This window comes from Erinaceus europaeus, unplaced genomic scaffold, assembly GCF_950295315.1.
Source record: "Erinaceus europaeus unplaced genomic scaffold, mEriEur2.1 scaffold_578, whole genome shotgun sequence".
Taxonomy (NCBI): Eukaryota; Metazoa; Chordata; class Mammalia; order Eulipotyphla; family Erinaceidae; genus Erinaceus; species Erinaceus europaeus.
The window spans coordinates 194-70,601 of record NW_026647974.1 but is presented as its reverse complement, the minus strand read 5'-3'; the positions used below and the strand labels follow the sequence as shown (position 1 = coordinate 70,601).

The following is a 70,408-nucleotide window of genomic DNA, read 5'->3' as shown; positions in this document are numbered from 1 at the left end:
GCATAGCCATTATGCTATCTCCCAAGCCCTATGCATGGTATTACTAAACAGTGCCAGGAACTCAAAGTCAGGTCCTATGCATAGCAAAATGTGCTGTCTACCTGATGAGCTATCTCCTAGCCCCCACCAAATAATAAAGTAATTCACATCACTTTTATATAATGACCCCCATAAAGTAGAAGGGAGGAGAGGAACATTTCCAAAGTCACTAATATCATAGCCAAAATGATGCCAAAAATAAAATTAACAATGAGAAAATACTACAAATGTTTGTCCTCATATACACAGGTGTAAAGATCCTTAAATACTAATGAATAGAACTCAACAAAATGTATAATGTGATTGTAGGACCAGGAAGATAGCTCAGGTTGTTGGAGCATCAACTTGCCTGCCTAGGGCCACAAGGGCCGCAAGTTCAATGTCTAGCACCAGCTTATGCCACAGCTGAGCAGTGAGGTCCTAGCCCTCTTCCATCTTTCTTATTCTCTCACAATAAATAAATCTTTTTTAAAGGATTATAAAGCCCAGTGAGTTCTAAACAAAGTTAACTCAGATGGACAGCAAAACATTGTTATTAAAATGGCAAGGACCAAAGCTAGATAATTCTTAAAGCAGCAAGAGGAAAGCAGATTCACATGTAAGGGAGCCCCCAGAAGACCATCATCAGACTTCTCAACTGACACTCTGCAGGCAACTGGCAGGGTATACTCGGTGTATAATGGAAAAGACCTCCAACCAAGAATGAAAAAGACCTCCAACCAAGAATGTTCTGCCCAGCTAGGTTACCACTCAGGCTTGATGGAGAGAGGAAAAGCTTCTCAGACAAACAACAGTTAAAGGATTCATCAGCACCAAACCAGCCCTGCAAGAAACACAAGTGGGACTTCTTTAAATGAAGAAAAGACTTCACTCAGTAGAATCATGATACCTGAAGAACCTGATAAAATATCAGCAATTTATCAATCATTGTTCAATACAAAAGACAGTTCACTTGCCCATGGAAATGAAAATATTCCGTAAGATCATTTTTACTGAGTGGCAATGATTTTGTGACTACCAGACTAATACCACTGAACATTTTCATGTGTCTATTTTCTTCAAGTTTGCTTCCTTATTGATGCAAGGCCACTAAAATACTAAGGATATTAACACTTTTATATCATTTACACATCACACCTATTTTCTCACTTGGCTTTAATTTTGTTATAAACATTTTCACCTAGAAAGGACTGCAGCTTTCAGGTAGTTAAATCCATCAAGTTTCCTTATAGAATCAACCTGCCATGTTACTCTTAAAATGCAGATTCTTCCATGGGCAAGGCTTATAACATAATGGTTATGCTATCTAAAGTTTCTAGGTTCCAGGTTCAATCCCCAGCACCACCATAAACCATAGCTGAGCAGTGTTCTGGTAAAAACAAAACAAAAACACACTCTTTCCTAGAATGAGATACTCTTCGTTTACTTTGTTCCCACAGCATAACTTAAATGCATTGATCCTGGAGCTAATCTGCCTGAGTTCAAATCTGTAAAGTGACAATAGGAACATCTACCTCAAGGAGATTATTGTGAGAATCAAGCGAGTTATTCTTTGTAATAGAGGCAGAACAGCACTGAGCACAATGTGAAGTGACAGCTACAATGTGAAAAGAACCAATCTACCCACCTGCAAGACTCAGCTGATATCATCAGACACTGTGGAACTGGGGGAGGGACAGACACACAGATTAATGGAGTAGAAAAGAGAACACCAAAATAGACCCACACAAGTATGCCTAACTGATTGTCAACAGCGGGGAGGTGACACCGTGGGGGAACACAAGACTTACAGGCCTGAGGTCCAGAGTTTGATCCCCAGCACTGCATATACCGAAGTTATGCTCTGGTTTTCTCTCCCTCCCCATTAGCAAACAAATTAATATTATTACTGTTATTTATTGGATGGAGACAGAGAGAAATTGAGAGGGAAGTGGGAGATGGGGAGATGGGGAGGGAGAGAGAAATACCTACAGCCCTGCTTCTTCACTTGTGAAGTTTCCCCCCTGTGGGTGTGGACCAGGGGCTTGAACTTCGGTCCTTGTACATGGTAATGTGTGCACCCAACTGAGTGAGCTACCACCTGGCCCCCAGTAAATCATTTTTAAAAGAATGATTTTTGACAGAGGTGTGAGAAAACTCAGTGGAAGAAATACAAACTTCTAACAGACTGAGCTGGAGTAACTGACCATCCACAGACAGAAAAATAGAATGATTTAAAAAAAATTTTATTTAAATCATTTATCATTGGATAGAAACAGAGAGATATTGAGAGGGGAGAGGGAAAGAGAGGGGGAGACAGAAAGCCACCTGAAGTTCTACTTCACCGCTGTGAAGCTTTTCCCCTACAGGTGGGAGCCAGGGGCTTGAACCCAGATCCCTACTGTAGTGTGTGTGCTTAACCAGGTGCACCACCACCTGGCCCCAAAAGAGAATGATCTTCATCTAAACTTTACATTTGATATGAAAATCAACTCAAAATGGATCACAGACATACATTAAAATGATAAGACCTGGCAAAAGATCCGAAAAAGACTTAAGGTTGTCAAAGAACTCTCACACTTAGAACCAGAAACATGCCCCACAAGAGGAATGGCTGATAAACTGGACTTCATAAGAAGAATTCCAGTATGGGGGGAAAGGTGGAATGGTACACCCAGTAGAGTGCACACATCACCATGCTCAAGGGCCTAGGTTCAAGTCCCTAGTTCCCACTTGCTGGGGGGAAGCTTCACAATCTGTGAAGCACTGCTGCAGGTGTCTCTCTTTCTCCCTCTTCTTCTCTATCATCCTATCCTATCCTATCCTATCCTATCCTATCCTTTCCTTTCCTTTCCTTTCCTTTCCTTTCCTTTCCTTTCCTTTCCATCTCTCTATAACTCTACTAAAAGAATGAGGAAGGAAGAAGAGGAGGAGGAGGAGATGGAGAAGGAGGCAAAGGAGAAGGAGGAGACAGAGAAAGAGGAGATGGAAATGAAGGAGGAAGAGGAGATGGAGATGGAGGAGGCGAAGACAGAGATGGAGGAGGATGAGGAGGAAATGGAGGAAGTGATGGAGATGGAGGAGGAGAAGAAGAAGAGATGATGTCCTGTTGTGGGCCAGAGAGGCAGCTCACCAGATAGTGCATATGACCCTGAAATGAATTTGGTCCAAATCTGAATCCTGAAACCATATGGGAGGTGCCACAGTACAGGGGGAGCTCCAGTACTATGATCATTCTATCTGAATGAAAAAATCAGCTCTGCCTACTCCACTAGGGAAAGCTAAACAAACAGGCTGGGGGTTTGAATCAACCTGTCAATGCCCATGTCCAGCAGAGAAGCAATTGCAGAAGCCAGAACTCCCACCTTCTGCTCCCCATAAAGATCTTTGGTCTCGGTAGCACAGTGGGTTAAGCACAGGTGGCGCAAAGCATAAGGACCGGCCTAAGGATCCTGGCTTGAACCTCTGGCTCCCCACCTGCATGGCAGTCACTTCACAAGTGGTGAAGCAGGTCTGCAGGTGTCTATCTTTCTCTCCCCATCTCTGTCTTCCCCTCCTCTCTCCACTTCTTTCTGTCCTATCCACCAACGATGACTTCAACAGCAACAACAATAATAACTACAACAATAAAACAACAAGGGCAACAAAAAGGAATAATAAATATTAAAAAAAACATAAAAAAAAACTTTGGTCCAAGGGGTCAGGTGGTGGTGCACCTGGTTAAGTGCACACATCACAGTGCACAAGGACCCAGGTTCAAGCTCCCGGTCCCCACCTGCAGAGAGGAAGCTTCAAGAGTGGTGTCTCTCTCCCTTTCTTTTTTTTTTTTTAAATATTTATTTTATTTATTTATTCCCTTTTGTTGCCCTTGTTGTTTTATTGTTGTTGTCGCTGTTGGATAGGACAGAGAGAAATGGAGAGAGGAGGGGAAGACAGAGAGGAGGAGAGAAAGATAGACACCTGCAGACATGCTTCACCGCCTGTGAAGCGACTCCCCTGCAGGTGGGGAGCCGGGGTTCGAACCGGGATCCTTATGCCGGTCCTTGTGCTTTGCGCCACCTGCGCTTAACCCGCTGCGCTACAGCCCGACTCCCTCTCTCTCCCTTTCTATCTTCCCCTCCCCCTCTCAATTTCTCTCTGTCTCTATTCAATAAATAAATACTTCAAAAATGATCATTGGTTTATACTCCCAGAGGGGGAGAAACGTTAGGGGAAGGTGACTAGAGTGCTCTGAACTCCAATTCCATCAGGACCCAAAGTGTTTGTCACCAGGAATCTTGTTTTTATACCAATAATGAAAGAGAAGCAAATTGGGAAAACATCAGAGGAGGCTAGGCACAGTTTTGCTTATCTGAGAGGAAAAAGGAAAAAAGGAAAGACATTTGAAGTAGTAACAGGTATAGAGGTGTACTAGAAAGGAAATGAAGGCAGGTCCATTAAAAAATAGAAAGATACACACAAATACAACACACACACACTCACGGGGGGGGGGAGAGAGAGAGAGAAAGAGAGAGAGGCTGATATGTAGATACAGATAGTTATAGAATAAGCCCATGTTGGTGACCCTGGGCAACTACTGCAATTTCCAATGAAGGGGATGGGTCACAGAACTCTACGTGTGGGAACCATACGGAATTAACCCCTACTATCTAACAATTTTGTAAATCAACATTAAATTACTAATAAAGAATTCAGCTCAGGAGGGGTGAGACTACACATACGTGAGGGTCTAGCTAGACAAAAAAAAGTGGGGGGGGGCTCGAATTATGAGAAAATTTAAACATGTCTCTAGATTGGGAGAAAATACTGTTCAAGCCACATATCTGACAACTGACCAGTATGAAGCAAGCTAGCCAGAACCTGAGCAGCTAAGAGAAAGAAATGCCCCACCGAAATGGCTCTTGCATGGCAGATAAGCACAGGAAAAGATGTCCAGCATCATGGCTTTTCTGGGAATGCACATCCAAACCACCAGGGCAGGCCGCCACACACCAAGTAGGACAGAGAAGTGGCAGCAGCAAATGGTCGAGGATGCAGAGAAGAGCAGGAGCTGTCCCACAGTTCTGGTGGAGATGCACTCAGTGACATTTGGGAGCTCCTCAAAAGACTAAGCGCACACCTGCTTGCCCTGGAGCATCAGTGCCAAAGGTGCGGGGGAAGGTGCCCTCACACAAGTCTGCCTGAAGAAGCCTGGAGCAGCTCTGCATGGGATGTTTCAACAGCTGAAGCCCAGTGGCTGTGGGTGATAGGTGGGCAGTGCAAGGAGCATGGGTGCCCTCAGAGGGCTTTGGGGTACATGACTCAACAGCTCAGAGACAACAGAACAAGTGACCCGCAGCTGTGAGGTCTTGGGTTCCATCCCCAGCACTACATGTGCCAGAGTGATGGATGCACTGATTTTCTCCCCCTATACCCCCCCGCATACTAGTAACTAATGAATACTGATCCTGGAGGTGGCACAGTGGATAAGGGGCTGGACACTAAAGCATGAGGTTCCTGAGTTTGATCCCCGGCATAATACATGCCACAGTGATGCTCTGGTTCTTCCTCTTTCTCTTCTCTCTTATCAATCAATCAATCAATCAATCAATCAATCAGGGCTGAGTGGTGGCGCACCAGGTTGAGTGCACATTATAATGCACAAGGACCCAGGTCTGAACCACCAGTCCCCATCTGCGGGGGGAAGCTCTGCAATTGGTGAAGCAGTGCTGCAATGTCTCTCTGTCTCTCTTCCTCTCTATTGCCCCCTTCCCTCTCAATTTCTGTGTCTATCCAATAAATAAAGATAATAATAAATAGTAAATAAATAAGGAGGGTGGGTGGCCAGTGGTATACCCAGTAGAGTGCACACATCATCACTATACACAAGGACCCGGTTTCAAGTCTCTGATCCTTACCTGAGGGGAGAAGCTTCATGAGTGGTGAAGCAGTGCTGCAGGTGTCTCTGTTTCTTTTTCCTTTTTTTGCTTCCTGGATTATCACTGGGCTCTGTTGGCACTATGAATCCACTGCTCCTGGCAGCCTTTTCCCCCCCATTTTTATTGGATAGGACAGAGAGGACTTGAAAGAGGAGGGGGAGATTGAGAAAGAGAGACTCCTACAGACCTGCTTCACTGTCTATGAAGAAACCCCCCCACAGGTGGAGAGGCTGGGGCTTGAACCTGGATCATTCTGTGGGTCCTTGTGCTTAGCATAGTACTATGTGTGCTTAACCAGGTACACCACCGCCTGACACCCTCTCTTTCTCTGTCTCTCCCTCCCCTCTCAATTTCTCTGCTATCAAATTAAAAAAAGAAAAAAATAAAAAGTGGGAAAAAGAAAAAATGGCCACTGGGAGCAGTGGATTTGTTGTGCAGGCACAGAGCCCCAGTGATAGCCCTGGTGGAAAGAAAGAAAGGAAGAGAGAAGAGAGAAAGGAAGGGAGGGAGAGGGGAATTATCTGACTCAATCTCAGAAAGTTATGCTAAATTAAATAAGCCACTCTCCCAAAGCTCTGGGTCCACTGGCATAATGTTCTTAAAATGGCAAAATCACGAGGAGAATGAATGAGTGCCTGTGGGTTTGGGGAGAAGAGACTGGGGGTGGGCATGGCTAGGCCTGACAGAATGTTCTAAGTCAGCATCAATATCCTAGCTGTGTAATAGCTTTGCAGGATGCTATCTCTCACCACTCTTTCTGTGTATTATTACTATTAGCATTATTATCATCATCATCATCATTATTATTTTAACATTAGTTTCTTCAGTAAGAGAGAGAGAAGAGTCAGTCCACAGCACTTCTCTGTGATATGTGGTGCGGGGGGTTGAACCTGGGGCCTCAGACTTGCAAAGCACACATTCTACCTGCTGAGTCACCTCCCTGGCTGCACCCTGTACTCTAGTTTCATATATATATATGAGAGATAAATGAGGGAGGGAGGGAGGGAAGGAAAGAGGGAGAAGAGTACTGCTCAGCTCTGGCAGAAGGTGGTGGAGGGGATTGAACCTTTGGCTTCCAGGGCTTGGAGGTGCAGATGGTAGTCTGCAAAACTGCACTAGCTCCCCACAGTTTACCATGACATTAAGTGGGTATAGCCAGTGGTGCCAGGCTGCACCCAGCACAGCCAAAGCTCAGCTGACATTTTAAATTGGTCTTTTCTCCTCTCAGGGCACACCAGCCCCCTCCCCTCCTCAGCCCTGGTGATGAGAGCCCAGGTGCCCTATATTGCCCAAGCAGCCAGGCTGTGCCGGGAAGGCCAGAAGGCAGTGCACCGCAGAAAGGGCCAGCTGTAGGCAGGGATTCAGCCTTCCTTCTGTGTCCCTATATCAGTGGGTATGGCAGGAGCTGGGGTCTCACTCAGGCTGTGCCCATTGGAGGAATGGGGCTGCATGGTACCAGTGGCAGAGGAACCCAGAGTCTCAGCAGCCTATACCCCTAAACCTCTCTGTTGATGTCTTGCCCTGAGTTTCTTTGGGATGGAGTCTGGGGGGTGGGGAGGAGCTATGTAGTGAGGTCACAGGTGCTTGGCCTGACAGGTCTGGAGTCTGGGGGAAAGGAGGTGTCACCAGAGGCCAGGGCATCACAAGCAGAAGTAGGGAGAGCCCCCCACAAGAGGCACAATGCCTGCTCCTATCCTCACCTCCCTGGACCTCCTGCCCCAGTTGACACAGAGCCTGTGCTGGCAGGACACCGGGGGACACCCAGGAGGGTCCAGCCAGGAGGAGCAGGGACCCAGGTTTGATGGCTGGGAGAGAGTGCTGGGCTAGTGTGAGGGGTGGGAGAAGTGGGGAGATACCTGAACATGGGAGTCTCAGGGGTAGGGCGCTAAGGTACTCCGCTTTGGGTAGAACAGAGGAGGGTGCAGGGCTTGGGGATGCAAAAGTGATTCCCTCCACCCCTTGGGGCACAGAAGCTGGGCAGGGAAGCCCCGGAGGAGAAAGGTGCTCTGAGATTAAGGCTGCAAGAGCAATCCTCCCATCCACCCGCCTGGTGCAAGGGCGGGGCAGAGAACCCCTAACAGCACCCACTCTCCCCAAACCAACCCCCTAGGCCCAGACATCACCTCCACCCTGCTAGCAGCTCTGGGATCCCAGTTCTTCTTCTAGCATTTGCCCTTCTTCCTTAGCCAGTCAACAGCAAAGCTGTCAGGAGCTGCTTGTTGCTGGCTTTGAAAGTGACTGGGATCCATGTGGATTCAGTCGGCTAGGAAGGATCGTCAGTTTCCCCAATGAATGGGTACTCACGGGATGCACCACGAGAAGGTCGATCCCAGTGTAAAGGGGGGTCTCTGGAGGAGGGACTGGGAAGAGGCCCTGACCATCTAGGGTGAGCCCACCACCCACCTTGAGGGGCCTAGACATGGACACCTGCAGGGGGCAGAGGGGACAGAGCCCCCAAGCCAGAGCCCGCAGTCCCCTACCCCCCAAGTGCTGGGACCTAACTCCCCAAACACTGACCAAACTGGGGTGGGGGGCTTGGGCTGGGGTGCCCCTAAATCAGGCAACAGCTACTGGCCTGGCACTGGGACTGTGTAGAAAGAGTGCAGGGTGGGAGCACTATGTAGGTACCTGCACTTCAGAAGACATCCCTCCCACCCACTAGCTAGAACTCGTCTGTTTGCAGGGCCCCACCCAAGCCCTCCAGTGCCAATCCTTGGGCTGGGGTGTTCCTAAGTCCAATTCCAAGGCCCTACTGTGACCTGTCCCAGCCTCCTCCTGCTCCTCACATCCTGAAATCAGGGCATAGCCCCCAACAAATACTCCCAGCACCCCCCACCCAGGGTCTTAATTGACCTGTGGAATTGTATGGCATCGGCCTTCACCAGCCCCAGCTGTCAGCAGAAACAGGACCCAAGGCCAGGGCCACCAACATACTCTCAAGCCTCTGGCATGCCCCACCCAAGGGCCCAGTAGCTCCAGAACCAACATGTAAGTGAAGATCTGTTCACCCTCCGGAACTGTGGAGTGGAGACCTCGCTACCTCGAGGATGAGCAGCCCTGGATGCCCCCACTGTGCCACCCCCACATTCCCTGGTGAACCACAGGCCCAGTGCTTCCTGCTCTAAGTTCCTCACAGCTCTGCAGGGAGACCTACACCCTCGAGGCTGCTGTTAGGGAGACACTTGAGGGGTGCCCCAAGCTGTGCAGATCCTCCAATATCCACACTCTGACCTGCTGCTCCTTCCCTTCTGCACACAGCAACATTAAGAAAGGACCCCCCCAAGAGACCAAGCCTGAGAAATGGGGCCCACAGGCCTGCCCTACATCACCCTGCCTGTAGCCAGCTATGGAGTGTTCTCCTTGAACCATGCCCCTCCCAGCTCAGGGGGGTCTGCAGGCACTCCAGGATAGGTTCTGGGTGCCCAGCCCCAAGACAGTCTAAAAAATATCCACACTAAGAGGAGGAGCAGGGGGAGGCAGGAGAAGGGGACAGGTAGAAAGGGCTGAAAGCCAGTACCCAAGAGGAGCTGGGGTCCACCAGCCTGTTTCTTCTTTTTTTTCTTTTCTTTTTTGCCTCCAGTTGCTGGGGCTCAGTGCCAGCACTACAAATCTACTGCTTCTGGCAGCCATTTTTCCCCCTTTTTTTTTTTTATTATTATTAGATATGACAGAGAAGTTGAAAAAGAATGGGGAGACAGAGGGAGAGGAAGACAGACACCTTCTGACCTGCTGCACCACTCATGTAAAGTGTCCCCTGCAGGTGGGAGCTTGAACCTAGGTCTTTGAGCGTATTCTTTTGAGTAGTACTCTGTACACTTAATCGGGTTCGCCACCACAGAGCTCCTCCACCTTGTCCCTACGCCACCGGCTTAGGTGAGACATGCTCACCAGCGAGGCCATCTTCAGCTGGAAAGGGGAGAGACAACACCCCAACCTGAGCACAGTACCCCCCATTTACAAGCTCCACCCTGACCAGGAGAAAGACCCCTTCCCCACTGCTGTTGCTCCATTGATGAGGTAGAGACCCCACAGAACCACACTCATGGGCTAGAGAACTGAACGTGACACTTGCCAGGGCCACCTGTGTCATCCCAGAATCATTGTCACCTCTGACAGAATCCCAGGACCCTTCTCTCTGTGCTGGGTCCCCCAGTGCCAGGAACACAAGCTGAAACATCCCCAGTAGGTCATAGTCTCCAGCAGGCCAGCACCCCAGGAGGCCTGGCTGGGACAGCCTGGCTCTAATTATACTTCCTGGAAAGGAAGCCACATGGCTCCAGCAAAATGAGATGCTATGGTGGGAACTGTCCCTGGGAGCCACCTGCTGGGCGGGCCAGAGGCTCTGTTGTCCCCAAAGCAAGGAGAGCACTGGGCTGGGGTTCAGGGCTCCTGGGCTTCAGGGGTCTGGGGGTTCTCTCAGTGCCCCACTGCCAGCTGTACATGGTGGAGGGGGGGTGGCCTATCCCCTGCTGGGTCCTTAGCAATAACAGCACCTGACAAACACCTTCCAGTAAGGGGGTCAGCACCAGAGGATGTGACACGAGGACCAAGGAGGAGTTGGGTCCACTCACCCACTCACTTATTCTTTCATTGAGTCAGCCAGTCATTCATTTACTTTCAGTCACCCATTTACTCATTCCTTCACCTACTCTCACTCATTCATTTCCTCCTTCACTGACTTACTCTCACTCATTTCCTCTCTCATTCATTTACTTGCTTGCATTTTCTCCCTCCCCAACTCCATGTTGCTCTCCCTCAGTTCCTTTCTCCCCCAAATTAAATTCCCAGCATGGGGGGAGGGGAGGACAAGAGATCATTCACCCAGTACAGCTCACACCTCAACACATGGAAGGACCCAAGTTCAAGCTCCCTGCACCACATGGGGGCACCTGCAGGGGAAGCTTCTGGAGTAGTGGAGCAATGATATGGAGTTTCTCTTCTATCTCTTTCTACCTCACTCCCCTACTAATATTGAAAGAGTTCCCCAGGAATTATGTAGGTACAAAAGCACAGGTGTGTGTGTGGGGGGCTACAAACACCAAGTTCTTGGGACCTGATGTCCAGCCTCTCCACCCTCTGCTGCCCTGCGTGGTACAGGCCCATCCTAGCCCTGAACCCCAAGCACATGCTGCTCCTGATCTGGGTCCCAAGCCTCATTCCCCTTGGGCCCCTGCCAAGCCCCCCAGCATTGGTTTGTATTGCCCCCTCCTCTGAACCTCGCTTAATAAAGCCCTAACCTGAAAAACTCCCTAAGAGATGCCTGCCCCCCAACAACTCCATCCCCCTGGGAAGGTCCCCCAGCTCTCATCATGAACCCCCCCTTTTTGACTCTATCTGTCCTAGGCACCACCACATATCTGGGATGCTTTGGCTTCTCCCCGATCAGTCCCAGGCAGCATCAGCCACACTGAGTAGTGCTCAGCTGTGGCCTCTCCCCAGATGCCCTGCTGCACTTCGCTTTCTGTCTTGATAGTAACGTTCTCAAAACAGGCCCAAGGGAGAATGCCGTAGATGAGTACTGAGCCATCTCCTGCATGGGAGCAACTTAAGAAGTAAAGTAAAGGATGGCACAGGAGGATGCTCTAACCAGCTGAGGCCCACTACAACAGAGCCAAGGACTCTAAGAGGAGAGGGAGGAGGTGAGGGAGAGACAGCACAGTAATCTGAGCACCAGACTCTCATGCTGGAGGCCTGAGGCCCCAGGTTCATTCCCCAGCAGCACCACACACCAGAGCTGAGCAGTGCTCTGCATGCCCCGTGCCCCCCACCACCTCTCTAACATAAAATAAGTAAAATCTGGTTTAAAGGAGGTTAGGGGACCCAGTGTCCTGTGGCAGGAGGAGGGGTGCTAAAGTGGTCTTGGGGAACTGAGACACTGTACCCGTGCCAGCAGCAGTCCAGTAGGTAAGTTAGTTTCTTTTCAGTAAAGTGGTTTTTAAAAAAGGAGGAGAGGGGTCAGGTGGTAGTGCAGCAAGTGCACATGGCACAAAGCACAAGGACCGGCATAAGGATCCTGGTTCGAGCCCCTGGCTCCCCACCTGCGGGGGGTGGTGGGGGGGTCGCCTGACAAGTGGTGAAGCAGGTCTGCAGGTGTCTATCTTTCTCTCCCCCATCTCTGTCTCCCCTCCTCTCTCAATTTCTTTCTGTCCTATCCAACAACAACAACAACATCAATGGCAACAATAAATAACGACAACAAGGGCAACGAAAATGGGAAAAAATGGCCTCCAGGAGCAGTGGATTCATGATGCAGGCACCCCCGCCCCCGAGATAACCCTGGAGGCAAAAAAAAAAAAGAGGAGGAGGAGGAGGAGGAGAACATGTGATGAGAATGCAGCAACAGGGGTCAGGTGGTGGCACACCTGGTTGGGCGCACATGCGAGGACCTGGGTTTGAGCCCTCAGTCCCCACCTGCAGGGGAAAAGCTTTACAAGTGGTGAAGCAGGGTTACAGGTGTCTCTCTGTCTTTCTCCCTCTCTGACACCCCCTTCCCTCTTGATTTCTGGCTGACTCTAACCAATAAATAAGTAAAAATAATTTAAAAATTAAAAAAAGAAAAAAATGCAAAACAACAAGTTCTGAACAAATCAGTGCAAAGCCACACCCCCCACCCAGCCTTGCAGACTTACCCTCCTCCCACCCCCACAGCTGCCACATAGCAGCCCAGCACCCAGAGAACACAGGGACCAAGGAGGCCCTGGGGACATGATCCGAAAGGCAGGGAAGCTGGGCTGCAGTTAGAAGAGGGCAGGGCTGGGGTGGCCCCACACGTTGGGGGTCACTATGTCCTCAGCCTGGGACACAGCCATGACAAGCAACTTCGTGAGCAATCACTGAGCACTGAGCACCAAGCACCAGAAAAGCAGCTCGAGTGGCTGGACCGATACACAGAGGGACAGGAGGGACAGAAGGCAGGACATACTCCTGGCCACCCTACAGCTGCTGCAGAGGGCTGAGGCAGAAAGGCTTCCCTGAGGCAGGGGTGGAGACTCCATCCCAGCTGGGACACCCTCAGATCTCTCCCAAAGCACAACCTCCCCCCTCCCGCCCCATGCAGGAGGTACCCCAGCTGGCCTCTGGGGACCAACTGCACTTCTCCAAGCAACAAGGCCTCCCCAGCCTGAGACCTGCCCTGCTCGCCTCCCCTCCCCAGCCTCCCTCCAGCCCTGGCCTCCCTCCAGCCCTCTGCACACCAATTAAGCAAGCCCTAATTAAAAACAACTAAGTAAAGAGAAGCACTATGCCCCCCCCCCAGGCTCCCCATGAGAGACCTCTGCTCAGCTCAGAAGGGGATGGGGGCCCAGTCCTCTGAAAGTCCCCTGACCAGCAAGCACCCTGGCCACCCCTGACCAGGCACTCCCACCCCCACCCCTACCCCTTTGTGCACACGTGTCGCACACACAGATGCCACCCTGCCTGCAGACAGGAACATCACAGTAGCTCCCCCAACACTGCTCACCTTCCCCTCCCAACCCAGTGCCCCCGGGGATGGGGATGTGACAGGGAGACAGGGATCAGGGAATCAAGAGGCCTCAGCTTGTGGACAGACAGCCAACTGATGCAGAACATGGCAGAAGAAGGCAGATAAGCAAAGACGGAAAGACAGACACAGAGAGTGAGGAAATAGCACAGAGGTCAAAGTGAGGGCTGGAGAGAGAGCTCACTGGGGCAGGTGAAGCCTAGCCATGCATGAGGCCCAGTTTTGAGTCCCTGGCAGCCCCTGGGAACTGCCACAGAACTGGGTGAAGCTCTGGTCTATGTGTCTGTCTGAATAAAAAAGGGAGACTTGAAATTGCAGCCCCTAGCTAAGGAGAGGGGGGAGGAAGGAGGGAGTAAGAAAGAAAGGGGGTAGGAAAGAAATACAGGAAGATACAACAAGCAGAAGAGTGAGACAGAGAGACAGAGAGAGGGCAGGGCCATATGGAGTTCTGCCAAGGGTCAGTCAAACTCCCCACCCTTGCTGCCAGCAGCCCAAGTCAGTGTGAGAATTCCCCCTCTAGCTCCCATATGGCCCAAGCCCATTAACTCAGCAGACACTCTTTCACCCCTCCTGGGGCCCCACCCCAAGTGAGGCTCTGGGGGCACCTTGAAAAATAAAAGTCCTTCTGGTCCCCAGGGGCCCTGGTCTAGAGGGAGAAAGACACGTAAACAGTCAGTTACACACAGCCCTCTCCTATACCCCAAAGTCACCAGCAACACTGGGCCACCGCCTCTACAAACCCCACAGCTGACCCAGCAGCATGCACAACTCAATGCTCAAGGCTCTGGGTTTGAGTTCTGGTACCACCTGTAGGCACCATGACAGCACAGGGAGAGCTCCTGGGGCTGCGCTGTTCTCCTCTCTGTCTGCATCCCCTGTCTCTGACCTCCCTCCCTTTCTCTTTAAATCAAGAAATGAAAACACTATCCCTGCAGAGGCTGCTGGGCGGCAGCACTAGATGTGTGCGAGGGCTCTGCAACACATGAAACATAGAGAAATAAACTCATCAAGTTAAATCCCAGAAAGCTTCAGCCCAGGAGGTAGAATGCTGGATACATAAGGCACTAAATTCAAGTCTACCTCAGGAGTTTCCACCCCTGCCCAAGGGAAAGCACCAGGCACAATCCACCTGGAACGACTCTGGAGCTACACTCAAGCTGGTGGTGCTCTTGGCCGATGCCTCCACCACCTCCTCAGCCACCTCCAGCCCCAGTCACCACAGCATGGTGAGTGTGACCTGCCCCCACCTCGCTCTATCTCCACAAACCCAGCTAATGGGCAGGGCGGGGCCATATCCCTGAAGCTCCTGAGTCCACTTGCTGGGTTGCCTGGGGAAGTGGAAAACCCAGCTGGCAGTGTCCCCAGCCCAGGACGAGTAGTGTCCCCGCCTGAGGAAGACAGGCCACCGCCAGCATGGCAGCAGAAGGGGCAAGAGCAACACCAGGGCCAGAGAGATGCTCAGCCAGCAGGAGCCTGCCTTGCCATGGGAGCAGGTTGTTGTAGCTCAACAACAATGGCAGTCAGAGACCCCCACCACCTGTCCAGCATGCCTTGTGGCCACCTACCCTGTAAGGACCACCACGAAATCCATGACGTTCCAGCCGTTGCGCAGGTAGGAACCCTTGTGGAAGACAAAGCCCAATGCAATGATCTTGATGCCTGCCTCGAAGCAGAAGATGCCGATGAAGTAAGGTTCCGTGTCATCCTGCGAGGAGCATGGCAGTTGGTGGGGGAGGGGGACACTAGCCCCAGAACGTTACTTGCCCCCTGGAGCCCCACCCCCTGGGCCCAAAAGCCTCTGCTCTGCTGTGTTCCCAGCAGGCACGGGGCTGAGCATGGCATCCCTGGCTCAGTAGGATAAGCCCCCAGTTTCCCCTCACAGGAGTCTGCTCTCTGCTCCTTCACACTCAAGAAGTGACAAAGAGAACCCCAGTGGGCTTCTGCACACACCTGCAATACCCTAAGTGCTCAGGCTAGCATGTCCCTACAGAAAGGAAACTGAGGCACGGAGAAGTCAAGGATATGGCTTAGGGAAAGCAGCCTGGTCTGTTCCTGGGCAGGGACCCATGACAGGATCTAGCACCTCTCCACACAGGGATTTGTGGGCCCAGGAGGTGAAGGGTGAGGTGTCCCCAAGGCAGCCGGAGTGGACAGCAGAGACTCAAGTGCAGAGAACACATTGCCATAGGAGTGCAGGCAAAGGACAGGGCTCTCAAGCTGAGTTGCCCCACTCCACAGGCAGAGCAGAAAACACTGAAGACTCTATAGGGTACAGACACCCACAGACTGGGGTGCCTGAGTCCCCATGTCCCTGGGGTCCAGCGGCCAGCGCCTGGCTCTGCTGCTGACTCATGGCGGGTCAGGGAGGGTCTCCTTCCGGAGAGGCAGGGGCGAGCACAGGAGACAACTGGGCCTTGGCGAGCATCCTCTCAGAGAGTGACCGCCAGGCCAGAGGGGGGAAGGATAGCTCAGTCCTGCCAATCCTGGGTCACTCAGGCCATACAGCTAAGGGCTGGGCAGGGTAAAGGCCTCGGCTCAATGCCACTGTTAACAATTAAGGTGGCTGGGATGCAGAGTGCCCAGAGGGGGGGTGTGAAGGCCCCACCCAGGCCACCCAAGGCCACCGAGCTCCTACCCAGCCCCAGCCTTCAGCCCAAGGCCTGTGAGCCCAGTCCCTGCACTTGGCACTAGGTCAGCTGAGGTCTCTTCAGGCCTCCAAGCCAGCTCTCTGCATCCAGGAAATGTGTACCCCCCATGGCCACAGAACATCCTGGCCTGTAGTGCAAGGCTCCTGCTGACCCACTCAAGCCCGGCCCCCAGTGGCGACAGCAGTGACCCAGCCTCCAGGCTCCACCCCAGCTGCCCCCAGCCATCACTCCCAGATTCCTATGTCTCTGTCCCCAGTGCCCCCTCCCTGCTCCCCTAGGTCTGCACAGTTAAGAGTTCACTATAACCCGCAAGGACAACACCCCGCCCTCTCCTCATCAGGTGATGTGGCTAAAATGTCCCGAACCCACCTGTCTGCAGGTGCAGCCTGGCACCCCTGGCCACCATGACCAGACTTCCTCTGGCACCCCATCTAACTGGGGTCATGGCCCCAGGGCAATCTGAACCCCTCTTGCTGCAACCCCCACATCCAGCCAGGATGGGGTGAGGAGTGCCCAGCACTGGGCAGGCCTTGGCCACCCGTGCTCCCATGGAGGTCTGGGGAAGAGCAGATAGGCTGCCAGGGTTTGGGGGAGAGTGGCCCTCTGGGTGCCCAGGGTCACCACGAGAGCCAGTCTCAAGTCCTGAAGCCCATTGTCCAGCTCAGTCCCAGCTGCCCCATGCTCTGTGTTGAGGCTCACCCCATGTTCAGCCTGGGGCCACAGTGTGGAGACACAGGTGACAGCCCCCCCCCCCCCCACTGAACCACCATACAGAACTGGCTGATGTGGCCCGTGCCTCAGTGGGCATGGATGAAATCTGCAGAGCTGGCCCTTCTGGCTGCCCGGGCGGGGCCTGCATCCCAGGGGAGGGAGCTGCCCCGAGGCAGAGCCCACTCTGAGAGACAGAGGCCAAAGACCCTGGTGGCCTGCAGGGAAGGAGCAGCTTCCAGGTCCTGGGGGAGCAGGCAGGGCCCCTTCACCCCCCAGCATTCGGCTGCAGGGTGGCTCCCAGCACCAGGATCAGGTGCCACTGTAGAGGGACTGTTCCCCATCACCCCCTTTCCCATTGGGGGCTCCCCCAGTCAGGTGTGGGGTCCCAGAAGAGGGGAGACGTGCCCAGGCCACTGGAAGAAGGAGGCGCCGCCCCACCCGCTGGCGCACTCACCAGCCGCTCGGACATGGGTGTCTTGTCCCCGTCGGGGAGGTGCTGCTCCAACGCCAGCACGATACAGTTGGCGATGATGGTGGCCAGGATCATATACTCGAATGGAGTGCGTGGGTTAAGGACTGGCCGGGAGGAGGACGGGGGTGCGGGAGGGGGTGCACCAGGCGCAGTGCCGCAGCCTTGCCGGGAGGCCGAGCCCCCCACCCGACCCCGGGCCAAGGCCCTGCAGGGCTTCGCTGGCCCGGGCGCCGGCCGTCAGCACCGCGGACAGCGCCCCGCCAGCAGCCTGCGCCCCTGCCCCGGGCGGCGGAGGACCCCCGCGAGCACGTGCGCGGGCAGCCCCGTCCCCGCACGCACGCGCGGCACCTGCAGCCGGGCGCGCGCACGGCCGTCCACACCGCGCACACCCTGCGCCCCCCACCCCGACCCGCCGCGCCCCACGTGTGCGCCCGCGCCCCCCGGGGGCCCCGGCCCCGCCCCCTCCGCCCGCGCGCCCCCGCCCCCCGCCCACTCGCGCCCCCGCCCCGCCGGCAGGATATGGCCACTCGGTGATGCGCTTGGCGTATTTGCGGACGACGTTGTCCTCACTGAAGACGAAGAGCGAGCGGTTGACGGTGAAGCAGTTCTGCTTGACCGGGATGGGGTTGTACAGCGCCATGGTCCGCGCTCGCTGCGCGATCGACTGCTTGTACAGGACCCGCTGGCCCGGCGGCAGACCCCCGGGACCCGCGACCCCCGCGCCGCCGGCCCCGCCGCCCCGGGCCCGCTCCCCGCCGCCCGCGCCCCCATAGCGGCCGCCCATCTCGTCCCCGAAGCGGACCATGGCCTCCGGGAGCCGCGCGCATCCCCGGCCCGGGGCCCCGGAAGGAGGGCAGGGCGCGGGCGCTCGCCGACAGCCGCCGCGAAGCCACCAGGAGCCGCTGGCCTCGCCCGCCTGCCGCCGCCGCACCCGTGCCCGGCCGCGCCACGCCCTATAAGGGGGAGGTCACGTGGCGGCGCGCAGCCAATCCCCGCGCGCCCCGCCCGCCGCCCCCGCCCGCGCCCACAGCGCCCCCAGCATCCCGGGCCGCCGCGGCCACAGCGGGCTGGGCGGGGCTGCCGGCCTCGACGGCGTGCGGGCTGCCGGGCGCCCTCCCCGGGGACGCCGCGGACCCGAGGGGCCGGGGGGCCGCCAGATGCCCCCCGTTTCTGCCCACACCTCTCTCCCCAGAGGCCTCTCAGCCCCCTCCCGCGGGCTGCAGACCCCGGCCCCTCCCCGGGGACAGGGCGACACCCTGCCTGTCCCTGCCCCGGTGGTCGGTGGTCGCGGTGCCGTCCACCTGGCCCTGGAGTCGCCAGTGGGCGCAGTTCTAGGTCCCCAGGCAGGTGGCACGGTCCCCTTGCCCTCCCTGAAGGCCTGTCGCCTCTCTGCTCCTTCATCCTCAAAGCACTGGGACTTGGGCCTCCCAAGAGTCACCCCTGCTGAGTACCGAGGGGGTGACTCTCACCCCTGTTGAGTACTGAGGAGGTGACACTCACCCCTGCTGAGTACTGAGGAAGCACTGTCCTTGCACCAGGGTGCAGAGAGCCTGTCAGTGACACTAGGTACGAGCTTGCTGTGAAGACAGAGCAAAACCATAAGGGACTCCTCTGGACCATAAGGGACTCCTCTGGACTATAAGGGACTCCTCTTTAAGTGTGATAGGGTCAAGAGACAGTGCTGAACAGAGCCCTTCTCCTATCCCCCTGTTCTGAGAGACCCTCAACTAGGGTAAAAGAAATCACTCACTGGGAAGTGAGTTGCTTCATCATGTGTGTGACCCAGGTTTGAGCCTGGCCCCCACCACACTGGAGGAAGCTTCAGTGCTGTGGTCTCTCACTCTCTCTGCCTTTGGGGGAGGGATTTCAATGGGGACAGCCAGTGGCCCTGCAGTGACTCTGGAGTGCATTCTGAGGAAACCCCTCCCCACCCCAGTCAGTAGCTTGCCATCAGTGAGAAAGAAGTCACACCCACTGTCAGCCAGCCACACCAAGACTTGAGTTTTTGTGACAGGTGACAAGCACAAGGCTAACATGTAGGGCCCAGGAGAGGAAAGAGAGCTCAGTGGGTTCTAGTCCTGGCACTGCATGGGGATGTCATGGCATCCCAGGAAACTCCAAGGCTGTGGTGTCTCTCATTCTCTTTCCTTTGATCTTCCTGAATGAAACAGCAGCCTAAGGGAAGGGAAGAGTGATGGCACACCTGGTTGAGAGCACACACTACAGTTCAAGCCCCTAGTCCCCATCTGCAGAGGAGAAACTCCATGAGCAGTGAAACAGTGCTACAGGTGTCTTTCTTTTTCTCCCCATCTCTCTCTCTCTGTTTATTTATTTATTATTGGATAGAGACAGAGAGAAATTGAGAGGCGGGCAGGTGGTGGTGTAACTGGTCAAGCACACATATTACAGTGTACAAGGACCTGGGCTCAAAGCCCCTGGTCCCCACCTGCAGGGGGAAAGCTTCACGAGTGTTGAAGTGGGGCTGCAGGTCTCTCTCCTTTCTCTCTCTCTCTCTCTCTCTCTCTCTCCCTTTCTATCTTTCCCTGTCTCAATTTCTGTCTATATCCAATAAAAATTAAATTTAAAACAATTTAAAAAGAGAAATTGAGAGGGGAGGATGAGGGAGAGAGATAGAGGGACACCTGCAGCTCTGCTTCACCATTCCTGAAGCTTTCCTCCTGCAAGTGGGGGCTAAGGGCTTGAACCTGTGTTCTTGTGCACTGTAATGTCTGTTCAGCCAGGTGCACCATCGCCTGGCCCTTCTCTCTGTCTCTCTCTCCCCCTTCCCTCTCAATTTCTCTCTCTCTCTCTCTCTATCCAATAAGTAAATAAATAATAAAAACTGTTTTTAATTTAAAATTTTTTCACTTGGACAGTGCGATGTTTTGAAATATGTAAAACCCAGATTCAAGCCTTGCCCCCACATCACTGAAGGAAGCTTCTGTGCTGTGGTCTTTTTCCTTGTCTCTATTACCTTGCTGTCTCCATTCAAAAGAGACTAAGAAAAAGCAGACTGGAAGTGGTGAAATTACACATGTGTAAGGTCCCAGTTCTTCAAAAGTAAATAATCAATTGAGGGCAAGCTCAGCTAGGGCAGATGCACTGAAACCAGGATATTGAATGCATCACCTACAAAGTGACTGCCATTGCAGGAGACATTGCATCTCACCACCACCTTCTGGCATAGGAAGGATAGGGCGGGCATAGGAGATCTTTTCTAATGAAGAAAGGATTTCTCAGAAGCTCCCCAGCAGTTGTCTCTTCAAACCCCATGGGGCAGACCTAGACCATATACCCACTCTGGGCTTCCAGAGGATGTGTGTGTGTGTGGGAAGAATGTAAGTCCCAAAGGGGCCAGAACTGTCATCATCCGAATAAAACATGGAGGCTATTAACCGACAGGATAGTAAGGCTGTGGAGGAGCCTCCCCCCGGGAGGCAGGTGAAGCCAGTTGGAGAGCTGTGATACCAGCTCCCAGGGAGGGCGACAGCAAGTCTAAGACAAGGCACATCTGCTTGTGACAGAATGAAAGTTAAGAATGCTGCATTGAGGGGCCAGGAGGTAGCTTACCTGGTAGACTGTGTGTCCTTCTATGCTTGATGCCCTGGAATCAAGTCCAAGACCACATGGGAGCACCTCAGACAGCACCAGAAGGGAGAATACAAATGGTGGAGCAGGGGGCCAGGTGGTGGTGCACCTGGTTGAGTAAACATGGTATAATATGCAAGGACCTGGGTTCAAGACCCCCACCCCGTTCCCACTTGCAGAGGGGAAAGCTTTGCGAGTGGTGAAGCAGTGCTGCAGGTGGCTCTCTGTCTGTCTCTTCACCCGTCTCAGTTCCTGTCTCTATCAAATAAATAAATAAAGATAATAAAGAAAATTAAAAAAAAAAAGAAAAAGAAAGAAAAAGGTGGAGCAGCAGTCTGTCTCCCTCCCTCCCTCTAGCTCCTCTCCCTAAAACAACAACAAAATAGTCAGGTGGCATCATGGAGTCATTCCCTGTCACTCACACAGGCAGGGACTTGGAGTTGGAATTCAGTTCAGCTGAGCTGGACATTCTGTGTCCTACTTGGTTGGGGGGGGGCAGGTGGAGGGGAGCAGGGCAAGGCTGGGTCCCCAGAGGCCAATCTCTGGGCTGCTCATGGTCACAGCTGAAGGTCTCAGTTGTCCTGTCTGCCCACCTATCTCTCCCCTCCGCAGGTTTCCTTACTAGCCCCCTGGGCCAGGACAGATGATGAAACCCCACCCCAAGGGTAGCTATGTCCCCCACTCACAGACCAGTTCCCATTGTGTTCTTGCTATCATCACCAAGCAAGTGAGTGATGATAGAGCAGGGGACCCTGGATGCTCAGTGATGTCAAGCAGAGAAAGGAGACCTGGGGGGTGGAGAATGAGGGGACTCAGAGTGCACAATGAGCACGGTTCTGGGGGGAGGTTCTGCCAGAGGCCACCAAGAAACTGGGGTGAAGGGACAAAGCACCTGTCAGTCTTGGAGAAGGCTGTGGCAGAGGAGCCAGAGAGACAGTCTTGGTATAGAACACGTCTCAGAGAAAACAGGGGCTCTAGCCCTGACACCTGGGGTGTCTCTCCTTCTCTGTATCTCTCTATGTCTGAATGAGGAAGCCTGCACACTCTGAGCCCTGGCTCTGCAGGGTATGGAAGAAAGAGAGAGAGTGTGGGGTGAGAGGGGGAGGAACAGGAAGAGTGCTAGGGCTAGGGCAAGGGAGTGGGAAAGAGCTAGGGAGAAAGGGAGAGGGAGAGGGAGAGGGAGAGGGAGAGGGAGAGGGAGAGGGAGAGGGAGAGGGAGAGGGAGAGGGAGAGGGAGAGGGAGAGGAAGGGAGAGAGCTGGAGAGTGAGGCAGGAAAGGTGCTCAAAAGCAGGTTTGCTGCAGGCACCAATCTGTGGAGGGAGGGAGGGGGTCGGAGGCTGGCTTCGATAAATGGAATTCCTTTCGGATCTGTGTGAGGACAGGAGCAACTCAAAGGAGAAGCACTGAGGGTGGTGGTGCACCTGGTTAAATGTGCAAGGACCCACAAAAGGAAAAGGAACCCCTCTTCCCCACCCACAGCAGGGACGCTTCACAAGCCATGAAGCAGGTATGCAGGTGTCTCTCTTCCTCTCTATCTCCCCCTCCTTTCTCAATTTCTCTCTGTCCTATCCAATAAAATGGAGGAAAAATGGCAACCAGGAGCTGTGGATTCGTAGTGCTGGCACTGAACCCCAACAATAACCTTGGAGGCAAAAAGGAGGAGGAGGAGGAGAAGGGTGAGGGGGAGAAGGAGAACAGGGGATGGGGGAGTAGGGGAGGAGAAAAAGACTGATCACCAGATATCCTGGAGATATCCTGGCAAGATGGCTTCTCTTTAGAGCCTGAGAACTTGCCAAGAGATACAGATGAGGCCCAAATGCTCCAGGACTCTAGCATAGGAGCTGAGAGTAAAAACACAAATGTTGGAGCTTGCCTTCTGGTGTGTGACCTTGATGTCACATGATGTGAACACATTCAGGCCAGTTGGTGTGCAGCTGGCAATCATCTGCTGTGCAGACCAGTCACTCACTTCTCTTCCCCCATGAGATTTTTTATCAGATGTTGTGAAGCAAAGGAGTCAAACCCCTTTGCCACTGACCAAGAGTGTCATCTAGGCTTTGCCTGACCAACCCAAACAATAGACGTCTTTATAAAATAAGGCAGGAAGAATTGGTTTTACAGTTGAGTGTTGGTTCCATTACTAGCAGACCAAGTATTCCTACACTTAACAGGCCAAATCCACTAACCGTGTCTGTGTCAGTCAAAACAGGGAGTCCACTGTCACATACAGGACAAAAGTTAACAGTGCAGATACCCACTTCACAGGCCCCAGCTGTAATGGCATCAATTCCTACAGCAGCAGCAATTCAGAATGTCCTTATTAATCCATTGTTGATCAAGTCTCAGACATTTTTACTACTACAAAGATGGTGCCAACACAAAAGACTGCCAATGAATCATCACATGCCTTGGAAAGAGAATATGAAGATGATGGGTAATGGAGCCTTGATGTGTGTAACATGTATTTGTGTTGAAAGTAAAGGTCTTAGATTCATTGTATAAACATTAAGCTGGATTTTTTTTTTTTTTTGCCTCCAGGGTTATCGCTGGGGCTTGTGTCTGCATTATGAATCCAGTGCTCTTGGAGGCCATTTTCCCCACCTTGCTGCACTTGTTGTTACCTTTAATGTTACTGATGCCATTGATGTCATTGTGCTGGACAGGACAGAGAGAAACCAAGAGAGGAGGAGAGACAGAGAGGGAGAGAAAAAGACACCTGCAGACCTGCCTCACCACCTGTGAGGCAACCCCCCTGTAGGTGGGGAGCTGTGGGCTCCTTACACAGGTCCTCGAGCTTTGTGCCATGTGTGCCACTCCCCAAGCTAGATTTTAAAAAAAATTTACTTTCCCTTTTGTTGCCCTTGTTTTTTATTGTTGTTTTTATTTTATTTTATTTTATTGTTGTTTTATTTATTGTAGTTATAGTTATTATTATTGTTGATGACGATGTCATCGTTGTTGGATAGGACAGAGAGAAATGGAGAGAGGAGGGGCAGGCAGAGAGAGGGAGAGAAAGATAAACACCTGCAGACCTGCTTCACCGCCTGTGAAGCGATTCCCCTGTAGGTGGGAAGCCAGTGCTCCAATCGGGATCCTTAAGCCGCTCCTTGCTCTTTGCGCCACGTGTGATTAACCCGCGCTACTGCCCGACCCCCAAGCTGGATGTTTTTAAAAACTTGAGTGGGTGGCAGTCAGACGGTAGCTTAGCAGATTAAGCACAGGTGGTACAAAGCACAAGGATCGGCCTAAAGATCTTGGTTCAAGGCCCTGGCTCCCCACCTGCAGGGAAGTTGCTTCACAAGCAGTGAAGCTAGTCTGCAGGTATCTATCTTTCTCTCCCCCTCTGTCTTCCCCTCCTGTCTCCATTTCTCTCTGTCCTATCCAACAACAATGACATCAATAATAACTACAACAATAAAACAACAAGGGCAACAAAAGGGGAAAAAAGTATTAAAAAAAATTTGAATGGGGGGTTGGGCAGGGCACAGCAGGTTAAGCGCATGTGGTGCAAAGAGCAAGGACTAGCTTAAGGATTCCAGTTCCAGCCCCTGGCTCCCCACCTGTAGGGGAGTCACTTCACAGGCAGTGAAGCAGGTCTGTAGGTGTCTGTCTCTCCCCTTCTCTATCTTCCCCTCCTCTCTCTATTTCTCTCTGTCCTATCCAACAACAACGACATCATCAACAACAACAATAATAACTACAACAACAATAAAGAAAAACAACAAGGGCAAAAGGGGGGAAAAATGGCCTCCAGGAGCAGTGGATTCATGGTGCAGGCACTAAGCCCCAGCAATAACCCTGGAGGCAAAATAAAATAAAGTAAAATAAAATAAAGTAAAATAAAATAAAATAAAGTAAAATAAAAAACTTGAGTGGTGGGAGTCGGGCGATAGCACAAGGACCAGAGTAAGGATTCAGGTTTGAGGCCCTGGCTCCCTACCTGTAGGGGAGTCGCTTCACAGGCGGTGAAGCAGGTCTGTAGGTGTCTATCTTTCTCTCCTCATCTCTGTCTTCCCCATCTCTCTCCATTTCTCTCTGTCCTATCTAACCACGGTGACATCAACAACAACAATAATAACTAAAACAATAAAAAACAAGGACAAAAAAAGGGAAAAAAATTTGAGTGGTATTAAGTGAGTAAATATCATTACCATACTGTTAGATTTTCTTTAATAGGATTAATCATTACTGGTTTTTCATCAGTTGAAAAAAAAAGAGATTTATCTATATATTTTAAACACTTTTTTATTTATGTGTGTGTGTGAGAAGAGAGAGAGAGAAAGAGAGATAGAATCAAAGCATCATTCTGGTGGCACAGGCGCTGCCATGCGAGCTGCTTGACACGGTACCAGCTTCTCAGGAAGTTCAGCACGGCTGGACTCTCCAGGCCAAACTGAAACCATCTTGCCTTTTGCCATTTATAGGGCTTGGGATTAAGCTCTGTGTGGTCTTAATAATCTTTACCTATGGCCAGGCTCAGAGCCTGACCAGTGATAAAAATAATGACAAAACCTGCACTGGAGCTACGAGCAGCAGAAAATCTGTTTCTCTCTCCTCTCCTCTCCCGGATCAATTAGGAATACCAAAGGAGACCACCTGGGACCGAAACAAGACAGGACTAGAATGATTTCAGAAACCCACCAAATCACCGGTGAGTGCAAACACGTGTGGCTGGTGGACAGAGAGGACCCTAGGGAGAGATTAAGTGGCTGGTAACAGTTTGGCAGTTTATCAGAGACACCACCTCCAGTATGTTCCACCAATAAGGGGACGGCTGAAGGGAGGAGAGGACTCACCAGAGACTCACCAAGTGCAACTCTGAGTCTCCATTGCTACTGCCCTCAGAATCTGGAGTAGCGACAGGGAGGGACACCAGGGGACAGAGATCTAACCAGGAAACTCAGGAGAAGACCTATACCTTGGGCTCAAACAGGGATCTTTATGCCAGTCCTTGAGCTTTGTGCCACCTGTGCTTAACCTTCTGTGCTACCGCCCAACTCCCAACAGTACACTTCTTAACAACTTCTGGGTCAAAGAGGAAATAAAGGAAGAAATCAAAATGTTTTGAGAGTTCAATGAAAATGAAGACACAAGCTATCAAAATATTTGGGACACAGGTAAGGCAGTACTGAGAGGGAAGTTCATAGCCATACAAGCACACCTTAGGAAACAAGAAAAAGCACAAATAAACAGCCTGATTGCACATCTTAAAGACCTAGAAGAAGAAGAAGAAGAAGAAGAAGAAGAAGAAGAAGAAGAAGAAGAAGAAGAAGAAGGAGAAGAAGAAGAAGAAGAAGAAAAGGACCCTAAAGCAACCAGAAGGACAGAAACATTAAAGTCAGGGCATAAATCAATAACATTGAAAATAAGAAAACCATACAAAAGATCAATGAAAGTAAATGTTGCTTCTTCGAAAGACTGAACAAAATCGACAAACCTTTAGCCAGACTCACAAAACAAAAAAGAGAGAAGACCCAAATAAATTGGATACTAAATGAAAGAGGAGATATCACAACAGACACCTCAGAAATTCAACATATCATGTGAGGCTTCTATGAACAACTATATGCCACCAAGCTAGAGAACCTGGAAGAAATGGACGATTTCCTAGATACCTACCAACTTCCAAAACTAAGTAAAGAGGAAGTAGATAACATGAACAGGCCCATCACAGCTAATGAAATTGAAGCAGTTATCAAAAATCTTCCCAAAAATAAAAGTCCCAGACCAGATGGTTTTACAAATGAATTCTACAAAACCTTCAAAGAAGAACTAATAACTCCACTTTTAAAAGCCTTCCAGAAGATTGAAGACACTGGAATACTCCCTTCCAGTTTCTATGAAGCTAACTTCACTCTGATACCAAAAGCAGACAGGGACACAACCAAAAAAGAAAACTACAGACCAATATCTCTGATGAACGTAGATGCGAAAATATTGAATAAAATTCTAGCTGATGCTTGAAAAAAAATCTAGCCATCCAAATTCTAGGGTACAGCATTAAAAAGATTGTTCACTGAAATGGAATTGGCGTATTGCACCAAAGTAAAAGACTCTGGGGTGGGTGGGTGGGGAGAATACAGGTCCATGAAGGATGATAAATGACATAGTGGGGGTTGTATTGTTAAATGGGAAACTGGGGAATGTTATGCATGTACAAACTATTGCATTTACTGTTGAATGTAAAACATTAATTCCCCAATAAAGAAATAAATTTAAAAAAAAGAGATTGTTCATCATGACCAAGTGGGGTTTATCCCAGGCATGCAAGGTTGGTTTAATACACATAAATCAATCAGTATGATCCACCACATCAACAAAAGCAAGAACAAAAACCACATGATCATATCAATAGATGCAGAGAAAGCCTTTAACAAAATACAACATCCCTTTATGATCAAAACACTACAAAAAAGGGAATAGGTGGAAAATTCCTGAAGACAGTGGAGTCTATATATAGCAAACCTACAGCCAACATCATACTCAATGGTGAGAAACTGGAAGCATTTTCCCTCAGATCAGGTACTAGACAGGGCTGCCCACTATCACCATTACTGTTCAACATAGTGTTGGAAGTTCTTGCCATAGCAATCAGGCAGGAGCAAGGAATTAAAGGGATACAGATTGGAAGAGAAGAAGTTAAACTCTCCCTATTTGCAGATGACATGATATATACATAGAAAAACCTAAGGAATCCAGCAAGAAGCTTTTGGATATCATCAGGCAATACAGTAAAGTTTCAGGCTACAAAATTAACATTCAAAAGTCAGTGGCATTCCTCTATGCAAACACTAAGTTAGAAGAAATTGAGATCCAGAAATCAATTCCTTTTACTATAGCAACAAAAACAATAAAATGTCTAGGAGTAAACCTAACCAAAGAAGTGAAAGACTTGTATACTGAAAATTATGAGTCACTACTCAAGGAAATTGAAAAAGTCACAAAAGAAGTGGAAAGATATTCCACATTCATGGGTTGGAAGAATTAACATCATCAAAATGAATATACTATCCAGAGCCATCTATAAATTTAACGCTATCCCCATCAAGATCCCAAGCACATTTTTTAGGAGAATAGAACAAATGCTACAAATGTTTATCTGGAACCAGAAAGAACAGAACTGGAGGCATCACATTCCCAGATCTCAAATTGTATTATAGGGCCATTGTCATCAAAACTGCTTGGTACTGGAACATGAATAGACACACTGACCAGTGGAATAGAATTGAGAGCCCAGAAGTAAATCCCCACACCTATGGACATCTAATCTTTAACAAAGGGGCTCAGACTACTAAATGGGGAAAGCAGAGTCTTTTCAACAAATGGTGTTGAAAACAATGGGTTGAAACATGCAGAAGAATGAAAGTGAACCACTATATTTCACCAAATACAAAGGTAAATTCCAAGTGGATCAAGGACTTTAGAGGAAAATATTGGCAAAACTCTTTTCCACATAAATTTTAAAGACATCTTCAATGAAACGAATCCAATTACAAAGAAGACTAAGACAAGCATAAACCTATGGGACTACATCAAATTAACAACCTTCTGCATAGCTAAAGAAACTACTACCCAAAGCAAGAGACCCCTCACAGAATGGGAGAAGATCTTTACATGCCATACATCAGACAAGAGGCTAGTAACCAGAATATATAAAGAACTTTCAAATCTCAACAACAACAAATAACCCCATCCAAAAATGGGGGGAGGACATGGGCAGAATATTCACCACAGAAGAGATCCCAAAAGGCTGAGAAACACATGAAAAAAATGCTCCAAGTCTCTGATTGTCAGAGAAATGCAAATAAAGACAACAATGAGATACTAATTCACTTCTTGTGAGAATGTCATGCATCAGAAAAGGTAACAGCAGCAAATGCTGGAGAGGTTGTGGGGTCAAATGAACCCTCCTACTCTGCTGGTGGGAATGTAAATTGGTCCAACCTCTATGGAGAACAGTCTGGAGAACTCTCAGAAGGCTAGAAATGGACCTACCCTATGATCCAGCAATTCCTCTCCTGGGGATATATCCTAAGGAACCCAACATATCCATCCAAAAAGATCTGTGTACACATATGTTCTTGGAAGTACAATTTGTAATAGCCAAAACCTGGAAGCAACCCAGGTGTCCAACAGATGAGTGGCTGAGCAAGTTGTGGTATGTATATACATATATATATATATATATATATATATATATATAATGGAATACTACTCAGCTATAAAAAATGGTGACTTCACTGTTTTCAGCTGATCTTGGATGAACCTTGAAAAATTCATGTTAAGTGAAATAAGTCAGAAACAGAAGGATGAATATGGGATGATCTCACTCTCAGGCAGAAGTTGAAAAACAAGTTCAGAAAAGAAAACACAAGTAGAACCTGAACTGGAATTGGCATATTGCACCAAAGTAAAAGACTCTGGGGTGGTTGGGTGGGGAGAATACAGATTCAAGATGGATGACAGAAGACCTAGTGGGGATTGTATTGTTATATGGAAAACTGGGAAATGTTATAGGAAAGTGCCCCTGGAATGTGAATGTTCCACAAAGCAGGAGGTGTTCCCGACCTGTGCTGTTCTTACTTGGTGATTTTTGTTTTAATAATCAAAGCCTTGGTGTTTTTTGTTTTAATAATCTATACCTTGGTGATTTTTGTTTTAATGATCTAAGCCTTATGAGACTATAAAAATAAAGCTCTGCTTACGTATGACAGAGATGTCTGCTTGAGCTTGATTCAGCATCAACTCACTCATTTCTCATTCTTCATTCTTCGCCAACACCCCCCCCCCCTCCAGGATAGCCTAATAACCTGCTGGGGCTGGCCCCCGGCACTCTGCCACATACAATGGCTGGGATCAAACTCAGGGCCTCATGCTTGATTCTTTTTTTTATTTAAAAAATTTTAAATCTTTATTTATTGGATAGAGACAGCCAGAAATCGAGAAGGGGTGATAGAGAGGGAGAGACAGATAAATACCTGCAGCCTTGCTTCACTACTCACAAAGCTTTCCCCATGCAGGTGGGGACCAGGTGCTCGAACCCAGGTCCTTGCGCATTGCAACATGTGCGCTCAACCAGGTGCACCACCGCCCAGCCCCCTCATGCTTGATTCTAACACTTTATTCACTGTGTCACAATTTTTTTTTAAATTAATGACAGAGAGAACCAGAGTATCCTGTGGTCCCAGGCATCTAACTTAAGCATTAGACATGCAAGCTCAATGCTCTGTCCACCGTGCCATCTAGCAGGCCACTATCTCATCTTTCTGGACATTATCATAGTAAGAAGTGAGAGTTCATTGGGGACTGGGTGGTAGCACATCCGGTTAAGTGCAAGTACTAAGTGCAAGGACTCCTGCAATTTGGATTCAAGCCTCCACTCCCTACCTGAAGGGGGATGTATGGTGAAGTGTGCAGTCTAATAGTAGGTTATAAGGTTGTATATTGCACTGTATAGGTCAACACCACACCACACCCACAACCAGAGTTCTGTATCCCCACCCTCCTATCTCCCAAAGATAACCACTATAGTTGTCACAAAGTCTTAGAAACAGTGTATTTGAGGGGGCTGAGTGGTGGCACAGTGGGTTAAGCACACATGGCGCAAAGCACAAGGACCAGCATTAAGAATCCCGGTTCGAGCCTCCGGCTCCCCACCTGCGGGGGGGTCGCTTCACAGGCAGCAAAGCAAGTCTGCAGGTGTCTATCTTTCTCTCCCCCTCTCTGTCTTCCCCTCCTCTCTCAATTTCTCTCTATCCTATCCAACAACAATAGCATCAATGGCAACAATAAATAATGACAACAAGGGCAACAAAAAATGGGAAAAAATAGCCTCTAGGAGTAGTGGATTCATAGTGCAGGCATCTAGTCCCAGCAATAACCCTGGAGGCAAAATAAATAAATAAATAAATAAAAATAAGAAAGAAACAGTTTACTTGCTTGTTTTCTTTCTCCCCCCCCTTTTTTCTCTGTTCCTTTTTTGCAAGTTTCTGTATTACAGTTCTCTAGATTCCACATCTGAGTGAAACCATCTGGTAGTTGTCTTTCACCTCTTTACTTCACTAAGCCTAATCACCTCCATTTCCATCTATTTTGTCCCAAAGGACACAATATCATCTTTTTTGATTGCAGAGTAGTATTCCATGGAGTCTTTCTCCCATAACTTCTTCAACCAATCATCTGTGGAGAGGCCTTTGGACTGTTGTGAGTACTGTAATACTCATGGGGGATTGTGATGCCTTGCATTTCCCTGCTCTATAGACACTGAGCAACTTCCCACCTGCTTGTTGACATCTGCATGAGATCCTCTGTAGATTTTAAATCAGATTTGGTAGTGTGTGCTTTTTTTTCTCCCTCCCTCTTGAGTGATATGAGCTGTATACATATTTTGGGTTGTAGACCCTTATTAGGCATATGATTTGTGGGCCAGGTAGGTCATATGTCTTGTTATGTATGTGGCCCAGCTTTATTTGTATTTATTTATTTATTTATTTATTTATTTATTTATTTATTTATCACTGGGGCTCAGTGCCTATACAAAAAATCCACCACTCTGGTGGCCTGCTCTTTTTCCCCTTTCTTTCTTTCTTTCTTTCTTTCTTTCTTTCTTTCTTTCTTTCTTCCTCCCTTCCTTCCTTCCTTCCTTCCTTTCTTTCCCATTTTTCTTTATTGGGGGATTAATGGTTTACAGTCAACAATAAAATACAGTAGTTTGTACATGTATGACATTTCCCATTTTTTCACATAACAATTCAGCCCCCTCTAGGTTCTCTGACATCATATTCCAGGACCTAACCCCCACCTCGAGTTCTTTGATGCAATACACCAAACCCATATCTCTTCTTTCTTTCTTTCTTTCTTTCTTTCTTTCTTTCTTTCTTTCTTTCTTTCTCTCTCTCTCTTTCTTTCTTTCTTTTTTTTTCTTTCTCCTTCCTTCCTTCCTTCCCTCTTTTTTCTTTCCCTTTTGTTGCCCTTGTTTTTATAGTTGTTGTAGTTATTATTGTTGTTGTTATTGATGTCATTGTTGTTGGATAGGACAGAGAGAAATCGAGAGAGGAGGGGAAGACAGAGTGGGGAAGAGAAAGATAGATACCGGCAGACCTGCTTCACCGCTTGTGAGGCAACCCCTCTGCAGGTGGGGAGTCAGGGGCTCAAACCAGGATCCTTACCCCAGTCTTTGTGCTTTGCACCATGTGTGCTTAACCCGCTGTGCTACCGCCTGACCCCCTTCTCTCTTTCTTTATTCCTTCCTTTCTATTTTATTTGATAAAACACATAAGGGAGGGAAAGATAGAGAGCGAGAAAGAGACACCTGCAGGTCTGCTTCACTGCTTGTGAAGCTCCCCCACCCACCTCATAAGTGGGAAGTGTGGGTTCAAATCTGAGTCTGTGCAAGGTAACATGATAGGTTAACCCTCTTGGCCCAGCTTTAAGCCCCAGCATCATATGGCAGGAAGCTCCTGTGTGTGGTGTCTCTTCCTCTTTCTGTGTTTCTCTCTGAGTGAAGAAGCAGCCCACAATGTTGAAATCATGCATGTGTGAAGTTCTGTCTTCAAACACACAGGAAAGCTATGTGATTTACAAGCTCTTCCTTCTCCTACTCTAGTGGGAGTTTCCCACTCACATTATTGACTCTCCTTCTCTATGCTTTTCAATTTGATGAAATCCTACTTGCAGATTTTTGTCTCTGTTTCTCTAAGTCAACTTGTTTATACTTTTTTTAACTTTCTTTTTTAATATTTATTTATTTTCCCTTTTGTTTCCCTTGTTGTTTTTTATTGTTATAGTTATTATTGTTGTTGTTAGATAGGACAGAGAGAAATGGATAGAGGAGGGGGAGACAGAGGGGGAGAGAAAGACACCTGTAGACCTGCTTCACCGCCTTTGAAGGGACTCCCCTGCAGGTGGGGACCTGGGGGCTCGAACCAGGATCCTTACGCCAGTCCTTGCACTTTGCACCACGTGCGCTTAACCCACTGCACTACTGCCCGACTCTCTGCTTATACTTTTAATATGACAGCTAGAAGATTTTTTCCAAGACCATTTTTTAGTGATTTAATATTGATTAAAAAAATTATAAGATAGGGAGTCAGGTGGTAGCGCAGTGGGTCAAGCACATGTGATACAAAGCAAGGACCGGCGTAAAGATCCCGTTTGTTTATTTATTTGGTAGGACAGAGAGAAATTGAAAGAGGGCCAGGAGAGAGAGAAGAAAGACACTTGTAGATCTGCTTCACTGCTTGTGAAGTGGACCCCCTACAGGTGGGAAGCGGGCTTGAACCTGGGTCCTAGCGCTTCCTAATATGTGTGCTTAACTGGGTGTACCATGCCCTGCCCATTAATTAATTAATTTTGTCATAGAACTTTGCTGGGGGGCGAGAACCTGGGTGGCGGTGCATGGGTTAAGCGCACATAGTACTAAGCTCAAGGACCTACACAAGGATACTGGTTCGAGCCCCAACTCCCTACCTGCAAGGGATCCACTTCACAAGTGGTGAAGCAGGTGTCTATCTTTCTCCTTCTCTATCTCCCCCTCTCAATTTCTCTGTCCTGTCCAATAAAATTGGAAAAAATTGCCACCAAGAGCAGTGGATTCATAGTATAGTCACCAGGCCCCAGCGATACTTTGCTGAGGTTTTGCACCTGCATGACTTCACCCCTCACCAGACTCCTCTTCTCATTCTTTTCCTTTACTTTCTCATCCTCCTCTCCCTTCTTCCTCTTCTTGCAGTTAGGGAATGAAAGATGGGAAGGGGAGGAGGAGAGACACACAGCACAGCTCCACCACTCATTAGCTACCCTGTGTGTGGTGCCCCATATGGTCACAAGGGCTTGGGCCCAGATCCTCTCAGATGGTAGGGCGTGCACTCTGCTGGGTGAACTATGTCTAGGTCCCCTAGATTTCAGTGTTTAATTCAATTTTATTTTGCTACCAGGGTTATTGCTGGGGCTTTGTGCCGGCACTATGAATTCACCACTCCTGGTGGCCATTTTTTCCTTTCCTTTTTATTAGATAGGACAGAAAGAAGTTGGGAAGGGATGGGGAGACAGAGAGGGAGAGAGACTAAGAGACATCTACATCACTGTTTCACAACTTGTGAAGCTTCCCTCCTGCAGGTGGGGAACAAAGACTGGAACCCTGGTCTTTGTGCACTAAACCAGGTGCAACACCATCTGGCCCCTTAATTTGGTTGTAAATGAGGTGTGGTCCCCCTTCTAAGTCCCCACATTGCCACTGAGTGTCGGGTCTCACTGGAGGAGTAGGGGGAGGGGAAAGTAGGAGGAATTGTCTGGTTTCATATATAAAGTTGGTTTCTTTCTTTTTAATTTTTAAAAATATTTATTTATTCCCTTTTGTTGCCCTTGTTGTTTTATTGCTGTAGTTATTGGTGTCGTCATTGTTGGATAGGACAGAGAGAAATGGAGAGAGGAGGGGGAGACAGAAAGGGGGAGAGAAAGATAGACACCTGCAGACCTGCTTCACCACTTTTGAAGTGACTCCTCTGCAGGTGGGGAGCCGGGGCCTTGAACCAGGATCCTTATGCTGGTCCTTGTGCTTTGTGCCACCTGCACTTAACCCGCTGAGCTACAGCCTGACATAAAATTGGTTTCTAAAAACAATAAAGGTGACACAGTAGGTAGAGCTTTGGCCTTGCAAGCCTGAGCTGCCCAGTTTGAGCCCTGGCACCCTGGCATTGAATATATCAGACTGCTGCACTGACTCCTCTCTCCCTCACACCTACTTATCTATTTTGTGAAATAATTTTTTTTAAAGGTAAGTGGCATATGAGGCCAGGCATAGCTCTGTAAGAGGGGCCATCCTGCGTCTTCTGGCTCAAATGCTGTACAGCCAGCCTTCCCTTCTGAGGACACCCCACTGCCCCCCCATTCACCTCACTGCACCCTCCCTAGGAGCCCCCACACACTTACGTGATCACATGCAGAGCTTAAAGAACATCAACATTGCAGCCACCTGAGTGCCCTGCCTCTGAGGTCCCCCACCATGAGCTAGCTGTGTGCCCCCTCAGTACCCTCCTGGACTTGCTCCCCCAGCCTGATCTGTGCCCAGAATAGGAGGGTGTCCTCAGCCCTCAGCATGCCACACTCCAGTTGACTGTTTTTTTTTTTTTTTTTTTTTTCTGCAAGGGCTTCTGCCCTGCTGAATTCCACTGCTCCTAGCAGATAATGTTTTCCCTGATGGTAGGAGATGGGGTAGACACAACAGCAGTGCTCCACTGTTCATGAAGCTGTATGCATAGTTCTCCCGTGTGGTGGCCAAGGTCCTTGAGTGTGGTAAGGTATACACTCTACCAGTTGACTCACCTCCCAGCCCCCATAGTCTGGCCATACTTCTGTTGATCTGCAGTATATCACTAATCTGTCCCCAGTGCTGTTAGCTGATGATGAATGAGGCTGAGAATCTTCTGGTCCTACTAGGTCCTTTCTGCTTTCAGATTCCTTCTATCTTGCTAGAGCACCCAGCCCTGTTCACTTACTGGCTTTTCTTATATGTTCTGGGGAGGGGGGAGGGTATGAACTTATGTTAGGTAGATATGCTGTGAAATCTCATTTTTGATACACAGACGCTCTGAGATAACATAGTGACTCTGTAAAAAGATTCTCATGCCCGAGGCTCCAAAGTCCTACCATAAGGCCTCTGCAGTGCTCTGGAAAGACAAACAAACCCTCTGAAGTAGGGGCCAGGAAGTTGTGCACCCAGTAGAGCACATGAGTTACCATTCACAAGGCCCTGGTTCAAGTTTCTGGTCCCCACCTTCAGGGGGGCCACTTCACAAGTGGTGAAGGTCTGCAGATGTCTGTTTCCCTCCTATCACCCCTTCCCTCTCAATTTCTCTCTGTCTCTATCCAATAAATAAGTAAATAAAATATTTAAAATGAGAGAAGTAGAAATCATTCCATGAACATGTGAGATCTTTATTTACTTTTTAAAAAGTTATTTATTCCCTTTTGTTGTCCTTGTTGTTTTATTGTAGTTATTACCATTACTGATGTCACTGTTGTTGGGTAGGACAGAGAGAGATGGAGAGGAGGGGAAGACAGAGAGGGGGAGAGAAAGATAGACACCTGCAGACCTGCTTCACCACTTGTGAAGCGACTCCCTTGCAGGTGGGGAGCTGGGAGCTCAAACAGGGATCCTTATGCCGGTCCTTGTGCTTTGTGCCACCTGCGCTTAACCTGCTGTGCTACTGCCTGACTACCGAGATCTTAATTTTTGCAGAGTCAGGGCCTCATGTAAATGTGATATCGCCACCCTGGGCCAGTTTTTTTCATTCAGAGAGACACATACACACCACTGTACTGGATTTTCCCTGATACCAGAGTATCTCCCACGTGGTGCCGGAAGTACACCATTTTTATTCACCTGGTTAAAGATTCAATTTTGGAGGCCTGGTAATGGCTCATTCAGTCACACATTACCATGCACAAGGACCTGGGATCAAGCCCCTGCTCCCCACTTGCAGGGAGAAACTTCATGAGTGGTGAAAGAGTGATGCAGGTGTCTCTCTAGTCTCCTTTCCTCTCTCTCACTATATATATAATCTCATGCTCAGAATAGTGGTGTTGTGCAGGCTTCAAGCCACAGTGATAACTCTGGTGGCAAAAAAGAAAAAAGACTCTATTTTTAATTATACTTATAATAGTCTATGTTTGCCTCGTATGTCACTAATATCCACACTTACTATTTCTTCTCCTTTCCTTTGCTTTAGATTTGTTCTCCAGGCGGATGGTTAACTAATTTCTGTCTTTCGAGAAAAACAGTTTATTTATTAGTGGTGTGGGATGAACCCATGACTTCCCAAACCCACTTGTTCATTTTCAGTTGAGGTGGGAGAATGACACAGAGAGGAGAGAGGCCACAGCAGTGCCTCAGCATTTGTGGAGTTCCCCCAGTGCTGCCAGTGATGCTCCCATGTGGTGCCGGGGCTGAAATACAGGTCTTGGACCATGGCAAAAATCAGTGGACACCTCTTGCTGCCAGCATGATGAATCCACCTCTCCTGGTAGCCAATTTTTTTTTTTTTTTTTTACCTCCAGGGTTATTGCTGGGGCTCAGTGCCTGCACCATGAATCCACTGCTCCTGGAGGCCTTCCCCCCCCTTTTGTTGCCCTTGTTGTTGTAGCTTTGTTGTGGTTATTATTATTGTTGTTGATGTCGCTCATTGTTGGATAGGACAGAGAGAAATGGCGAGAGGAGGGGAAGACAGAGAGAGGCAGAGAAAGACAGACACCTGCAGACCTGCTTCACCGCCTGTGAAGCGACTCCCCTGCAGGTGGGGAGCTGGGGGCTCAAAGCGGGATCCTTATGCCAGTTCTTGCGCTTTGTGCCACGTGTGCTTAACCCGCTGCGCTACCACCACCACCACCCACCCCCCGTGGCCATTTTTTCCCTTCCTCTACTTTCTCTCTCTCTCTTTTGCCTCCAGGGCTATTGCCTGTGGCCATTAAAAAATTTTTTTTTAATAGAACAGAGAGAAATTGAAAAGGGAGGGGAAGATAGGGAGAAAGGTAGACACTGCAGACCTGCTCCACCACTTGTGAAGTGATCTACCTGCAGGTGGGGATCCAGGGCTTGAACCGACATCCTCACTCGGGTCCTTGCACTTCATACTATGTGTTTAACCTGGTGTGCCACTGCCCAGTCCCTTTTCTTTCTCCCTCTTTCTTCTTTTTTCTTTTCTTTGATAGCACAGAGAATTTGAGAGAGGAGGGGGAGATAAAGAAGGGGAAAGAAAGATACCTGCAGGCCTGCTTCACTGCTCATGAAGCTTCCCCCTTGTAGGCAGGGAATGGGGGTCTGGAAGGGTACATGGTAACGTGTGTGCTCAAAGCCCCCCACTGCCTTACTGTTAAGTAGCAATGGCTGTGCTTTGTCCATGATATAAAGGAACAGGTGCCATGGAAACATGCCCAGAGACAGCCAAAGGAGTTTAGTTGCAGGGCTCTGACTCAACTCTGTGAGTCCAGGACACCACCCCAGTGACTACTCGGCATATTCCTCAGACCCAGGACACTCCTGCCAGCCCTTGGTTGGTCCTCTCTTCTCACAAGGAGGGAGAGTCGCCTGGTGGCTGACTCTCCCTCCTTCACCCTGCCCAGGTCCCTCATCCTCAGAAACACTGTACTCACTGCCATAGAATCCGACCCATTGGCTTCTTGAACGCATCCTGAAAGCCCCGTACTTGTAAAACAATACGGGAAATATGGACGGTATGGGAGGTGGTGCAGTGGATGAGGCCTTGGATGCTCAAGCATCAGGCCTCAAGTTTGACTGAGGCATCGCATTGCCAGTGATGCTCTGGTTCTGTGTCTCCTCCTTCCCCTCATTAATAAATAAATGTGAAAATTCAGACACAGAATTTCAGAGGCCACCAATGATAGGATTAGGTCTCAGGAAGTGTTTCCAGAACAGGGAAGGCTGTGGAAACAGAGAGGGGATTAGAGGTAGCAGGGACTAGGGATGGAGGCAGAGTTCCTCTCTGGGGTGGTGACAGCTCTCTGAAGTGAAATGGTGTTGGTGACCGCACAAGACTGCGGGAGTACAAAAGGTCACCACATTGTTTGCTTTGACATGACTGAAATGGGGGATTTTTTTTTTTAACTTTAATTATTTTGTTTTTCCTTCCTGGGAGGCTAATGGTTTACAGTACAGTTGTTGGCACATGAGTACAATTTCTTGTCTCACTAAGAGAGGTGTCTGCAAAACACTGTCACCCCCAAATTAGGTCCATCATTATCATTGTATACCAGGACCTAAAAGCCCCCATCCCTCTCCCTGCCCTCTTGCCCTCCCTAGAGTCCTCTACTTGGTGCAATACACCAAACCCAGTCCAGGTTCTGCTTCGTGTTTCCCCTTCTGTTCTTATTTCTAACTTCTGTCCATGAGTGAGATCATCCCATACTCATCCTTCTCTTTCTGGCTTATTATTTGACATGATTCTTTCAAGCTCAATCCAAGATGAGGTGGGGGACTTTATCTGAAGTAAAATTGTTAATTAAAAATAAAAGGTAGGGTGGTGACTAAATAGAGTGGTTTATGAAGCAGACTTTTTTGTTTTTGCCTCCAGGGTTATTGCTGGGGCTCGGTGCCTGCACCATGAATCCACTGCTCCTGGAGGCCATTTCCCCCCCCCCTTTTGTTGCCCTTGTTCTTGTAGCCTTGTTGTAGTTATTATTGTTGTTGTTGATGTTGTTTGTTGTTGAATAGGACAGAGAGAAATTGAGAGAGGAGGGGGAGAGAAAGAGAGACACCTGTAGACCTGCTTCACCACTTGTGAAGCGACTCCCCCACGGGTGGGGAGCCAGGGGCTCAAACCCGGATTCCCACGCTGGTCCTTGCACTTTGTGCCACATGCGCTTAACTCTCTGCGCTATCGCCCGACCCCCTATGAAACAGACTTTTATGTCTGAGTCCCTGAAGTCCTAGATTCAATCCCCAGCACCAGAGCTGAGCAGGGCTCTGGAAAAAAAGAAAAAGTAAGTAACTTTTTAACATGGCCATCAAGTTTATTGCTTGAGCTCAGTGCCTACACAAAGAACCCACTACTCCTGGTTGTCAATTTCTCCCTCCCTTCCTCCTTTCCTTCCAATAGAAGTCAAGAGGGGGAGTCGGGCTGTAGCACAGCGGGTTAAGCGCAGGTGGCGCAAAGCACAAGGACCGGCATAAGGATCCCAGTTCGAACCCCGGCTCCCCACCTGCAGGGGAGTCTCTTCACAGGCGGTGAAGCAGGTCTGCAGGTGTCTATCTTTCTCTCCTCCTCTCTGTCTTCCCCTCCTCTCTCCATTTCTCTCTGTCCTATCCAACAACGACAACAACAATAATAACTACAACAATAAAACAACAAGGGCAACAAAAGGGAATAAATTAAATAAATATTAAAAAAAAAAAGAAGTCAAGAGGGTGAAGCTCCCCACCTGCAGGTTGGGGACCAGAGACTCGAACCTCGGTCTTTGTGCACTGGGACAGGTGCGCTCTCCCAGGAGCCTCGACTTCCCCTCTAATAACTAGCTAAGAGAGTGGGTCAGGCCACTTCTTTGTCCTCAGCTCCACCTCCCGGGCTGTGCGCCAGTGCTGCCCCCTGCCAGAGCACCTGCGCCTGCGCTCCGTCCTCTGGGTGTGGTCCCTGGGATGACAAGCTAGCAGTGTCACTGTGGGCGCCAGCTCAGGGAGACCCTGCACCCACCCCCCTGGACACACTGTGCCGTGGACATCCTGCACACCAGCGCAGAGCAGCTCTGGGATTACATGCGCCCGCTTCTGGCCATCTAGCAGCCAGCCGCAGACAATGGGGGTTCAGGGGGGGCCCACCAGCACTGAGGATCCAGCAGCGTCCCTGAGGACCAGGACAGCCTGGTGGGTCCCCAACCCTGCAACACAGCCACCTGTAGTGGACAACCACCACTCTGTCCCAGGAGCTCTCAGACTCTATCCTGAGCTTCAGATCTGGGGGTTGGGGGGGCCAACTTGCTTTTCCCTTTTATTTTTTCTATTTTTTATTGGATAGGAAAGAGAGAAATTGAAAAGGGAGGGGAAAACAGTAAAGGAGAGAGGGAGAGAGACACCTGTAGTCCTGTTTCACAGCTTGGGGAGATTCTCTCCTGCAGGTGGGGAGTGTGGGCTCACAACTAGGTCCTTGTGTATGGTAATGTGTGTGCTTAACTGGGCACACCACCACCTGCCCCTCTCTCTCTCCCCCTCCCCTCTCAATTTCTCTTTGTCCTAATAAAATAGAAAAAAAAAATGAAAGAAAAAAATGGCTGCCAGGATTGGTGACATTCATCCAGTGGGCACTGAGCCTCAGTGATAACCCTGCTGGCAATTGTATATATAACTGGGTCCTTCCACTTGGTAACATGTGCTTACCTGGATGTGCCACCACCTGGCATATATGTATTATATATGGTATGTATCTGTCTGTCTATTGGCTGGGAGGTGGCTCACCTGGCAGAGCCCCTGTTCACAAGGGAGCACCTGCAGAGGGAGGCTCCATGAGGGATGGAGCAGTGCTGCAGTGTCTCTCCTCTCTCTCACCCTCTTTAAAAGAAAAAGAACGGTGTAGGGTGGGGAGGTGGCTCATAAAGTAGAGACTTCAATGTAGATCAACAATGGTACAGAATGTTCCATCATCCGAAGGGAGGATGGACAACATACTCTATGTTCCACCTAAGGAAGATGGGTCCTGATACTGGGCAGCTTGGAACGTTCCTACTCATGACTACAGAATGTGAGTTCAGATTTACAGGGATGCAGAGGTCACATAGGCTCCTAAGATGAATATGGGCCCCAGATCAGATCAAATCAATGGGGTTTACAGTCAACAATATTTATACACTTTTCCCATATTTGGGAGCGACTCTCTTCCCTGGTCCTTTTTCCAGCCATGACATCATCTCCCCAGACAATAACTTGGACCCACTTGCATATTAGATGTCAGGCTCAAGAAAAAAACAAAAACAAAAAACGTAGTATAGTCATGGGCTCTTTCGAATATAACTAAAATAGGACTACTAACTATTTACAAAATGGAGACTCCCCCCAACTCTTCATATGAACTTTTCCAGCCTTTAGGTTCATGATTAGTCATTTTTTGGGGCTCTATATGTTAACTCTTTTTTTCAGCCACCAGGTTTATGATGCTAAACGGACTTCCCTGAACAGACAAACCCACCAATGTGTCCTGGAGCCCTGCTTCCCTAGAGCCCCACCCCACTAGGGAAAGAGGCAGACTGGGAGTATGGATCGACCAGTCAACACCCATCTTCAGCGAGGAAGCAATTACAGAAGCCAGACCTTCCACCTTCTGCACCCCATAATGACCCTGGGTCCATACTCCCAGAGGGATAAAGAATAGGAAAGCTATCAGGGAAGGGGGTACGATATGAAGTTCTGGTGGTGGGAATTGTGTGGAGTTGTACCCCTCTTATCCTATGGCTTTTGTGTCTTCGTATTATAAATAAAAATTTAAAAAAAAAAATAGAGACCTGCCTGAAGTCTGAGACCTTGGGCTTGTTCTCAGTACCAGACAAACAGTAGGGACTTGAAACAAATGTGCAGCATGTGAGAGTGGGCGTGGAGCTATCTCTCTCTCTCTTTTATTGCTGGCACCTGCATGACAAATCCACCACTCCTGGCAGCCATTTTTTCCCCCTTCATTTTTAATTTAGTTTAATCTTGATAGGACAAATAAAGCTTGAACGGGGAGATGGAGTGGTCCAGGAGGTGGCGCAGTGGATAAAGCATCAGACTCTCAAGCATGAGGTCCTGAGCTCAATCCCCGGCAGCACATGTGCCAGAGTGATGTCTGGTTCTTTCTCTCTCTCCTCCTTTCTGATGAATAAATTTAAAAAAAAACTTTTTTTTTTTTTAAAAAGAGGGAGTCTGGCGGTAGCGCAAAGGGTGAAGCACAAGGACCAGCTTAAGGATCCCGAGCCCCCGGCTTTCCACCTGCAGGGGAGTCGCTTCACAGGTGGTGAAGCACGTCTGTAGGTATCTATTTTTCTCTCCCCCTCTGTCTTCCCCTCCTCTCTTCATTTCTGTCTGTCCTATCCAACAATGACAACAATAAAACAAGGGCAGTAAAAGGGAATAAATATTTTTAAAAAAGGGGAGGTGGAGATAGGAGAGAAATAGGCACCTGCAGATCTGCTTCACTGTGTAGCTTTCCCCCTGCAGATGGGAAATAGGGGTTTGAACCTGGGTCCTTGTGCATGGTAACATGTGCACTTAACTGGATATGCCTGCTCTCTTTATCACAGAGATGCACAGGCTCCATAGGGGCTCTGTATCTGCATGGCTTCATCTCTCCTGATATATATATTTGTTCCCTGTCTCAGACAGGGAAGATACAGAAAGGGGAGAGAGCAGTGTTGCTCTACCACTTGTGAAGCTTCCTGTTTGCATGGTGCTTTCATGTAGTGGCCAGAGGCTCGAAATGAGGTGCTGATGGATGTTAAAAGTATGAGCCCTATCAGATGAGTTGTCTCACTACATTATTTTTTTCAGTTTTACGGTGTGTGTGCATGTGCATGTGCGTGCGTGCATGTGCGTGCGTGCACGAGCATGTACGTCTGGAGTCTTGCACATGTGTGATTTCACTGCTCCCTGGCTGACATTTCTTGTTGTTGCAGTTGCCAGGGTTATCACTGGGTCTTGGTACCTGCACAATAAATCCACCGTTCCAGGTGGCCATTTTTTTCCCTTTCACTTTTGGATAGAGACAGAGAAACTGAGAAGATAGAGGGGAGATAAAGAGACACCTGTAGCACTGCTTCACTGATCATGAAACTCGCCCCCCTCCCCACCGCAGGTAAGGGGGCTTGAATCTGGATCCTTGCACATGGTGGTGTGTGCACTCTCCTGGGTGGCCCCTCCAGGCTGACTTTTTAAAACTCAGAGATACACAGAGAGAGATACCACAGCACAGACCTTTGCTCACTTGAGCCTGGGTCATTACATGCTAAAGAACAAGCCCTACCCACAGAGCCTCTCCCCAGCCCTGCCTCTCCAGCTCAGGCATTGAACCTGGGATCTCTGGTGCCTCAAGCAAGAAAGTCTGTTGTGTTACTGATGGTGCTACCAGAGGAGTAATAACTCTCTTAATAACTCAAAAGAAGGCATTTGGGTGGAAGGAGATCAACATGTTCCCAACAAAGGTTATCTGGAAGAGTGAGCAGAATGACAGACACAACACAGAAAACCACAACAGGGACAGTCCAGCCGTACAAATACATACTGAAAGTGATCATGATCCCACACAAAATGCATTCCTCAAAGGAGAGTCTAAAGTCTCCTCAGTGCAATCACCCAGGAGACAGAAAAGGCTTTACCGTGCAAAGTGGAGATGACTGAGTGAGGCTGGGTAAGAGGGCTGAGACCCATGCTCATAGGGGAAGGGCTGCTGTGCTGGAACAGCAGAATCTGGACAGGCAGGTGGCTCACACACTTCACCCAGCATGAGGACTTGAGATCAAAGCCAGGACAAGCACATGAGAGTGCCCGCAGGGGAAAGTTTCACGAGTAGTGGAGTGGCGTTGTGGTGTGGCTCCTCTCTGTCTCTCACTCTCTATCTAGAGGGAAGAGGGAGAGAAAAGGGCTGTCAAGAGCAATGGAGCTATGCAGACACTGAGCCTAAGCAATATGAGAGAGAGAGAGAGAGAGAGAGAGAGAGAGAGAGAGAGAGAGAGAGAAGAGAGAGAAGAGAGAGAGAAAGGAAGGAAGGAGGACACTACAAGTGAATAAAAATGGGAATTAGCTTCCACATGGGTCAGCCATCTCTGCCCCAAAAGGCCCAGGTGCTTCTCTGGTGCATGTTTTTCCACGTTCCTGATGAAAAGTTGAAAATGTCAGGAAAAAAAAACTGTACTAGGAATATTTAGGCAGTTATGGAGAGGGTAAGCCTTTAACAATGCAATAAAAAATTCACTAGGGAGTCGGGCGGTAGCACAGCGGGTTAAGTGCATGTGGAGTGAAGCACAAGGACCCCAGTTCAAGCCCTCAGCTCCCCACCTGCAAGGGAGTCGCTCCACAGGCAGTGAAGCAGGTCTGCAGGTGTCTTTCTCTCACCTTCTCTGTCTTCCTCTCCTCTCTCCATTTCTCTTTGTCCTATCTAACAATGACATCAATAAAACAACACAGGCAAAAAAAGGGGGGAAAAAATCACTAATTGGAGGTTTATAAATACAAAAAAGAAGTCATGGGACATATACTCAGTGGAATACTATCAGCAGTTAAAGAAGACTGTAATGTGTCCTTTGGGATTAAATGGATGGGACCGGCAGTGATTATGCTGAGTGAAGTAAGAAAAGAAGTGAAGGACAACTACAGTATGATTTCACTCATAAATGGAATACAGAGAACTGAAACACATGAAGTCAAAAAAATAAAAAACATATATATGTAAGTATGATTATTCTATGGGTTTTACCTCTTGGAACACTGCCAGGTTCTACTCTAGTGAGTCAAGAAGACACCCTCAGGGGCTGGGTGGTGGTGTACTTGGTTGAGCACACAAATTACAATGCACAATGACCCAAGTTCAAGCCTTTGCTCCCCAAATGCAGGGGGGAAGCTTCATGAGTGGTAAAGCAGTGCTACAGGTGTCTCTATTATCTCTCTGTCTCTACCCCCCACTTCCTTATCAACTTCTCTATCCAAAAAATAAAAAGATAAATCTGCCTTAAAACACACACACACACACACACACACACACACACACACTTCTGCTTCTACAGAAGCAGAAAGCAATCAAGTGTTCCACCTAATAAAGCTCTAACTTGCAGTTAAGACTTTACCAGAGCACTGCTGGGGATAGGGGTGTCAAACAGTTCTAGCCCCCTCAAATCTTCCTGACCTATCTGCGGGGGAAGGTGCAAAAGCTCATGAAGGTCACGAGATTGCACAGATTGAGTCCTAGGGTCACAGATGCTTCCCATCCCCAGATGGCACCACCTGTCCCAAAGGAGGGTGACAGCACAAACCTCAAATAGCTACAAGACACAGGCTCCATTTACGGAGTTCCTAGATAGTTCCATTGCTTCGGCACAGCCATGACACATTCTAACATTGCCAGCTCCCATGTACATAATAACAGAATAGAACCCTTACAGGCTAGGTGCTGGCACATCTGGTTGAGTGCACGTTGCAAGTGAGACAGGTAAGCACAGATCCATGCTCCCACAAGTAAGCGGCAGGTGTAAAGGATGAGTTCTTGAGTCTTGGAGGCCTTCCCCCATAGATGTTTGTGAATTACAGTGGGAAAGCAGAAACTGGTAGAACAGGCTTGGTGCCAGCCAGCAGGACTCCCCAAGAATATGGTCCATACCTGTGATGTTCCTGCAGAGACTGTGAAGCAATGGTAAACTCTTGGTTGAGGACATGTTGCAGGATAGCAATCTGCCATCTTCCCAGTAACACGGCTATGAGGATCAAGGGCACAAATATGTTCAGGGCGAAAGATGCTAGAGAGGCTGACTGGGCTGGATGTGCTTGCTGTGGAGGGTACAGGGACGTCAGAAAGCTGAGGGATCCATGGCAGGCAGTGTGGTGCTGGGCTGGGATGAGGTGCAGTTTCTCTCTCTCTATTTTGCCTTTAGAGTTACCACTGGGGCTTGGTGCCAGCACTATGAATCCACTGCTCCTGGCAGCCATTTTTTCCATTTTATTGGGTTGGACAGAGAGAAACTGAGAGAAGAGGGAGAGAGACAAAGAGACACCCCTTATGAAGCAACTCCCCTGCAGGTGGGTAGCCAAGGACTTGAACCGGGATCCTTGAGCAAGTTCTCACACTTTGTACTATGTGTGCTTAACCTGGTGTGCCACCCGACCCTCGAAGCACAATTTGGAATAGCCAAAACCTGGAAGTAACCCAGATGTCCAACAGATCAGTGGATGAGAAAGTTGTGGTACAGGGCTTGCATAATGCTTATGCAGAGATTCTCATGCCTGACGCTTCATAGTCCCATGTTCAATCTCCAGCACCACCATAAGCTAGAGCTGAGCAGTACTCTGGTAAAAACAAAAGCAAAGCAAAACAAGAGTTGTGGTATATATACACACAAGGGAATAATTCAGCTATGAAGAATGGTGAAGCCACCATTTTTTTAAAAATTTATTTTTTATTTAAGAAAGGATAAATTAACAAAACCATAGGGTAGAAGCCACCCTTTTCACCTCATCTTGGATAGAGTTTGAAGGAATCATGTTGAGTAAGGTAAGCCAGAAAGAGAAAACACAAGAATTTGGACTGGGCTTGGTATTGCACCAAAGCAAAGGATTCTGTAGAGGGAGGGGCTTTCAGGTCCTGGTGCATGGTGGTGGAGGAGGGGGTGATTGTGTTTTGCAGAAAAATGAGAAATTTTACACATGTACCAACAACTTTATCTACTGTAAACCATTAATCCCTCCTCCCCCCAAAAAGACATGAATACAGCTGGAAGACTGTAATTTTGACACTGAAAAGTAAAACTGCAATAATGTAGTATGATACTGACATAAAAATCAGTGGAACAGAATAGTCCTGAAATAAAGAGTCCACATGTATGCATACTTCAGTGTTCTAAAAAGGAACCAATGCAACTGGAGAAAGAAGTCTAAAATTCAACAAATGAGGCTTGAGCAGGGAAAACAGTGACTCTTGTTCCTGATTCTCTCTACTCACACATGTTAATTAAAGATTTAAGGTGGGCTGGGGAGAGACAGCATAGTGGTTATACAAAAGCACTTTCATGCTGGAGCCAACAAAGGCTCCAGGTTCAATCCCCGTACCATGACAAGCCAGAGATGAGCAGTGCTCTGGGGGGGTGGGGAGAAATTTGAGTTTGATCCCCTAAATGCATATTGACTGATCCACTAATTCCCTCACAAATAAATAAATGAATTCTCTTAAAAAAATTTTTTTATTATCTGTATTTATTAGATACAGACAGAAATTGAGAGGGGGGATAGAAAGGGAGAGAGACAGAGCGACACCTGCAGCTCTGCTTCACTACTTGCGAAGCTTTCCTCCTGCAGGTGGGGACCGGAGGCTTGAACCTGGGTCCTTGTGCACTGTAACGTGCACTCAACCAGATGCGCCACCACCCGGCCCCTCATGAATCTTCTTAGTAAAAACAAAAGCCACACAAAGGAAACTGGACTTTTGTCAATTGTTTTCTCTTAGGAGAATGAACACAGGGGGAAGAGCTGGCAGTAACACACAGGGTTAAGCACACATAGTACAGAGCATAAGGAAGGACTAGAGCAAAGACCCCGGTTTGAGCTCCCAGCTCCCCCACCTGCAGAGGGGTCGATTCACAAGTGGTGAAGGTCTGCAGATGTCTATCTCTTCCCCCCTCCCCTCTCAATTCTCTGTTCTATCCTATATATATATATATGATGGCATATCACACCAAAGTAAAAGACTCTGGGGTAGGGGTGGGTGGGTGGGGAGAATACAGGTCCAAGAAGGATGACAGAGGACCTAGTGGGGGTTGTATTGTTATATGGGAAACTGGGGAATGTTATGCATGTACAAACTATTGTATTTACTGTTGAATGTAAAACATTAATTCCCCAATAAAGAAATTTAAAAAAAATTAAAAAGAAAGAAAAAAATTAACATGAAGGGAGCCAGGCAGTAAGCGCACCTCGGTTCGAGTTCCTGCTTCCACTTGCAGGGGGAAAGCTTTAGGAGCAGTGAAGCAGGTCTGCAGGTGTGTCTCTCCCTCTTCCCCATCCCTCTCAATTTTTCTCTGTCCTATCACAGAAAAAAAAAAGGGGGGGAGGAATGGCCACAGGGAGCAGTGGGCTCATTGTGCCCCAGTGATAATCTTGGTGTCAGAAAGAAAGAGAGGGGGGAAGGAGGGAGGGAGGGGAAGAAGGAAGGGAGGTGAATAAAATAAAATGAACATGAAGATACAGAATAGAGGTAAAAACTTAAATATCTCTAACAAAGGATTTGCATCTAGAACATATAAAGAACTGCAAATAACAGAAAGACTGAGCAATCTAAGAAATGGACAACAGAACATAGAAGTTGGGGGCTCACCAGGGAGAATTGCTGAGTAGGATGGGAGGGAAGGTTAGGGCTCCTGCCAGGGAGTCCTCCCCAGAGGAAGTCAGACTGTAGTTCTCTTGGCGTTCTCTACTGCTGTGTCAACCCCATTATCTGCCTGCCCTTAAGTCTCCTGAGAAGCTACCCTTGGCTTGTAGGCTCAGCACCACTTACAGATACAGCATGAAATTCTATAACTTTGAGTCCATGCCAAAGCTTTCCCCTGGAGAGGGAGTGGAGCAGGACCCCACAGCCATCTATAGAACTGTGGAGGCACACATTGGGACACATTTTGTGGTTGAAGTTGTGGTAGCAGATTCCAGAATGAACACTCTCTAACACCCCACCCTACTTTCAACTGAGGTACTGGGCTCTCAGCAACACTGTGTTTCACTGAGCAGCTGCTCACATCCACACACAGGAAGTAGGCTCGGGAGGCAGAGGGTCCTTCAGCGACTGTGTGTCCTCTGGGCTTTTGGCAATGAACAGGTGTGACTGCAGCTCAGGTGTGCTTGCTCATGTCCCAGTCCCTCTGTGGTGACCCATGCAGTCACTCCTGTCACATCAAGAGACACCCCAAGGCCCCTTCTCCCTGACCCACTGAGGTTTGGTTTACAAGGTCCACTTAGTATGGGACGTGAGTGGGGAGACATGGCAGCCATAGGCACTGAGGCTGGGGTGAGGGTGGGGGGCACAGCAGCTCTTGGGCTGGAACGCATTGGGATGGTACTCTCAAAGCTTGAAGGACCACAATTACACTAGGACCTGATTTCACAAATATGTATTTATGTGTCCTGCCTTCAACACAGCCGCCTGTCAACACCTGGGCCATGTTACTCATCTGCACAGCTGTGACCATGCTGGAAGGGCTTTGTTGGGTGTCCATAGCCCAAAATCGTCCCTCTTCTATCCACCCCCCCGCTTCAAGGTGAGACGGCTTGTGGGACCTGCTGCCATGAACCTTTCAGAGCTGCTTGACATTCCCAGGAGAGGGTGACCAGTCTTGAGGGTGAAGGGCCTAGTCCTCCTTCTCCCCAAGTGCCATCTCTGTTCCACTGACCATCGATGTCCCTGCACACCCACCACAGGTTACCTGCTTGTGGGTGAAGTAACACATATCTACACAGGAGGACCTGTACAAATCAGCTGCAAAGTGGAAGGAAGCTACTGTTAATGGGTTACATCACAGCAGGGCATTCAGCTGAGTCCTGCTGACATTGCAGGCTCCTTGCTGAGAAGACCTGAACTCTGCAGAGAAGGGGAGAGGGGAGGAGGCACTGATGGCATTCGACTCCTCAGCAGGGACAGAAGCCACAAGGAGTCCAACTCTGCCACCTCTGGTCTCACCACCTTCCAAGGCAGACTGAGCTGGGCTTGTGGGAACTCACCTGACATTGCCTCAGCAGCTCACAGAGTGGAGCTGGGCCCAACATGTGCATGCACACTGATGCCCGGGTGGAGAAACACACACTTGGAAGGGTGTGGGTGCCTTTGCAGATAAAATTCCAGTTTGCACAGGATGGGCTTGGCCCACTGCCCTGGGCCAGGCATGCACCAGCCCACAGCAAGAACGGATGTTTCACAGAAACCAGCTGAAACATGATATCATAATAAAAACCTCATTTAAAGTACTTTTTTTTTTATTGATTTCATTTAAAACAGAACAAGAAATGGTCTGAGCCAAAAGACTGTTCTCAAAACTGTCAAAAACATTTTAACAGAAAAAAATAAACATGACTGCATCATGAATGTTTTAGAAGAGTCGCACAAAAAAACCCCACGGTCACTGCACTAATTACAGTATTTAAAAAAGTATATGTCAAAAAAAAGTATATGACCTGGCAGGCCACCACACAAAAGGTGATGGCAAATTTATTCACACTACAAGACTAACAGTTTAAAAAAGTTTTGTTTTCCTGCATTTTATTCTAAAATCATTTTGTTCTCTTTGTACAGTTGATAAGTTTATTTTTCACATGGTGAGTAGAAACCACACCAGAATCAGCACCGTTCTCTGTGTTTTGTGTTTTTTATTTGTCCTAATGTTCAATAATGGTAGAAAATAAATCAGTTCATTCATCATTAGAGCATGTGGCTTAAAAATCAACACAAGGTGCCAGTGGCGGCAGCACTGGCGGGGCTGGTGTGGGGTCCTCCATAGGCCACGGCCCTCCTACGCCCACCAAACCGTTTCCTTGCAAAGAAAGACATTGAGGTCTGATATATAGGACTAGATATAGGATTTCTTTAAAAAGCAAACCCATGTTCTCGCTCTCAGACTACAGCAGAGACAGAGTCTGCGTGGCGCTGGGACTGGCAGCCACCACACAGGCTGCAGGTGTGAGTAACGGAGCACAGCCTGCGGGTGATGGTGGCTTTGAGGACGCCATATAGAGGGGCCTGGGCCGATGGGATGTGGCCAGCGAGCCTGGTGGTGGAATAGGAATCATGGAGCACAGAGTTCAGGGAACAAGAAACTTGAAAACGACAAGACCACCATCATAACTCACAGCGAGGCGGGCGTGGAGACCAGCCAGGGTGCTCTTCAGCGTGTGCTCCCCACAGGCTGCTCCCTTGGGCCACAGAGCCCCAGCCAGCCCCAGCTGTGGGGTGTGCTCCTCTCGCCTCCAAACTGTGTGTGAGAGGCGTCAGTGTGCAGGTGTCCAAGGGCCACTGGGCCTCATAGAGGGTCTGCAGCGGAGGAGCTGGTATCAGGCAGGCCGTTCTCCTGGGGCTCCTGGGCCTCGCTGGCCTGCCGCTGTGCCAGGGCTGTGCTGGAGTGGCGGCACTTGGGGGAGCCACAGCGGCAGCTGAACAGCTTGCCTTTGATGTCCCAGAAACGCTCCCCGTAGTCAAACCTGCAGGAAGAGCAGCACTCAAGGGGGTGCCGAACCCCCTGCCTCAGAATCCAGGGGAAAGGGCCCTCTAATGGGTGCTCTGGGCTAGGGCTCAACAGGCAAGACCCCAACAACAAGCATGAGTGCTCCCTGGAGGACAGCTCCACCCTCGGCCCGTGAGAGCAGCACCTACCCCAGTTGCTCCCCAGCCTCGATGAGGCGGGTGCTGAAGAAGGCGATCCTGGGGAAGCGCAGGTCCTGGTGCGACATGAATACGCGCACAGGCACAAGGTTGGGCTCGCAGTGGTGGTTGATGAAGCGGCTGACATTGCCGTAGAATCGTGCGTCAATGCAGTATACCTCTCCATCCTAGGGGAGAGGAACACAGAACCCGCAGGTGGGGGTGTAGCCTTGTGACCGAGGAAGGGTCCCTGAGGTAGGTAGAGCCAGTCACAGGGCTGCTGGACACTGCCACCCACTCCATATCTTCCAAGGTGGCCTGAACCAGGACCAGGGGCCAAGATGCTGAGAGATCGCATACTTCTAGAAAGAGTAGAATCCTGGGGGCATCACAGGATGTCTCATGGGGAAATGGGGAGCTTCAGCTAGGCTGGGGTTGCACCCAAACAACCCCCACAATGCCCATTGAGCTGTTAGGCACTGGGAGAGTGAATGGAAATTAGTCTCTAAAGGCGGTGCTCTCTCTGGAGAGGCTGCTGCTCCCCAAGCTCACGAGACTCCTCTCACCACCAACTCTGTGAGGTGCTGAATTCCACAAAGCCCCGAAGGAGTGATGTGCTCCCAGCACCCCAGCTCAGCTGGCTAGTGGACAACTGTCCTCAGGCGGAGTCAATGAGCAGAGCTCCCTGGATGTAAGCCTGAGGAGGGTTCCCAGAGGCTTTTCCATGATACCTGGCCAATCATTATAGGTATCAGCTCAAGGCCCAAGCATTCTCCGAAGAAGAGAGAAACTAAAAGCCCAGTGACAGAGCAGTAAGCAGGCAGGTGCTAAACAATGTCCTGGAACAGGCCCTGGGCCCACCACTAAACCACACCAAAAGCGTCTGGCCTTCGGATCCTCATCTGCGGATGTGTCCCAAGAAACAGAAATCCAAATGGACACACAGCCCACACTCTGGTCTCTGCTCCTGGGCACAATGGAACAGGGATCTAGAGCTGGTTTCTCCTTACAGAAAGCAAATCATAGCTGAAAATCAAGAAGTGGTAACCAGGTGGGGGACATTTGAGGGGCTGGTCCTCAGGGCCCACAGAGAAGCCCCTCATGGGCAAAAGGGATTAGGGCTCAGTCAGACTGAGAGCATGAGGTGGGATGTATGAAGTGGGCATAAGGAATAAAGCAGTCCACAAAGAAAGACCACAAGCAGGGGGAAAATGCAGTTAACATGAACAACACCAAACAACTCAACATACAAGAGCCTAGAAAACACACACATTCCAAAGAGAAAAGCACAGAGCCCACCTTGAGTAGGCTGGCAGTGGTCAAGAGAGGCTCTAATGGTGGAAAACACACATTCTTAGCAGAGAGACAGAACAGTTGGAATGATGGTGGTGGGGGGGTGGGTGGGGGAATGGGATGGTTCCTCTTCAAAGGAGTCCCGGAAGGGTGGGCCTAGGTGGTGACCAGGTCAGGTTGGACCCCACTGCCCACAGAAGAGCTTGAACTGTGCTGTCACATGGTCCATGCAGGGGATAGCAGAGACACGTGGTAGGTTTGTGTGAGAAAGAGGCAGAAAAGCAACATGCACACTGTCTGTGAGGACAGGCAGTGCAGACTGAGAGCAAGAACCAAAACAAGACTCCTTTGACTACAGCCTTCACAAGCACCTCTCACTTTTAAAGCCTGTACATATTTACATAATTTTAGAAAAACATAATTAAATAAAAATAGAAAATTAGTCCTAGAATGAAGTGACTGTACTGTGCCCATGAACTCACCATAGGGGAAAAGACAGCCCACAGGGTTAAGTGTACCCATTGCCGTGCACAAGGACCTGGGTTTGAGCCCTTGTTTCCCACCTGTGGGGGTGGGAAGCTTCATGAGAGTGAAGCAAGTACTACAGGGGTCTCTCTATGTCTTTGCCCTCTCTATCTCCCTTTCCCTCTCCTCTCTCAAATTCTGTCCTGTCAAATAAAAAAATTAAGAAACAGGAAAAAACAGTTGCCAGGAATGTTAGATTCATCATGCAGGAACCAAGCGCCACCAAAAACCCTGATAGAAAAAGAAAAAAAAAAAAATGGTCCCAAGGTCCTACACAATACATTCTCCCAATAACATCACTTAACAAATCAGGAGCATGTGCAACTGGTTTAGGAACTGATATAGAAACCTCAAGACACTCCTAAGCACATTGAGGAAAGTAGGTGTGAACTGCTGGTGGGAGGCACTGGTGGACAGTGGAATTAGATGACACCCTGCATTGCCAGTAGACACCAACTTTTCAACTGCTTCATATATATGCGGCAGATTAAAAGGGCTCATGTGGAATTCATCAGTCTGTAAGTGGCTTAACAAAAGCAACTTGGGACTGCTATTTAGAGCTGTAGAAGCCACAGGCCGCTGAGCAAAACCCAGGGAACTAACTGTCAAACTCAGGGAAGTGGACATTGTAGCCCTGTGGCAGCAGGAAAATCAACCTAACTCTAAGGTGTCCCACTGCCATAAGAGACCTTAGTGGTCAAGGTCAGGCTACCCTGCAGTCAGGAAATGGACTTAGAGCTCACAGCAGAGTTTCTACTTTCAGGAAACAGTCTGAGAAGGAGGAGATCTGGGATCACCCCCTCCCAGTCGACCAACTATGGGTCTGCTCAAGGGACATCAGGCACTGCAACACTACGTCACTTCTTCAAAACTTCCTTCCCTACACCCACAAGTCACATACAAAACAGAACCAGCACCACCTGCAGACCTATAACAGAAAACAAAACTGATGAGTAAAATCCTAATACTGGGAAATCAAGATGGTCAGGCACTTGATACAAATCTAGAAAAGAAATGATAGCAGAAAAAATTTCCAGATCTAGGATTTTGTCAGGATGTGTGTGCTTAGGAAGCAGAAAGAACTCCCAAATTACTCAAATTAGGTATACCAAGATCAAGACACATCAATATATTATCAAAAGTCAAGGAAAAAGTAACAATTTTATAGGCTACCAGGGAAAAGAAGAAAATGACTTACAAAGGCAGTGTAGTCAGATATGCATTAGACTTTTCTGCAGGAACTATGGAGGCCAGGAGAGTATGGAGTAGTATATTCAAGGCTTTAAAAGACAACAACTGCCAGTCACACATACTTTACCCTGCAAAACTATCATTCAAATATGAAGGAGCAATCAAGAAATATAAAAACGAAAGGTGTCTGCAATTATCAGACACCTTTATGCCTTTCAAGAGTTACTGAAAGTAGTGCTACAGAAAAAGGAACAGGGAACATTTAACACACAGTGATACACTGTAGAACAGACCCAGAAACACAAGCCATAGACATATGAAACCAATTTAAAGTGTGAGAGGAGAGGAAGAAACGGACAGAGGAAGTTCAAGCAAAGAATGGTGAGACAAGAACAGTTCAAGAAAGACTCTTAGATGTATTTATATATATTATGTATATAAGCTACATCAATAACACTTTTACACAAATCCTATCTTGTTAAACAATGTTACTTTTAAATCTTTCTTATATATATATATTTTTGTTTTTCTCATCCTTATCATATATAGGTAAAAAATTCTTTATCTTGGTGTCTGTGTTCAAGTGCTCTTGTTGCTATAGTTTATATCTGTTACCAAATTACCTACATTTCTTTGAAAGACGACTGCTGGATGACTGGAAATATAGGCAATATAAAAAATTGAAACACGGGGAGTCAGGCTGTAGCGCAGCGGGTTAAGTGCAGGTGGCGCAAAGCACAAGGACCGGCATAAGGATCCCGGTTCGAACCCGGCTCCCCACCTGCAGGGAGTCACTTCACAGGCGGTGAAGCAGGTCTGCAGGTGTCTATCTTTCTCTCCTCCTCTCTCCATTTCTCTCTGTCCTATCCAACAACGACGACAACAACAATAATAACTACAACAATAAAACAACAAGGGCAACAAAAGGGAATAAATAATTTAAATAAAATATTAAAAAAAATTGAAACACGAACTTGTTTAAAACATGTTTCAAACTGTTGTTAATACATTGTGAAAACTATGGTAGATATGCTTTGGGAGGGAAGGGAAACAGTGGAGGGTAGGGTGGGCAGGCACAGAACTGTGGTGGTGGGTGCAGTGTGCAATCCTGTGATATTGCAAACCATCATTAACACACTCTCTCTCTCTCTCTCTCTCTCTCTCTCTCTCACACACACACACACACACACACACACACACACACACACACACACACACGACATTATGAGGAAGCAAGTAAGTCACTTAGTAGGTAGAGAACAGGCCTTGTACATGAGAGAGACCTGGGTTCAACTACTGGTCCCACCAGAGTGGTGCTCTGGTGTGTGTATGTCTCTTCTATAACATAAGTAAATAAATCTTGCTCCCCACCTGCAGAAGGGTCGCTTCACAAGCGGTGAAGCAGGTCTCAGGTATCTATCTTTCTCTCTGTCTTCCCCTCCTCTCTCAATTTCTCTCTGTCCTATCCAGCAATGACATCAATAACAACAATAATAATGACCACAATGATAAATACAACAAGGGCAACAAAAAGGAAAACAAATAAATGAATAAAATGCTTTAAAAAATTCCTTAAAAAAAAAAAAAGTTAAAGCAACAATAACAGAAAAAAAAAAAAAAAAGACTGCAGATGCCCAGGGGTTCAGTGTCTTCTGAAGTCAGGACCCCAGAACAGCTGCTCCAAGCCGTGGCCAGAGAGGATGTGGGCCAGAGACAATGGAGAAGCCTGTGGGCCTACACCTTACCTTGTTGTCAAGATCAAAGAGGTAAGAATCTTCCTCCCGGACGTCAGCCTCTGAGTCAGAGATGAGCTCCCCAACATACCTGTGGGGTGAGTGGGGCAGGATAAACAGTTACCACAAAAAATCCAGCACCAAGCCCCATGCAACTGTGGCCACATGTTCTGGAGAAGTTGCCTGTATGTGCAAGCTAGGACAGACCTGGGCCTGGAATAATCCTCACCTGATAGTCACAAGAGGACAAAACCTTAACAGTAAGAGTTGGTGGGATGGGGGCTCCCTGTGGGCAGACATGCTCTCCTGAGCCTCAGTCCACACTATGTGGCCTGGCCTTCACTTACTCGCAGACAAAGGTGCCCAGTGGAATATCTTGCAGGGATCGAACACCCCAGCCCATGTTCTGTGTCCGGTAGAGCTGCAGTCGGGCTCTGGAAAAGAGTCAACCACTCACAACTATGTCCTGAGACAGGAGGGAGGAAGCAGATCAGACAGAAAACACTCTTGGATCTGTACATGCATTATGACTTCTCCAACAGAGAAGCAGTTTGAGTGAGGTTCACAGTAAACCCATAGGTGCTACTATGTTCACATAGGGAGCTAAGAGACAGCAGACGAGTAGCATAGGGCTGTGATGAGGGGCTTCCCATGAGGCAAAGTGAGGGACTCTGCCAAGCCCCATCTGCCTGTGTGTCCAGTGGCCCATAGAGGAGGTGGACATCTGTCCAAAGGGCTTTGGAGCAAGGGCAGAAGGGGTAGGCTCACCACATACTCCAAAATTACTTGGCTTAAAAACCCCCATAGGTCTAGGAAAAGCAGTGCACAGCTGAATGACTCAGAGGGACCTCCAGACAGAATCTTCAGACACATAGGGAGGTTTGTGACCAGCACTAGGGGCCAGCCCTGGGCAGCTGAGGTGCTGCCTAAGCCTTGCTAAAGGAGGAACCTGAGAAACTTAGCAACAAGGAGTCCATGCATCTGGAAAGATTCTATACCAGGAGAGCAACACACTCTCACTGTGACTGAAACTTGGGAAATACAGAAGGCTGGGAAGTGATTTGAGTATTTAATAGACTTACAATAGCCCACAGTGGTGGAGCAGTATGGAAAGGAGGTAAAGCCGCACCAATTCTATGCTGTTTGAGCTCATGGGCCTGCACAGGTGGTGGCTCCAGCTCCGTTCCCAGCCTAAGCCATTGGGCTCTTCACACAGAAGCACCACAATGGTGCCAGAGAACCAAGGGCTTGAGTAAAGCTTCATTCAGAGTGACACACAAATGTGTGTCTTCACACATGCTGCGCTGTGCAGTGGCCTCACCTGAGTCCGTTCTGCACAACGCGGTTGCGACAGTTTCTCCAGCAGGAGCAGGCGTGGTTGCACTCGAACAGCAGCGGTGGCTCAGCCATGTTGAACTCGGGCAGGAGCCGGCCATCCTGGGGACAGACATGCACTCAGGGCCCTGCATTCCTCCTCCCTGCTAAATAAACCCACACCCCGAATTCACATGGCCAAAAATATGCATGAAAATGATGGCTTCCTGGCAAGCTTTGACACCTAGGTAACAAATGTGTCCAAACACTGAACAGGAAGTCTTCAAATCCACAGATTTGGGGAAACTACCAGTCCTCCTTAGTTTCCACAAGCAGCCCAAGCTCCCTGGCCACCTAGCCTCTGAAGTACTGCCTCTGTCCTTCTGGTCAGCACCCCATGGCCACTCCAAAGCCCAGTTTGGCCCAGATAGGTTGAAGTCCCTATTACATACCTGCTCCTGTTCCTCCTGTGACTGGTCTACACCTCCAGCTCACTAAACTCCTTCCTAGAGCTGGTGGCCATGGTCCCGAGTTGGGGTGGCCTCCCCACCCCATGTGCACCTACCACAGGCAAGTCTCACCTTGTCATACCAGCAGCGCATGCTGAGCTGGCCGCACATGCAGTTGCTGGAAGAACAGTCATCCACACACACGCAGTACTGGGGCAGGGAGGAGAGCAATGTCAGAGCAAACACAGATGCCCCTTCTTCACACTCATAACTATGTTATGAATCCTCAAACCCAGATCTTAATACAACATGTGTTCTAAAAGGCTTGCTGACACTGACTAGATGGGCAGCTGCTTAGGATCCCAGAACGCCTAACGATACAGAGATCATGGGGTAGGCTTGGAGTGAGTAGGCAGGAAAGGGCAGAGCCCCCAAATGGCCAGACTCTCCACAGGGCACAACACAGGATGCTGCAGTTTAGTCTAGAGATCCAGGAAAGGCACGTAGCCGATTTCAGCAAAAGGGGGAAGTCAGCAGGCTGCAGGCTCAAGTTTGAGGCTAGGGGGACCCTCACCTACCACCCCCATGTGAACTCCCCTCTATCATGGGTCCTAAGAAGTGCTCCTCATGGGGATATGCGGCATTGCTCAGGGGCTGGGACCCAAATCAGGATGCAGCCGGGTTCATCTTCTGAGAGGATGTTCTTTGCCCCCACTCTCTAGAAGGAAGCACCACCTGAGGAATACATCCCACCCACCCCCCACCCCTGGCCCAGGGTCTCAAAGAGCCCCTTACCGCTCACTGACCTGCAGGTGAGTGATGTTTCTGTCAATGTTCATAGGGGATGTGACACAGTTCTGGGACACATATTTGTAGTTGCTGGGACATGGCTCACTGTCCACGGCATTGACGCAAGGGATGGGGATGCGTTCATAGCCCCGGGCGATGTCTCTGCATGGAAAGGTGGTGAGTGGCTGTCCCCATGGGAACTCATGCATGACAACTGCCTAACCCTCTGGCCACAGACAGGCCTTCATGTGTCAGTTGAGAGGAGCTTTTGCTGCAAACTTTTTTTTATTGCTACCAAGGTTATCTCTGGGGCTCGGTGCTACCAATTTTTCCTTTGCGCCCCCCCCCCGCCCCCACTGGATTTGATGGGACAGATAGAAATTGAGAGGAGGGAGTCAGGCGGTAGCGCAGCAGGTTAAGCGCATGTGGCGTGAAGTCAAAGGACTGGTATAAGGATCCCGGTTCGAGCCCCCGGCTCCCCACCTGCAGGAGGGGTTGTTTCACAGGCAGTGAAGCAGGTCTGTTGGTGTCTATCTTTTTCTCCTCCTCTGTCTTCCCCATCTCCATTTTCTCTGTCCTATCTAACAACGACGATATCAATAACAACAATAACTACCACAACAATGGAAAACAACAAGGGCAACAAAAGGGAAAATAAATAAATAAATATAAAAAATTTTAAAAAAAAGAAAAAAGAAATTGAGAGGGGAGGAGATAATAGGGAGGGAGGGAGGGGGGAGGGAGAGAGAGAGAGTGCTGCAGACCTGCTTCACTGCTGGTAAATTGTCCTTCTGCAGGTAAGGAGAGGGGGGTGGAGGGGAGGGGTGAACCTGGGTCCCTGTGCATGGTGACATGTGTGCTCACCTGCTCATTGTCTTCTCCTGTGGAGCAGGCCTATCTGGGGCTGAGTCCCGCAGCGCCTTGCTCATCTGCAGCGCGTTCCACACCTGGGAGTTGAGACTTGCGCACTGCAGGGGTGTCTCGCCTTCCTTGTTCTTCAAGGTGACATCTGAATCCCGAGAAAGAAAGAGGCTGAAAGGAAAAATGCAAGCCAACAAAATGGTCAGACCTTAATTGAAAAGGTAATCCTGACTAAAAATACAGATAAGATTCATGAATTACTATGACTAGTGAAAAATACAGACAACACACATTTTGAAATCAATAAGCTTGTTGACCAGTGCTTCTGAAAAGACTGGTTTTAACTCACCCAAGAATATATTTCATTATTTCTCTCCCACATTTACTGTCATAAGGCATCTTGGTTTTCTTGAAGGGTAAAGAGTTAGGAATGGGGGAGTCAGGCAGTAGCACAGTGGGTTAAGCGCAGATGGTGCAAAGCACAAGGACCAACTGAAGGATCCCGGTTCAAGTCCCTGGCTCCCCATCTGCAGGGGAGTTGCTTCACAAGTGGTGAAGCAGGTCTGTCTTTCTCTCCCCCTCTGTCTTCCCATCCCCATGGGGAGTTGCTTCACAAGTGGTGAAGCAGGTCTGTCTTTCTCTCCCCCTCTGTCTTCCCATCCCCTCTCCATTCCTCTCTGTCTTATCCAACAACGGCATTAATTATAACAACAATAACTACAACAGTAAAACAACAAGGGAAACAAAAGGGAATAAATAAATATTTTTTTTTAAAAAAGAGCTAGGAATGGTATTTGGCTTTTCTTGGATTTACCATTCAAACACACACTCAAGGATGAGAAGGACAGTGATGACGGAGCTCAACTCTATCTGGCTGTGCAGAGTTGGTGCAGGGGTGGGTCGTCAGTCCCACCTCTGAGAGCTCTTGCTAGCCTGGCCTGGCTCGGCTCAGCTGCCGCATGCCAGGACCACACACTCAGCTAAACGTGGCTGTGCTCCAACTCTGAATGGGCACAGGACATAAACACTGTCTGCATGGCCTCATCTGGGGGCGGGGGCAGCACTCAGTTTGCAGACTGAGCAGAGCTAAGCCTTGTCCCTTGCTGATTACAATAGGGACGGCATGGCTTTGCTTTACCAGAAGAAAAGCACAGCTGATTCCCAGGACTGGACAGTACCCAGGCAGAAGGGAGGGACCGAGGGAGGAGGTATCTCCTAGTGTTGGCACCTCAAGCCCTCTTGCAGAGCTGCCCATGGACTCCCCCAGCTCCCACTACAGGAGGGGTGAGGGCTAGCCAGGCTCCACCAAAATACTGAGGAATTTTCCATAGTGCCCCATCCTAAACCAGACCTGACCACAAAGGGCCCAGCTATGAAATGGAAAGGGCTTGTTTTTCTAGAGCAGCGGCAGCAGCCCAGCCCCACAGGAGCCCTGTGGAACTCACACGACACAGGCATAGCGGTCCTCCCGGGCAGCGATGTGTAGAGGCGAGTCTCCATGGATGTTTACGGCATGGAGGTCACACCTGGCAGCCAGCAGTATCTCTGCGATGTCCACACAGCCCGAGAAGGCTGCCCAGTGCAGGCAGATGTTCTCCTCCTGCAGACACAGGCAGGTGTAAGGGCTACCTGGGTGTTCTGTTTACTTGGCTTCGTCTTCATTAGAAAGGCACAGTACGATTGACTGACTGAACCAGAGCACTCACTGCTCAGAGCTGGCTTATGGTGGTTCAGGAGAATTGAACCTGGGATTTTGGAACCTCAGGTATGAATGTCTCTTTGCAACCATTATGCTGTCTCTCCTGTACTGTATGTTTTAAAATGGGGGGAGGGGATCACCTTAAACACATTAACAAAACAGGAAGGTACACTTCTTCTACTTGTTCCTTAGGAAAATTATGTATACTTTGGATGAGCACTATCAGTTCTGAAAAAGTACAAACCTGATTAAAGTCATAAGACCCTGCAAAATAAAATAATCAATGAAAAAATGAAAAATATTTGCCATAAAGTATTATTTATAGGACTGGGGAGATATCTCAGTATGTACAGGGCTTGCACACCGAGGACCTAGGGTCAGTCTCCAGCACCAATGTAAGTCAGTGCTGAGTGTTGCTTTGCCTCTCATAAAAGCAAAAAAAAAAAAAAAAAAAAAAAATCTGATTTATAATTATTTCATCAGACCACAGTTCTTTTTACAAGTTATTTTAACTAGGGGGATAATGAGTTGCAGCTCCTTTGTTTATAGATGTGTATGGTTTCTCAGTTTTGTGTAGCAGGCAGCTGCCACATACTCCCTCCACAGCAGAGCACTGATCAGCTCTGGCTTATGGTGGTGTGGGGATTGAACCTGGGACTTTGGAGCCTCAGGCATGAGAGACTCTTCTGCACAATCATTATGCTGTCTACCTGTGCCCTAGGCCCCCTATTCCCTTCCCTCCCCAGAGTCCCTTGCTTTGGTGCAGTACACCCCCATCACTCAGTCCAAGTTTCATTCTGTGTTCTCCCTTTCTAATTCTGTCTCTCAAGTTCCACCTACCACCAACCCTGCCTTGCAAGAACTTACTATAAGGAATCCTAGGAAAAGAAGTAAAGGAACTCTAACTCCATAAGAGGTAACCTGAGGTAAAATATAAATGGGAACTCAAACAGCAGCAACAAAAGAACAAACATAGAAGAAAAGATAAGGCAGAAAGGACACGAGTATTACCAATGTGGGTGAACAAAGGCCAACTACCAAAGACCTAGACATCAGCACAGAACACAACTCTTAAGAAAATTAATGTTGGGGGCCAAATTGTGGCATACCTGGTTTAAGCACACACATTACCATGTGGAAGGACCTGAGTTTGAGCCTTTGCTCCCACCTGCAGGGGGGAAAGCTTAACAAGTGATGAAGTAGGTCTGTAGGTATCTCTCCCTCTCCCTCCTCTTCACCTCTCAAATTTTGTCTGTCCAATCAAATAAAAAATAGGAAGGAGGGGGTTGGGCGGTAGTACAGCAGGTTAAGTGCACATGGCGTTAAGCACAAGGACTGGCTTAAGGATCCCGGTTCGAGGCCCGGGCTCCCCACTTGCAGGGGAGTCGCTTCACAAGTGGTAAAGCAGGTCTGCAGGTGTCTATCTTTCTCTCCCCCTGTCTTTCTCTCCTCTCTCCATTTCTCTCTGGCCTATCCAACAACAACAGCAATAATAACAACAACAACAACAAAGGCAACAAAAGCCTCCAGGAGCAGTGGATTCATAGCGCAGGCACCGAGCCCCAGTGATAACCCTGAAGACAAAAAAAAAAAAAAAAAAAAAAAAACTGCTGGAAGTAGTGGATTCAGTGTCAGCTCTACCAAACCCCAGAAATAAACCTGATAGCAAAAGCTAAAAAATAATTAATGTTTAGGGATATTAAAAACTGACACCAAAGACAAACAGCAAATATTAACATAACGATTAATCTTATCATCAGGAAACCAGTAAAAACCAGGATAGCAGAGTTTAGCTGATTACACCCAGACTCCAAGCAGTCATAGGAGCAAGGAGGATCCACGCCCAACAACTGCTTGCCCTTTTCCCCCCGGTCTGTCCCTGGGTGTGCAGTACTGTGCACCCAGAGCCTGTCTTGACCATTCAGGAGAGGCAGCTTCTGCTCTGATTACCGAGCATCCAGGAGCTCACACACTATGTATTTTATTAGAGGCAGGATGAGAAATGAGTGGTTCACTGGCCCTGAAGGGTCCATCAAGGCTCTGGTAGTGTAAGGGACAGCTGCGCCCCCCCCCACCCCCCCTTCACAGGCTGATAGTGCATATGCTACTGGGCAGAGCCCACTTGGTGCCCTGCCTCAAAGTAGCTCTGTGGGCCTGATATACTGGTTTCCATGACACTATACACTGTGGCTCCGCCCCACCCATGGAGGGATATGGAGCATCAACACATTCCTTGGGGGTACATCTCAGGATCCTGGTCAGGGTCCCCTCTAGAAGGCCTGTGCTCAGGAATAATCCACACCCATCCCAACTCCACAGCAAGTATGCTGGCAGCTCTAAGAACTTTAGGAAACAGAGCAAGATGAGGCAAGAGGACCCATACATCACATCATCCAGCCTCTGCTGCCTCTTTCTGCAACAATAGCTTTACTCAAAGTCTGGAAGGAACCTAGTTCCCTGAGCCTGGCCACCCTCTGGTTTCCCTTGCCCTTATGTTCTCAAGTTGCTGAGTAAAATATGGTTCCTTAGGGGTTTCTTTTCTTTCATCAAATAAATTAAAAATTTCATAAGCAGAACTGCATCTTTGAGAATTCGCTGGTCCAACCAAGCTCCCGTTCTCATGACTGTGCAGCCTCCAGCCTGAGGCCACCTGCCCACACACTCAGGCGCCGTCATGTCTGAAATGACCAAGATGCTAAGCTCCCAGCACAGATGGGGCAAGAAAGAGCAAACCAGATTTAGCCTCCTGCCTGAAGAGCCAAAAGAGGGAAATAGAACTGCAAAAGTGTGTGTTTGTGTGTGTGTGTGAGTTGGGGTCATCGGATAGTGGTGCACTTGACTAAGTGCTCGCAACCATGCTAAGTGCTCCTCACCTTCAAGGGGGGTTGCTTCATGAGCAGTGAGGCAGGTTTGTACGTGTTTATCTTTCTCTCCTCTCAACTTCTCTCTGTTCTATTAAATAAAATAGAAAGGAAGGGAGGAGAAAAAATGGCCACCAGGAGAGGTGGATTTGTAGTCCTGACACAGAGTCCCATCAATAACCCTGGTACCTAAAATAGACTTTCAAGTTCTTTTCAAAATGGAGACCACAAATCTTATCTGCTTTACCTTTAGGTTATCTATTTACTTATCTGCTTACCTTTAGGTTCCTGATTATTAAAAAATTTGTTTTGCTTTTTATCTTAATGCTTTTTGGCCACCAAGTTACAGATGCTACCATGATGCCAACCTGACTTTCCTGGGCAGACGACCTCACCACTATGTCCTGGAACCCCCACCTCTCCAGAGTCCTGTCCCACTAGGGAAGGATAGAAACAGGCTGGAAAGGGAGTTGAGCGGTAGTGCAGCGTGTTAAGCGCAGATGGCGCAAAGTGCAAGGACCAGAGTAAAGATCCCGGTTCGAGCCCCCAGCTCCCCACCTGCAGGGGAGTTGCTTTACAAGTGGTGAAGCAGGTCTGCAGGTGTCTATCTTTCTCTCCCCCTCTCTCCATTTCTCACTGTCCTGTCCAACAACAATGACACCAATAACAACAACAATAATGACAACAATAAAACAACAAGGGCAACAAGAGGGGATAAATAAACATTTTTTAAAAAGATAACAATTAAAAAAAAAAAAAAGAAAGAAACAGGCTGGGAGTATGGATAGACCTGCCAACACCCATGTCCAGTGGGGAAGCAATTACAGAAGCCAGACCTCCCACCTTCTGCACCCCATAAAGATCTCTGGCCCACACTCCCAGAGAGATAAAGAAGAGGAAAGCTCCCAGTGGAGGCAATGGGATATGGAACTCTGGTGGTAGAAACTGTATGGAACTGTACCCCTCAATAAAAAAATAAAGTGTGAAATAATGGTTTTCAAGACTGGGAACTGAGGGTTGGGGGGGTAGTGCTCACCAGGTAGGGTGCCTGCAACACCATGTACCAGACCCAGGTTTACAGGAGGCTCTGGTGCTAAGATCTCTCACCCATTATTCTGTCTCTATCTGAATTCAAAAGTGACCCCGAATGGTGAACTGGTGCTTATGTGAGGCCCTGTTCCCACAACCAACAACCAAGCTCAAGAGAACTCAGGGAGGAGGTGAGGAAACAGACCTGGAGGGCAAAAGCAAGCTCAGATAAATGAAGTATATGGGTGAGCTGAGACTACTGACCAGTTTCCCATTGCCTAGGATACATGGAGAGGGTGGCAGTACAAATATAGGCTGAAAAGATGAGAACATTTCCAAATGTGACAAAATCCTAACCTCAAAGATGCATTAACCTCAATGATCTTAAGCACATGTCTGAGTACTTGCAACGTGAAAATAACATGAAGGCATCAAAATCAAAATTTGAAAATCTAGTGGTATAGAAGAATATTTAAAAGCAGTGAAAAAAATAGACACATTATACAGAGAAATAAAGGTAAAGACATCACCAAGCATTTGCCACTTACGGACACACCTGCTTCAGAGGCACAGTGCTTGTGCCTCAGCCAGGCTGGACTCAATGGAGCCCCACCCATATACCGGTACCCGCTGCTCCCCAGTTCCCAGCTCCTCTCACAGAGGTGTCCTTGCCTGGACAACAAGATGGCTCCAATAGAACCTGCAGAAGTATCCAGAGGCCCCACACGCAGCTCACTCAGCCACTATGATGGGTGGGTCCACCTCCAGACCCCATGCATCCTTGTTTGTCCATGGAGGTTTGTCTCTCTGACCCATACCCCCTCTCTGGAGTCAGAAATGAGGACCGAGGGCATTTTACTCCCTCAGACATCTATGTGCACAGTACTTAATGGGTTCTTTTGGAAACCACCATTAGCACAAGCTTGTTTCCTTATTTTGTGAACAATCTGGTGAGTTTGTGGCCAGTTTTCCATTTAAGGCTTTTGATGATTACAAGAAGGTAAGACAGTTCTTCAAACCACACTGTCTTTCTCTTCTAGGAGTTATGTTCCTCTGTCTGGGAAGTCTCAAATTCAGGGATAGAGCAGAACTGCAGGTGTCTCTCTTTACCTCTCCCTGTCTACCTCTCTCTATCCTACCAAAAAAATTAAGGAAAAAAAAAAAAAAAGGCCCCGGAAGCAGTGGATTTGTAGTGCTGGCACTGAGCCCCAGTGATAGCCCTGGTGGCAATAAAAAATAAATGTATAAAAAGGCTAATCAGATTTTTTTTTAAATAACTGTTGTCACCTTAAATCAACTAGTTGACAACTGAGACAGGCTGAGATATTGTTCCCAGAGGAGGTGCTGAGTCCTCTAACCAAAACATCTGTCTTATAAGCCTTGCCATCAGGCCATAAGATAGCTCACCCGACAGAGTGCACATTATACCATGCACAAGGTCTTGGGTTCAAGGCCTAGCATGGGAGAACTGTCATGAGCAGTAGGGTTGTACTGTGGTGTGTCCTTTTCTGTTTGTCTCACCCCATTCCTATCTCTAACTGAAAGAAAAAAGTAAAGAGTCCCCAGAGCAATAGGACTGTGCAAACAAATCTTTCTGTAATCATTATCTGAAATCAAAGTCCAGAAAACCATGTCATGGCACACCATTCTCTTTCTGTTTTTTGCCCAGATAGCAATGTGGCAGTCAGACCACTGCCATACCTGGGGGTACTGGTGGGGTGGGGGCAGGGTGTGGGTTCTAGGCCTAAGCATGGGCACAGAATTGGGGTGTCATCACACCCTGGATGGGCCTCTAAGAAGCAGGCCCCACTCAGAGCAGAGGCTTCTGGTCCTCATTCACACCAGCATCGGCTGATGGTGAATGACGGTGAAACAGCCTGGCCCCTCTCCTCCAGAATGTGGGGTTTGGAGATTTATTGCCAGAGAGCAGGATGGGTTGGACTCACATTGTCCCGGATGTTGATGTCAGACCCCTTAGAGAGCAGCAGCTTCACGAGATCCACATGCTTGTATTCGGTGGCCCAAATCATGGGCGTCCAGCCACCATCATCCTAGATTCAAAAGAAAAGCCCAAAGGGCAATAGTATGAAGGCAAAATGCAGGTGACTTGTGATGTGGGCCCGATGCCACATCCTGCCAACAAGGAAACTGAGGTCCAGAGCACCGCTTTAGCTAACTTGGTGTGCACAGGAAAGGCCACCGCCCTTTTAGCCAGTGGGCTGATCCCACATACCTATGCACAGGAAACAAATGCAGAGACAGTGGGCTAGCCACTGGGGCCACTGCAGGGATGAGATCAGCTCATCTCTGGTCAGAGAGATACAGACACTCAGCACAATGCAAGAAGGAAACTAGATGGGCAGACCTTGTTTTACCCACCCCACCAACCTGACACAGGAAAGAGGTCGGTCACTTTTTAGGGAACTAGTGTCAGGTTACTAATTCTTTAGTCTGTTGACAAGGGCTTAACTACTCATTCACCCCATAAACCTTCTGAAGGCTGGTGGCCTTCCTTGTGACTAAGGAGAGCTCCTGAGTTGGATGGGAATATGATAGGAACAATCCAAGGCCCATAAATGTGGATGTGAAAGGAAGGGGTCCAGCATTTGAACCCCTTTAGAGAAGAGACAATGAAGAGTTCAGAGTCACGATGGTCCAAAAGGAAGGTGGGCTGCCTAGAGATGACTGGGCTGAAAATAGACACAGTCAACCCAGTTAGGTAGGGGTTAGTCTGATCAACCCAGTGGAGACAGGGACCCCAAGGGTGAGAGGACAGTGAATGGAAAGATGTCCTGGCAAGTTGGAGGCTCCCAGGGGGTGTCCTCATTCACACTTCAGGAGGAACTCAGCAAACACATAGGTAAAGAAGTGGAATATGAGACAAAGGGCAGAGCTAGGAGAAAGACTGGAGGTAAAGTGGGGGACAGGACAGGAAATGCCTGCAGAGCAGCCATGAGCTGGCTGACCTGAATTGGAGGGTTGGGCAAGCAGGTAGGGAGGCCAGGGCTAGAGAGAATAAGAGAGAGGCAGGATTAGGCCTTCTGAGGCTTTAGGCTGGTGGCTTCTACATGAAGGCGAGTCATGCCTTTGTGCAGTGTCAGAACGCAGAGCATGGCTTTACCTGGCAGTTGACGTCCATCTGTCCATTTGAAAGCAGATACTGAACCACATCATAGTGCCCCTTCTTGGCAGCCAGATGCAAACAAGTGGAGCCTTCTGCATCCTGCAACACAAATGCCAGTCAGGTAAGAGGTTCTGTGTGATTAGCCTGGGGCCAAGCTGAGTCAGCGTCCCCTAGAGGATGCTGAGCCGCAATAGGTATACAGCTGTTGTTTCTGAGGCTGCAGCCAGTAGCAAAGCTCTTGTCCACCAAGCTCGAGCTCCAGCCCCACATGCCTGACACCTGCAGCAGGGCATTACCTGGTGAGCTGTCAGACAGGATGCCTTAGTCTCTCCCAGGCTCTGCACAGGAAAAAAGGACACAACCGTTCTCTGGACCCTGGGGGCTACTGGTCACCAAACAGTACTGGTGACCAGTAGAAGCTGCTCATATCCCAGAGGAATCACAGAAAAAGATGGCAGAAGGCCAGGGAGGGAGGACCTTCCTGCTTAGTAAGTCACTGCTATGGTGCTGGAGCTTATGGACTGAGGGGAGCAGGTCTGCCCTGCAACAGCCTGACTGCTGGACCTGGCTCTCTTGCTGAATGTGTCCATTCTACCTGGCAGCTTTCAGCTGGTTCCTCACAGACGCTAAATAAAACACATTAATGGAATGATCTCAAAACAAACAAAAAACACCCAACGCAGAGGCCAGGTCACACCAGGAAGCTCCAGGACCGAGCTGGGGTGTCTACGCACAGCGTGCACAGCCGAGCCAGCACTGAGGTCATAACAGGTGCTGTCTACATGCTCCCTGAGAACCAGTAGACACAGCGCTGCACTCTCCTTATAAGGGTGCTCTGATTAGCCTCCACTCATGTGTATGTACTGTCTATGCTTCCTCCTTTCCTTTCCTTCTCTAATTTCTAGTCTCAGATCTCACATTTTTACTGAGGTTTTTGCCATCAGGGTTAGTGCTGGGGCTGAGTGCCTGTACTACTCTACCACTCTTGGCAACCACCTCTCCACCCTTTCTTCTAAATAGAGAATGAGACAGAAAGAGAAGGCAAGACACCTGCAGCTTTGAAGCTTCACCCCTGCAGGTGGGAAGTTAGGACTGGGGATTTGAATCTGTGTTCTCACCCAGTTACATGTCTGCTCTACCAAGTATGTCACTGCCTGGCCTTGTGGACTTAGGTTAATTTTTGATTGTAGGAGGTTTAGAATCATTATTTTCATACTTGAATATCTAACTCTCCCAGCACTGTTATATGAAATGACTGTCTTTCTCCAGTGAGAGATAAATTTTTTTTGACCATATATTCATTTTTGGGGTTTTTCTATTCTATCCTGCTGAGCTGTGTCTGTCTGCCAGTACCACTGCTTTGATCACTGCAGCTCTGTACATGGTTTTGAAATCAGGAAACAAGAGCCTCCAGTTTTGTTCTTTCAGGTTCATTTTAACTATCCAGGGTCTTCTGAGATCCTATGTAAAAACTTTTTTTCTTGTATCTGCAAAACAAAATCTAGAATTGCAGTAATCTGCATAATACTTTGGACTGCTGACATTTTAAGAATATTAAGTCTTGGGCCCCCATAGGACCTTGCCCTCAATGTGGATCAACAACAGTAGAGAACGTTCCATCCTCCAGAAGGGAGGCTGGACAACATACTCTATGTTCCACCTGAGGAAGATGGGTCCTGATATTGGGGCAGCTTGGAATGGATCTACTCATGATCACAGAATGTGAGCTCAGAACTACAGGGATGCAGAGGTCCCAGATTAGATCAAATCGATGGGGTTTACAGTCAACAATATTTATACACCCTTCCCATATTTGAGAGCTACTCTCTTTCCTGATCCAGCTTTCTGGTCCTTTTTCCAGCCATGACATCATCTCCCCAGACAATAACTTGGATACACCTACATATCAGGTTTTAGGCTCAGGAGGAAAAGAAAAAAAACAACACCAAACTATTATAGTCACAGGCCCTTTGGAACATAACTAAAATAGGCCTACTAGCTATCTATAAAATGGAAACCCCCCCCCCCCCCAATTCTTCATCTGCACTATTCCAGCCTTTAGGTTCATGATTAGTCAACAATTTGTTTGGCTTTATATGTTAACTCTCTTTTCAGCCACCAGGTTCCAGATGCCAACC

At 48.7% G+C, this 70,408-nt stretch overlaps 3 protein-coding genes and 1 pseudogene across 4 annotated transcripts; 1 reads left to right on the top strand and 3 right to left on the bottom strand.

Annotated features, from left to right (window-relative positions):
- Positions 1–14,974: 14,974 nt before the first annotated feature.
- On the bottom strand, positions 14,975–17,330 carry LOC132536563 (voltage-dependent N-type calcium channel subunit alpha-1B-like). The gene is made up of 2 exons (XM_060184578.1): positions 17,230–17,330; positions 14,975–15,121 (listed from the first exon to the last, which is right to left on the bottom strand). The coding sequence occupies exons 1-2, from the start codon at positions 17,320–17,322 to the stop codon at positions 14,978–14,980; spliced, it is 237 nt and encodes a 78-aa protein (XP_060040561.1). The 5' UTR covers positions 17,323–17,330; the 3' UTR covers positions 14,975–14,977.
- Positions 17,331–17,484: 154 nt separating this feature from the next.
- On the bottom strand, positions 17,485–21,304 carry LOC132536564 (uncharacterized). The gene is made up of 3 exons (XM_060184579.1): positions 21,258–21,304; positions 17,741–18,200; positions 17,485–17,595 (listed from the first exon to the last, which is right to left on the bottom strand). Exons 1-3 carry the CDS (start codon positions 21,302–21,304, stop codon positions 17,485–17,487), a joined length of 618 nt encoding a protein of 205 aa, XP_060040562.1.
- A 1,424-nt stretch (positions 21,305–22,728) lies between these two features.
- LOC103115895 (transcription initiation factor TFIID subunit 9-like) lies at positions 22,729–23,274 on the top strand (annotated as a pseudogene).
- Positions 23,275–50,002: 26,728 nt separating this feature from the next.
- On the bottom strand, positions 50,003–68,416 carry LOC132532420 (histone-lysine N-methyltransferase EHMT1). 2 transcript variants are annotated; one of them, XM_060184576.1, is made up of 11 exons: positions 68,268–68,416; positions 67,093–67,197; positions 61,003–61,157; positions 59,561–59,728; positions 58,714–58,858; positions 58,040–58,117; positions 57,466–57,581; positions 56,492–56,578; positions 56,157–56,235; positions 51,415–51,590; positions 50,003–51,242 (listed from the first exon to the last, which is right to left on the bottom strand). In XM_060184576.1, the coding sequence occupies exons 1-11, from the start codon at positions 68,283–68,285 to the stop codon at positions 51,065–51,067; spliced, it is 1,305 nt and encodes a 434-aa protein (XP_060040559.1). In that variant the 5' UTR covers positions 68,286–68,416; the 3' UTR covers positions 50,003–51,064. The 2 variants fall into 2 exon arrangements, with proteins under 2 accessions (XP_060040559.1, XP_060040560.1); XM_060184577.1 differs by lacking the exon at positions 56,492–56,578.
- Between the last annotated feature and the right edge of the window lie 1,992 nt (positions 68,417–70,408).

Bases quoted from the DNA above. Each gene is read 5' to 3' on its own strand.
- LOC132532420 (XM_060184576.1), bottom strand. The intron at 58,118-58,713 runs GTCAGTGAGCGG...TCCCTGCCCCAG, and splicing joins GAAACATCACTCACCTGCAG to TACTGCGTGTGTGTGGATGA. The intron at 51,243-51,414 runs GTAGGTGCTGCT...CTCTTCCTGCAG, and splicing joins GAGGCTGGGGAGCAACTGGG to GTTTGACTACGGGGAGCGTT.
- LOC132536564 (XM_060184579.1), bottom strand. From the start codon at position 21,304: ATGTCCAGCTCAGCTGAACTGAATTCCAACTCCAAGTCCCTGCCTGT. The intron at 18,201-21,257 runs GTGAGTGACAGG...TCCCCCTTATAG, and splicing joins AACTCCAAGTCCCTGCCTGT to GGCGTGGCGCGGCCGGGCAC. The intron at 17,596-17,740 runs GTGGGCGGGGGG...GCCCGGCTGCAG, and splicing joins CCGGCGGGGCGGGGGCGCGA to GTGCCGCGCGTGCGTGCGGG.
- LOC132536563 (XM_060184578.1), bottom strand. From the start codon at position 17,322: ATGATCCTGGCCACCATCATCGCCAACTGTATCGTGCTGGCGTTGGAG. The intron at 15,122-17,229 runs GTGAGTGCGCCA...TGCTCCTCGCAG, and splicing joins CACCCATGTCCGAGCGGCTG to GATGACACGGAACCTTACTT.